The sequence below is a fragment of the Sorex araneus genome, chromosome 8, assembly GCF_027595985.1.
Source record: "Sorex araneus isolate mSorAra2 chromosome 8, mSorAra2.pri, whole genome shotgun sequence".
NCBI classification, from domain to species: domain Eukaryota; kingdom Metazoa; phylum Chordata; class Mammalia; order Eulipotyphla; family Soricidae; genus Sorex; species Sorex araneus.
Window position 1 is genome coordinate 47,773,844 of NC_073309.1, and position 71,827 is coordinate 47,845,670.

At 49.1% G+C, this 71,827-nt stretch overlaps 1 protein-coding gene across 1 annotated transcript; it reads left to right on the forward strand.

Moving 5' to 3' along the window:
• The first annotated feature begins 43,703 nt into the window (after nucleotides 1-43,703).
• Nucleotides 43,704-54,929, forward strand: LOC129406853 (poliovirus receptor-like). The gene is made up of 2 exons (XM_055146449.1): nucleotides 43,704-43,810; nucleotides 54,496-54,929. The coding sequence occupies exons 1-2, from the start codon at nucleotides 43,717-43,719 to the stop codon at nucleotides 54,927-54,929; spliced, it is 528 nt and encodes a 175-aa protein (XP_055002424.1). The 5' UTR covers nucleotides 43,704-43,716.
• The last annotated feature ends 16,898 nt before the right edge of the window (nucleotides 54,930-71,827 follow it).

Sequence of the window (71,827 nt, forward strand, 5' to 3'; positions counted from 1 at the left end):
GCGGGGTCAAAGATCACCTGCACCCAGTAGGGACATCATTAGCTGGGGTCCACCCCAAGGACCTAGAGAGCAGAGCAAAGGAGGCAGCAACTGACCCGGGGTCTGAAGAATCTGGGCAGCTCTGGGGACCCAACCTAAGGGCTGGACATTCCTCTGAGTGAGGCAGGAGTTCTCAGGCTCTGAGCAGAGAAGGGCATGGAGCTCTGTTCCAGTAAGTTCTCTCAGCCACCAGTTGGAGATGGGGGTGACATTGGAGCAAGAGCCAGGGAGTGGGGTAAGAGTGGAAGCCACATGGGCCCTGAGGACCTGAAGGATCTGGATGGATTCTGAAGGTGGAACCCAGGACCTGCTGAAAAGTTTACAAGAGTGAGAGAGCCAGGGGGACTCCAGGTACCCCTCAACTTGGGCTATACAGGGGGAGGTGCTGGGGGCCCTCAGTCCCTGTCACTCTGGTCTCCAGCAGAGGCCGTGTTCTCACCCCCAGGACCACGGGCCCCCTGCCCCCCTCTGCTGTACCCCAGGGCTCCTGGCTCCTGATCCAGCCCACTGAGGAGCCCATCAACACGACCTTCATCTGCCGTGTCTCCAATGACCTGGGGACAGGCCAGACAGCCATGAGAGTCCAGCTCCCAGGTGAGGACAGTGGGGAGCACGGAGACACCCCAGGAGGTGCCGAGCAGGACTGTCTCTGAGGGGGATGGGAGGGTCCCTGGGGAAGGAGCCCTCAGCCATGAGATGCTCCTGGACTCCTGCCGAGGTCTCTGCCCGGGCACTCAGAAAGGCCTTTCCAGGGGCTGGGGCCGAGCTCTCGCCATTGCAGCTGCTGGAAACGCCCCAGTTGGGGGAGAAAATGGCCCCATCAGGTTTGATTCAATCTGGGCACCCCAAGCGTATGTTAATGAGGAAGGTTTTTTATTGTGTCTGCGCTGTTCTCGGTGCTGGCTCTACTCTCAGCCGACTCTGCCACAGTAATCAGAGGCACATGGGCATTCCAGGTGCCCATCCCACAGTTTATTGGGGCTGGGGAGAACGCAACACCTTTTCTTGTTTTGTTTAGCTTTTTGGACCACACAGCGCGTAGCCCCTCAGCTAGCCCTGTACACAGTGATTAGTCCTGGCAGTGCTCATGGGACCATATGGGGTGCCAGGATCAAATCCAGGCAGTCTGTGTTCAGGGCAAGTGCCCTCTGAGCTGTTCTGTCTAACACTGACAGTGGTTCTGGCCAATCCCAGCCTCACAGAGGGGTGCGCTCTGATTGTTCGGTCCTGAGTCCCGCCCCTGGACCACAGGGCTCTAAGGAGGAACAGTGGAGGCTGCCCATAGGAGTGAGGGGCAATGTTTGCCGGCAGGGGGACCCAAAGTCTCTGATCCTAAATCCCTCTTCCTCCTCTTCCCCCAGGATCTCCCCGGCAACCATCACCCTCACGCTCAGCTCTCCGGATCGGCCTTTGTGTTTCAGGAATCATGTTTGTGGCTGTGCTGGGGGCCCTGGTTTATTACCAGGGTCAGAGACAGTCCCGTGAGTGTCTCTGGAATATTCCCCACCCTTGTGTGGCCCTGAGCATCCCGAGCCATGATCTCTGAACCTGACCCCGCGCGAGGCTCTGTGCTTGTCCCCCCAAGCAGCCTGTCCTGCGTGTCCCCACAGCCGAGTGGCCCCGACAGTGCAGACAGGGACACTGAGGCAGGGGCTGGTCTCCTACCCCGAAGGAGTGAGGCCCCCGATTCCAGGTCTGTCAGCACTTGGCGCCCAACGGGGGCACAGGGAGGCTGAGGGAAGAGTGACACCCCCAGCTGTCCCTCATGTCCCTTGCTAGGAGAGACCCCCTGATGCTCCTACAGACAGGAGGGGGCAGCAGGAACCCTGGATCCCTCTGCAGGGGCTGAGGAGGAAGAACTGGGAAATGTGAAATAATAGGCCACGATGGGCTCAACCATTATTGATCAATATAGGGGTGGGACTGAAGGCATAGTATAGCAGGTAAGATGCCTGCTTTGCACTCTGCCAACCCCTATTCATACCTGGCTCCCTATGTGGTCACCCATGTCCACCAGGATGATCATTGAGCACATAGCCAGGAGTAAGCCTTGAGAACCAGTGATTGTGGCCCAAATCCCAATATTATTGATTGAGAATCAATAGCAGGTATTGATGGAGTTTGTTGGTGGAGCACATTACAGCACATGCAAGACACTGGTTTTGATCCCGACACTAAAGAACTAAACCCAAAGAAAAGAATCAGTTGAATTTCGAGGAGTTCCTAGATGAAGCCTCTCCCCAGCCCCGCTTTAGAACTGTGGGTCCCTGAGGGAAGGGGGAGCCCCGTGGGCCTGGAGCCATGGGTCCCACACCCCGGGGTCTGCCCATGACTGCCCGCGGGTTCCTGATGCGTCTGCTCTGTGTCCGAGGGTCAGGACCCCACAGCACCCTGGATCACAGGGTAAGTGCGGGCGGGTGCTGAGGTGGGTGAGGTGCCCACAGAGCACTGTCAAGTTGCTCTCCCAGGAGCACCCCCTGTTTGCTCCAAATCTCTCACATTGACGCACAGGCCGAGTCTATTTTTCTGGGTCTCTTCTCCCTACTGCTCTTTTTTTTGTGTGCTTTTTTTTTTTTGATCACACCCGGCGATGCACAGGGGTTACTCCTGGCGATGCACTCAGGAATTACCCCTGGCGGTGCTCAGGGGACCATATGGGATGCTGGGAATTGAACCCGGGTCGGCCACGTGCAAGACAAATGCCCTACCTGCTGTGCTATTGCTCCAGCCCTTGCTGCTCTTCAATTTCCATTTTTGCCTCTCCTGACTCTGCTCAGGGGTCGTTGAGGGTGAGGCTTGGGGGCCATGTGGTCCTGGGAACACACACAAGCCCTCAACCGGCGTAAGCCTGTGCTCAGCCAGGTGAGCATCACTCCTGCCAGTGTCCCTCAAACGTGGGGTCTGCATTTTAATGAGCGCCCCTTGCCGGATCCTCGTGCTGCATCTGGGGAAATTGCCCGGCCCCAGGGAGAAGGACCCACAAGGCCTGACCTCTTGGCCGCGGGGCTGCAGGGAGAGTCGCTGGTTTTGCCTGAAAGGACCTTGCAGGTCAGGTTTGAACTTTCCCTTTCCAGGCTGTCTCCTGTGCAGCTGTGCAGAGAGAAACCAGCGCTTCCCAGGAACCAAAGACAGAGGGCGCCAGGGGACAGACAGACAGACAGACCTGGAGACGCTGGGGCAGGGAGAAGGAGTCAAGGCTGGAGCTGTCCCCAGGACAAAGCTCCCTCCATAGACCAGTCCCGCCCCAGCCAGCCCTCGGGGGTCCCTGCTGCATCCTAACACAGGGCACAGATACAAGCTTAGGGTCCCAGCACTTCCCTCAGGCTCCAGCATGGCTGCAAGGACTCATGGAACTCAGGAGAGCCAGGCGGTTCCTCACTTGACTGAGTGGGATCGGGGTCTGCAAAGGGAAAAAGTACCGCGGGGTTTCAGGGGCCCAGCTCGGGCTCTGCTGTTTCCTGAAAAGTACAGACCCGGCATACGGCTCCAGCAGCAACTCAGGTCCAGAGTTTCTCTGGGGTCATAGTGGACACAGGGGTCCCCCATGGGGTTGACCTGGGCTTCAGACCCGGCAGAGATGCAGCTGATACACATCAGCAGAGGCAATTAACCATACAGTGTAGACTCTCCAGTGGAACCCCAAGTGCCATCCCCTACCCCTTCTGTCAAACAAAGACTGCTATCATGAGGCTGTGAGTGTGATCCCTGGTGCCCCCACATGTGCTGAGTGTGGATCAGTGATTCGCCGACTCTGGTCCTGCCCTGATGATGAACTGAGCGTGAGAGGTGGGGCACAGCCAGGAGTGAGCGAGAAGTACAACTAAAGAACAGGAGGCCAGGTGAGCCCCACAAGTGAAGACTGCGAGCACTAAAGCCCCCAGGAAGCACCGTGACCAGCACATGTGGGACCCGCACTCCAGGGAGCACCAAAACCAGTGAATGTGGGAGATGTCGCCCTTGCAACAGCAGCAGAGAAAGAAGAGGACACTTTCTTTTTATTTTCTCTTTAGTTAATCAAAATTATATAATTTTTATTTTCATATTTTTTCTCACGTTTTTGGGAGACCACATCCAGTGGTGCTCAGGGACCACATGATGTCCGTTCAGTGCTGAGGTTTCCCACATGTGAAACTTTCACTCAGCCCTTGCAGCTGCAGCCCTGGCTGTTTTTAAAGAATTTGCTAGTGGAGCGATAGTACAATGAATAAAACCCTTGCTTTTCACATGGGTGACCCAGGATCTGGTCCCCAGTACCACATATGGTCCCCCAAGTGCCCCAGGAGGGATCCCTGAGGACAAAGGCCAGGAGGCAACTCCTGAGCACTGCTGCTTATGGTCAAAAAAAAAAAGTTGTAGTGCGCTATGACAAATCCTAAGTAAGAATCAGCAGCTAAGCTGCATGGGGGCATAAAAAAATCTACGAGAATAAATTTTATTCAATGGGGAGACAAAATTTGTAAACCGAGTGTCTCGGTCTCTATATGTATTGAACACCATGATGACAAGCCCTCGACACTGCCCCCAGTCACCAGCGTGACTGAGACTGTCTTGGTGCCACAGCTGTGCCCCTCCTTTCCTCCTGCCTCCCTCTCTCCTGTAAAAGGACCCTCCTGTCAGCAATCAGCACTTCCCCCTACTCACACCCCCAGGTCATCCAGGAGTAGCTCTGGACCAAGACCCTGAATTCATCGTCCTGCAAAAACCTTTGTCCATGTCAGGACATTTATAGGCTCACAATGGGAACCCAGATGTCTGGGGACCCATTATTCTACCAACCACTGTTGCCTGGGCCTTGCTCCAGTGCAGGAACTGAGACTCTCCCCCAGAGAGGATGATGGAAGGATGGAGGGATGGATGAAGGGAGGGTGGATGAAGGGATGGATGATGTTCATGTCACAGCCACATTAGTCACTAGGGGGCACAGCAGGCTCATGTTTGTGGGTTCAGGCTGAGGCTGTGTGGGAGACTGGCCTATAGGTGAAGCCAAGGGCGCACATGTGCACAGGTGTGTGTGTGTGTGTGTGTGTGTGTGTGTGTGTATGTGTGTGTGTGTGTGTGTGTGTGTGTGTGTGTGTGTAATAGCTACTCATCATCCCACTCCTGCTCCAAAGTCCGTTGGCTGCAGATGCAGGAGTAAGCCCCAAACACTGCCAGGTGTGGCCTCAAAACCAGATAAAGAAATGAAGGCAGAGTGTGTTTCTGGCTCAGGGAACAGTCCCTATGGCAGCAGCTCAGGCCCCCAGAATGCAGCTCCTGTACCCCATGGCCACAATCTTGATGTGACGACCAGAGGGCACCCTGACCGCCCCATTCCTGACAGCAGGAGGTGGCTGTGTTGGAGAGAGACTCACTGCCGTCCTGACTGGCACAGCCCGGCCATGGCTCCTGTCATTCCCACTCACGTGCCACGGGGCAGTGAAGATCACATGGCCCGTCTTGTCCCAGGCATCTGCCCCCCTGCCTTTCCTTCTCACCCGCACTGTGACTGGGCAGCTCCTCGGGTACTGAGCCTCCCTGCTGTGTCCCTGCCCTCTGCTCCCAGGGTCAGTGACAGCGCCACTCTGAGATGGGCCTGGCCTGCTGTGAGAGCTACAAGGAAATGAGTTTAATTAGCGGCTAGTCACTCTCTCGGACTCTTCTTTTTATTTGGGGTCAGGGCTGGGGTTTGGGCCACACCTAGTGGTGCTCAGGGCTCACTCCTCCTGGTGCTTTCAGGATCCTTTGTGGTGCCAAGTACAGAACTGGGGGCCCCTTGATTGTTGCCTTTGTTTGGGTTTTGTTTGGGGGTTATGACTGGTGGTGCTCAGTGGTTGCTCCTAAGTCTGTGCTCTAGGGTCACTTCTGGCCAAACTTGGGGAACCATGTATGCACTGGGGATCAAACTGGGTTGACGGCATATAGGCATGTGCTTAGCTCCTGTTCTATCATTTCAGTCCAGTGACTGCCTTTTATAAAAATAGCATGTCGAGACCCCAAGAGCGGCCGCACATGAACAGCTCCTCTGCTCCTCAAAGATCATGATCCCGAGGCCCACTGACTACTTTCGGCACCCAGCAGCTTCTTGCAGAAATGCCTCTAGACTGTGAACTAAGCTACAGCCCCATGCCGTCCCAGGAGGTTTTTCTCTCTCAGCCTTTCCTTTCCCGGCGGTGTGGCAACCGCCATTTTATGGAGCCTACTAACCGAAGGTACGAGCTTTAAGTGACGCAACTTCTGGCATAAATTTCTCTGCACTTAATTACTAAAATACCAGTAATCCAAAAACACTCCTATGTTCTTCATTCTAAGCAATGGAAAACCAATTAGCAAATTATGCCTTTTCGGCAGGTCTGATTTTTTGGGGAAAATTCCAAATAATAATAGTGAGTTTTCTGTTGAAATATTGAATGTAATCAAAGTAAAGAGAAAGTAAAGTGAAAATCATCAGCCACACAGATGGGGGAGGGGGGATGGGATAGGAGGTATATTGGGGTTTTTGGTGGTGGAACATGTGCACTGGTGAAGGAATGTGTGTTTGATCATTGTATGACTGAGACTTAAACCTGAAAGCTTTGTAACTTTTCTCATGGTGATTCAATAAAAAAAATTTTAAAAATCATGTCCTTAAGTCTTGTAAAAAAAATATGGAACTTGGCTGAATCATTTCTCAGCTCATTGTCTCCAGAGACAGAATGAAAATGAAACAATTAGAAATTCTAAACATGCTTTACTCTTTTTTGAATCATTTACAACTTCTGTAATCCTATAGCAGAGACTCAGAACAAGAACTCTGCTACTAATTGTTGTGATTTGAACAGACACACACACACACACACACAGTCAAGTAATTTGCTTTCTGGTTTAAAGAGATATTTTGAAGAAGAGGGCAGGTTAAGGGTTAAAAATTTGCTTCTGATAACTGCTGAATTTGCCTTTGTAACTGCTTGGCTTTTTTGAAAGATGTTTTCGCGACCTACCGCCGGGCAGGAAAGGGTCACCAAATGGGCCAAAAAACTGCTCTAGGAACTGTAAGCAAACATTTGCGCATTTGTGCCCGGGAAAAAGTTAACAGTTAACAAATGTTGAGATTAGCAAATTAAGAGACCTATATTGATCCAATATGTATGATTCCCTTTGATCCAATATGTATGATTCCCTTTGATCCAATATGTATGATCCCCCCCTTTTTTTTTCTCAAAACGATACAAAACGGCTTGCTTTTTGAGTTTGGGGCTCCCAGCCCATGCCTGCTCTCAGGTACGCTGGAGCCCCAGCATGCTGGCTTGAATAAACCCCGTGTGTTTGCAGAAAGAGTTGTCTCGGCCTCGTTCCACCGAGCCTTCCCTGGGTAGAGGTGGGCTCGGCCCTTAACAATTTGATAACAAATCTAGAATTCTATTTAGAAAGTCATTTAATTTAGAAAAGAAGCCAGTATTTGAAGTCTAAGTTTGGGGAAGATTGCATCAAAAACTAGATTAATGAATATAAAATATGATTCTTGTCTACAACACTCAGAAAATCCTTTTGAATTTTGATTTTATTTATCTGACTCGTCAATTAGCTTGCCCTTGCAGTGATCAGCCAATAGATCAAATAAATCCTTGCAGTGATCAGCCAAGAGATCAAATAAACACTGAATGGATTTCCATACAGGGAGTAATCGTTTCTACTGACAGTGGACTGTCTGTGTCTCTACATTGCTACTGTGGGGTTGAAAGTTTCCAATGATCATTGGTTCATCGGTTTTCAGTGAGAGTCATTGTACCTTAATCGTTGTATCACTGTCATCCCATTGCTCATCCATTTGCTCGAGCAGCACCAGTAATGTCTCCATTGTGAGACTTGTTGTTACTGTTTTTGGCATATCTAATATGCCACAGACAGCTTGCCAGGCTCTTCCATGCAGGCAGGATACTCTCGGTAGCTTGGCTGGCTCTCTGAGAGGGGCGGAGGAATCGACCCGGGTTGGCCAACGTGCAAGGCAAAAGCCCTACCCACTAGAATAATACAAATATTATAATCTCAGACTACCAGATTTCAAATCCTGGCTCTGTAATATATATCCCATGTGGCAGTCAACAAGTTACTTTATCACTTTGTGCCTCCAGCTCCTCCTCTGCCATAAAGGATGGGAGAGCAGTGCTCCTTACCTCAGAGGTGCTGGATGGCTTTGGTTTGTCCCTTTTCCCTTGATGCAGGGAGTTAGATTAATTGGGTTACACTCACACAGTGCTCCTGAGGCCCCCATTCCTCTGAGTATCTTTAGCCTCTTCTCTGTGCTCGCTTCCCCAACCGCTTTATCACCTATATCCCCAAGTAAGACCTGGTGACTTGTGAGGTCAAATCCTGCTAAGGACTCTGGATTTTGTATTTGTAAGTGAAATATTGCTTTTCTCCTTCCCTTATGTCCTTTGCATAATTACTTTAGAGCAATGTCCTTTTTGCCTAGACACAGGAAGACAGTTAATGCTATGCTTTTGTAACTTAGAGTTAATGACTCCAAATAACATTTACCTCTGGGCATCGGTCATATTTGCTCAACTTTAAGCCTCAGCTGCCTTAAGTTCATAGCACCCCTGAAGGGCTGGAGTAAGGCAGAACAAGAAGCCATGACAGGCTGCACTTCAGCAAAGCAAGCTCTAGGCCTAATCTCTGATTCCCTGAAAAAAAAGTGTGCCGGTTTTCCCAAAGTTTGTGTTTAGAGTTGTTTTTTGTTCTTTTGATTTTTTTTTGCTTTTGGGGTCACACCCGGCGATCACAGGGGTTACTCCTGGCTTTGCACTCAGGAATCACTCCTGGTGGTGCTCAGGGGATCATATGGGATGCTGGGAATCGAACCCGGGTTGGCCGTGTGCAAGGCAAACGCCCTACCACTATCACTCCAGCCCCAGTTTGTGGTTAGAGTTAGAGGAAACCACAGCCTTCTGCCACTAACCGTTAACGTTAATCAGTCAGTAACACGTTCTGCTCTGTAATTTGTTCCTGGAAGATCTGCAAAGTGTAACCGTCGATGCCTGCTAACTTTGTTTCTGTGTTTAAAGTTGGTGCCTGCTAACTATGCTTATGTGACTAAGAATATAATAACCTGCTGTCGTAGGAGCTCAGGGTGTTGTCAAGACTCCCCTGTGCTGGATGAGACTTGGACCCAAGCTCGAGCAAGGAATAAAGGTTCCTTTACTTTTGCATTCTCACATGTGGAACTGATGTCTCTGTGAATGGAAACCCTAAACCCGGGAATAACAGCCCAACAGCAGGTTCCCAAAGAAGGGACTGGATGGACCCAGGGCAAGCTGTAAGCTACCCTCGCAACTAAACAGGACAGGCCAAGCGCTAAGAGCAAGGTCCTTAACTGTGTAAAAAAAATTTTGGCCTCTCAGGGCTCAGTACTTGGGGGTTACTCATAGTGGGGCTTGGAGGGCCCTGTGGGTCAGGGGGTAGAGCTGTCCCTCAGCACGCACAGCAGAGCTCAGCCAGACGAGCAGACTCCCCGTGCTGGTCCTCAAATGCGGGGTTGCATTCCCTCACGCTGCATCTCGAGAAACTGCCCAGCCCAAAGGGAGAAAGACCCACAGGCCTGACCTCTGGGCCGCGGGGCTGCAGGGAGAGTCGCTGGTTTTGTCTGAAAGGACCTTGAAGGTCAGGTTTGAATCTTCCCTTTCCAGGCTGTCTCCTGTGCAGCTGTGCAGAGAAGCCAGCACTTCCCAGGACCCGCTGACAGAGGATCACACTGATAGAGGGTCCCTAGGCTGGACATTTCTCAGAACAAAACACCCTCTGAATTGACTCTCCTAGCTCCAGACATCCCTCGTGGAGTTCCCTCTGCATAACACAGTGGGCAAGTGGCGAGCTTGGGGTCCTGGGCACACAATATCCTCTCTCTGAAGGTCTCATCTCTCCTCCATGAACCCGACTCACATTCCCCCCAAGGTTCTGTCTCAGTATCCCAGGGCTTCCCAGGAACATAAACTCTGCCCAGGAGCCTGGGCTGACAAGGGAAACTGAGCTAACGGGCAATTGTGCCTGGACAGATTTAGACCAGCCACACACTCCTGTGATTATCTGGCTCCTTTTGTAAACACTTGCCAACCCACAAGGAAGGAATGCCAGAAGCCTCTAAAAGGGTCTCACCAAAACCTTTTACCTTAACGTAGTCCCATACTAAGTTCCTCCCCACTGGTCAGCTCCTTTTCTCTTCTCTTTTACTTTCCAATAAATTTTTCTTCTTTCCAACTCTGCGTCTGAGCATCTTTATTTACTCAATATTTTTTATTGTTTTTTTAGGAAGGAAGGAGAGAAAGTGAGAGAGAATAACATGCTCAAGAGAGGATGGGGCTTCTCCAAAGGGGGAGAGAGAGCCCCTACACACCCCTGAGCACTAGATATGAAAGAATGAAGGGACACATCTCAGGAGGGGAGATGTGGGCGACACATGAACTCAGGTGCTACCTCTGCAAGAAGACTAGACTCTCCCATAAGGGCTGCCCCAAACCAGGGAAGCCCCCTAAACCCTGTCCCATCTGCAAAGGAGATCACTGGAAGAGGGAATGCCCAGAGCGAAGGAGCCCAAACCCCCAGTCCAGTGGGGACCTGAAGTGATGGGTCCCGAGGCTCTTGCACCTGGAGGCCCCATTATATGCAACAGTGAAACTCTCTGTGAGCCCTCAGTCACATTAGGGGTAGAGGCCTCTCCATCAGCTTCCTCTCTAACACTGAGGCGGATTCTCAGTCCTTTTCTCCTTTAAGGACATCTGTCTCTAATGTCTGTCACTGTGTGTGTGCAAGAGGGAGTCTGCTTCTGCCTCACCTGCTTCAGAAGGACTCACAGAACTCAGGGGGGGATGTTGAGGGTTCTCATCCTGACCATGTGGGACCGGGGTCTGCAAAGGAAAAAGCACAGCGGGGCCCCGGACTCTGCTGGTTCCACCGGGTCCCACCCACCACCTTATCCCAGGAACCTGCGTGCTGACCCTCACCAGGCAGCTCAGCCCAGCTCCAGAGTTTCTGGGGGGTCACACTGGACACAGGGATCCCACTCGGTGAAGGAGGCAGCTAGATGAGAAGGGCCCCCGTCGCAATAGAATTCCTAGAGAGTAGTTAAATCACCCAGCCCTAAGGCCTTCAACAACCCACCTTGTGAGCTCAGGGGCGTGATAAGACCTTCCTGGTGCTAACAGACCCAGAGGAGTCTGGACCCCCGTCCCAGAGAAGCTCCAGCAGGAACAAAGGCCAGGAAAGGGTTTACAGGAGGACCACTCCCCACTCTGCCCTCTAGGGTGTTTCTCTCACTCTCTCTCCCTCCTTCCCCTTCCTAAAAGCCTCCAAATAAAATCTGTTTTTACTTCACTGTTTTTCTAGTCCTGAAACTCCTTCTTCGAGAAAGACAAAGAACTGGAAACCCTGGCTAAGGACCAGACTGACTTTACTTTCGTGCAAAGATCAATTCCTCACTCCAACCTGAGTCCCCGGCCCCCTGAAAAATCGGGTGGTGGGATTAACTCCTGATCTGAGAAGACCAAGTGGATTTCAGTGTGGCTTGATGGTCACCTGGTGGGGCGGGAGGGGCTTTTGTCCATGAGGTGCAGGGGCTCATCACAGACTTTATCAGTACTCGCCTTCCCCTTCCCAGCAGGCCACTGGGGGACAGAGGCAGATTGGGAGAAAGTGACCCTCTCTCCTCTCAGCCTCACAGAAGCCACCCGTGGGGCCACAGATTTCACAGGGCCCACCGGGGCTCCAGCCCCAGCAGGGACCCAGGGAATACAGTCACAGACTCCCCATAACCACACAGCTGACATACACTCTCCAGTGGGACCCCCAAGTGCCCTCCCCTCCCCCTCCCCCGCCCCCAACGAAGACTCTGCTACCAAGTGGGAGAGCCCAGAGCTCAGGGCAAGTCCGAAGCCAGAGTCAGAATCAGCCTTTCCTGAGCGTGGGCGCCAACACGATCCTCTAGGCACAGAATCTCTGTAAGGATCTGACACCTGGGGCCTGGGGTTGGCTGTCGGCCTCAATCACTGGAGCTGGAGGTCATGAGTTAGATCCCAGGTGCCTCCACATGCGCTAAGAGTGGATCCAGTGGCTGCTGACTTTGAGTCCTGCTCCCATGATGCAACTGAGGGTGATTGTTGAGCACAGCTGGGTAGTGTGTGAGCACCACAGCTAAAGATCGGGTGCCCCAGTGAGCCCCACAAGTGAAGATGTGAGCACTGAAGTGTCCAGCAGTAGATGAGCACTGTGAGCACCACAGAAAACCTAATGAGCATCATGACCAGCACGTGTGTGACCCTCCCAGCCCGGGGAGCACCTGGTCGAGTACAGCAGCAAATCCAGCACGTGTCACTGCCACAATGGCAGAGGCAGAGGGAAGGGGGTGATGGCTTTTCATTTAATTTATTTGATATATTTTTTTCACTCCTTTGGGGTCACACCCAGTGATGCTTGAGGACCCTGTGGCATCAGTGTTAGTACTGAGGCTTCTCGCTTGGGAAACCTTTGCTCCACCCTTTGACCTACACACCAGATATTTATATTTTTTAATTTTTAAAAGAATTTTAATATTTCTTTGGAATTTATTTTAATTTTTTTGGTGGGGGGCGTCATACCTGTCGATGCTCAGGGGTTATTCCTGTTCTGCACTCAGGAATTATCCCTGGCTGTCCATGGAGGGACCATATGGGATGCCAGGGATCAAGCCTCGGTTGGCTGCATGCAAGGCAAATGCCTTCCACCCTGTCTATAACTCTTACCCCAAGACCAGCTATTTTAAAAAAAAAATGAACAGGGTGGGGCCATTGTCCAGTGTGTTGGGCACTTACTTCCTTGAGGCTGACCCAGGTTTGATCCCTGGCACCAAAAGTGATCCCCTGAGCCCTGCCAGGAATGATCCCTGAGCACTGAGTTAGGAGCACACCCTGATTACTGCCGTGTGTGGCAGGAAAACCAAAACAAAAATCAAGTTGGAGAACTTGATGAGAGATCATGAGTCTGAATCATCAGCTAAACTGCATGGAGTTTTTAATCTAAGAAAGCTGGAAGACAATAAATATTTATTATTTCAAGCAGTTAAATAACATATATCTGGGCGAGAGAAGACTTGTAAGATGCTGATCTCTGACCTTGAGTGTTGAGGGGTCGCTGATTTAGAGACTCAGAAGAGAGAAATGCTGAGGAGTTTCTTAGCTGACTGCACAGGGCCCCAGACCCAATGCCGCAGCCTCTGGTGCAGTTTCTGGCAGACCGCAAAGGGCTCAGCACATCTCTCCATCAGGAAGCAAGAGGCAGAGAAGCTATTTGCATGCTGGCCTCACTCTCTACTTAGTTGTGGCACAGCAGCTGCCCAGACTCAGATACACTATTTCGATAGTATCAGAGCTCAGGTGCAGTTCATGGGGAGGGGCCTGTCCCTGGTGGGTCAGTCAGGGCTACTTCTGGAGGCTGTTTCAAGGCAGAAATGGGGTCTGAGCCCTTGTGCTCAGCTACTTCACTAGGTCGCTGTCCCTGCAGAACCCATGGTGACAAAACTTCCCCACTGCCCCTTGTCACCAGCAGGTCTGAGACTGTCCTAGTGCCACACCCAGTCGCTCCTTCCCCTCCTGCCTTCCTCTCTCCTGTAAAGGACCCTGGTGTCAGCCGTCTCCGGGATGTCCAGGAGAAGCTCCGGAGCCAAGACCCTGAATTCATCACCCTGCAAAGGCCTTTGTCCATGTCAGGCACAGTCACAGGATCAGGGATTAGGACCCGGATGTCTGGGACCCATTATTCTACCCACCACTGTCCCTGTGCCCTGCTCCAGTGCAGGACCTGAGACTCCTCCCACTGCCCACACACACACACACACACACACACACACACACACACACACACACAAATGCATGATACTCTTTGGGGACGGAAAGACCACCTTCCAGTGAAACCCCCAATAAAAACCATGCTGAGAGAGGCAGCCAGGGGAGAATGTTCTTTTAGACATGTATTGTTCTCTCAGGCCCAGTAGTGGCTCTGCACAAGGGCTTTTAGTGTACAACAGTGATGGCCTCTACTCCAGAGGAAAGTCCCCGCGTGTCCCCAGGGGGTTCCCAGGGGTTGTGGGTTTGGTGAGCCCCAGTGAGCACACAGAGAATCATGTGTGAGCACCAGAGCTGGGTATGGAGCCGCCCCCAGAGCTACAGCCTCAGAGGTGGGAAGGAGAGAAAATAATAACAGCGAGAACCAGTAACAGTAACTCAAGTTCCCAAGAGAAACTTGGGAGAAACAAGAGGGAGAAAATGAGCCCGAAATTCTAGTAGAATATCCTGCCCTTCAGGAGGGAAACCCAAACCTCATGAGATATAAAGATTTCTACTCTCTTGTGTGTCTCTCTGTGTGTCTGTGTGTGTGTCTGTGAGTACACCTCTGTGTGTGTCTGATGAGTGTCTCTGTGTGTCTATCTGTGTGTGTTCACTAACACTGCTCAGGACTAAACCTGAGCTTTCGTGGTCCCAAAGCCGTTGCTCACAGCTTTCCCAGATTCAGCTTCTCCCTCACCCCAGACCTAAGAGACTTGCAGGAAAGGGGGTTTCTCTCTTACCCATGAACTATCCATTAACAAATGCCAGGGCTCTGCCCCTAGACTCACTGGAGGGGCTGGAGAGAGAGTTGGGGCCAGGTTAAGACTCTGTCTTGACTGAGGCTGACTCTGGTCCAATCCCCAGCACCTCATGGTCCCCGAGACTTACTGGGAGTGGTGCACGAGCACAGAGCTGGGAGCTTCCTTGAGGACCAGTGAGGGAAGCAAAAGCCAAACAGAACAAAAGCCCAGAACAGAGAATCAAACCAATCCCTTCAATCCCCACACTCTGCCCGCCGCCAAGAAGGAGCCCCCACCTCCTGCCTGGACCTCACAGTCGCCTCTCACTGGGCCTCTGGCTTCCTCCCCAACCCCCACAGCCTGATCCCCAAGCAACACCCAGGGGGACCCCAGAACACAAGTCCAGGGACTCCCCTCGATGCAGACCAAGTCCTCATTTCTCCTCTTTACTGTTTGGTTGGTTTCTGGGCACATGGGGCAGTGCTGAGTGCTCAGTGCTTGGGCTCAGTGCTTGGAGGTGAGTCCTAAGGGTGCTCAAGGGACCTCGTGGTGCCTGAGATTGAATTCACTTAGAAATTACTCCTGGGGTGCTCAGGGGAACATATGGGACAACAGAGTCGGAACCGGGTTCAGCTGTGTGTAAGGTAAGCTCCCTCCCTGCTGTGCTCTGGCCAATCTCTGTTTATATTCTCATCACAGTCTTTTTGTTCCTGAACTTTCTCCACCCTGAAGGGTCCAGCTTGCTCTAGGGGGACCCTTGCACAGATGCCAGTGAGACCTTTTGTTCATTTTCCCCATTAGGGTTTGAGTGCGTTTTATCTCACCCAGGGGGTATTCAGGGCTTACTCCTGGCTCTGTGCTCAGTGACAATTCTTGGTGGGTATTAGGGGAGCTACTTCAGTGCTGGGGTTCAAACCTAGGTTGGTTTTAAGCAAGGTGAGTGCCTTAATCCCTGGACTGTCCCTCTAGCCAGCCCCTGGCTCTGGTTTTATGCCCAGCTGAGGTGGGGATATCACAGCTCATGCATGTTCCAATAGTGTTTCAGGAAACTCAGACATTCATGGGAAAAGATGGGAACAAGGCACTCTGGGAACATACAAAGAACATGTATCCCATGTAAAGAACAGGGCACAGAAATGTAGTGGGTTGTGTAGGTCTATACGATGAGGAAGAACAAGGAGGCCAAGTGATGAAGTGACCCAAAGTTAGGAGAAAAAAGAGGTGACTCAAAAGAATAGTGAGAAACCGGATGGCCCTCTGAGGACACAGAGACAGAATAATAATAACCCAAGAATAAACTGAGAACAACCTGAGAACCCCTAAGAATAACCCGAGAATAACCTGACTTATATTTACTTATTTAATTTTCCCTACTTTATTTTGACACCCTGGTTTCTAAGGTTGTGCATGATGGTTGGTTACAGGCATTCACTACCAGCCCCAATCCCACCACCACTGTCCCCTTCCCTCCACCAAGAGGCCATCAGACCGTGTTCTCCAGACTCTAGTCTCTCGGTCAGGGGGTGAGCTTCCATGGGGTCGTCATACTCCGCTCTTCTCAGCTGCCAAGTGGGAAAAGGTTTTTAACCCTCCAGGATCAGCTCCACTGTCAGCCTCTCTAGTCACGCCCTTTTTTAAAAATTTTTATTTTATCACCATGTGGAAAGTTACAAAGTTCTCAGGTTTATGTCTCAGTTATACAATATTCAAACACCATCCCTTCACTAGTGCCCATATTCCACCACCAAATTCCCCAGTATACCCCCCGCCCCCGCCCCCCACCCCCAGCTGTATAACTGATGAATTTCACTTCATTTTCTCTTTACCTTGATTATGTTCCATATTTCAACACAAAACTCACTATTGTTGTTGGGGTTTCCCCCCAAGAAAGACAGCCCTATTAAGGAAGCATTTGATAGTTGGTTTTCCATTAAAAGATTGTATGTTTTCAGTTTTTAGAAAAGGTCGCATGGCCACGTTAGCAGCCATGCGGTTCATATGTGTCCCAGTCCCACAACCCGGAGCCGTGTTAGTTGCTGCTCAGTGTCGCCAGGGCTCCACCTGGAGAAGGTGTACCAGCTGTACCTCCTCCGTCTGGATCCCCGGTGTTGCTGGCCCGGTTTCGGGTCCGGAGCATTTCTCCGGCCGTGTTGCTCACCAGAATGCCTGGCCTCTTCTCTGTTGAATGTGGCAAGATGGCGCCGAGGGTGGGTTGAGGGTGTGACTTCCGGTGGCCGGGGCCATTTGAAGGACTCTCTCTTGCTTAGTGAGAAAGAAACAGATCCTTGCTAGTGAGCAGGATGTGTGAGAATGAGGGAAAACTGCCTGCATCTGGTGGGGCTGTTGGTGGCTGAGCCCCTGAGGGCTGTAAAGGCTCTTCAGTTCCACATTAAGGGCACTGGGCCTAAAAGGCACATGAAAAAGTGCTCTACATCACTAGTCGTCAGAGAGATGCAGATCAAAACAACCATGAGATACCACCTCACACCACAGAGACTAGCACACATCCAAAAGAACAAAAGCAACTGCTGTTGGAGAGGATGTGGGGAGAAAGGGACCCTTCTACACTGCTGGTGGGAATGCCGGCTAGTTCAGCCCTTTTGGAAAACAGTATGGACGATTCTCAAAAAACTAGAGGTTGAGCTCCCATTTGACCCAGCAATACCACTGCTGGGAATATATCCCAGAAAAACCAAAAAGTATAGTCGAAGTGACATATGCACTTATATGTTCACCGCAGCACTGTTTACAATAGCCAGAATCTGGAAAAAACCCGAGTGCCCTAGAACAGATGACTGGTTGAAGAAACTCTGGTACATCTATACAATGGAATACTATGCAGCTGTTAGAAAAAATGAGGTCATGACGTTTGCATATAAGTGGATCAACATGGAAAGTATCATGCTAAGTGAAATGAGTCAGAAAGAGAGAGACAGACATAGAAAGATTGCACTCATCTGTGGAATATAGAATAATAGACTATAAGACTAATGCCCAAGAATAGTAGAAATAAGTACCAGGAGATTGTTTCCATGGCTTGGAGGCTGGTCTCTCATTCTGGGTAACTCAGAGAAGGGAACACCAAATAAAATGTGGTTGGAGGTCATGTGGGGGAAGGGTGAGGCGGGCGGAATACAGACTAGAGACTGAACACAATGGCCACTCAACACCTTTATTGCAAACCACGACACCTAATCAGAGAGAGAGAACAAAAGGGAATTCCCTGCCATAGTGGCAGGGTGGGGTGGGGAGAGACGGGACTGGGGAGGGTGGGAGGGATGTTGGGTATACGGGTGGTGGAGAATGGGCACTGGTGAAGGGATGGGTTATTGAACTTTGTATGGGGGAAGCATGAGCACAAAGATGTATGGATCTGTAACTGTACCCTCACGATGATTCTCTAATTAAAAATAAACTAATAAAAAAAAAAGAAAAGGGGCTGGAGTGATAGCACAGCGGGTAGGGCGTTTGCCTTGCACGCGGCCGACCCGGGTTCGAATCCCAGCATCCCATATGGTCCCCTGAGCACCGCCAGGAGTAATTCCTGAGTGCAGAGCCAGGAGTAACCCCTGTGCATCGCCAGGTGTGACCCCAAAAGCAAAAAAAAAAAAAAAAAAAAAAAAAAAAAAAAAAGAAAAAAGTGAAGCACTGGTAATAAACAGTCATCTATTTAAAATCTGAAAAAAAAAAGGGCACTGGGCCTTTCACAGAGGGGCTGACAGGAAACCACTCTGTGTTTGCTACTGGCTGCTGCTATCTGGCTGCCTTTGTGACAAATTAGAGGATGTGGTCGTCCTTGTCTACATCTTCATCGTCCTCCTCCACCTCCTGATCATCATCGTAGTCGTTGTCTTGGTTGTCCACATCATCTTTGTCTTTATCCTCATCCTTGTCCTCGTCATTGTAGTCCTTCTGGCAGCAAACTCAATACTTTGTGAACTCACAGGTGACTCAAAAGACTAGCAAGAAACAGGATGACACAGTCTGTGATCAAAAAATGAAACCACTGTATTTTCTAGAACTCACAACCCAGAGGTATGTGCTTGCAGTGACGTGGCGCGCATGAGATCATGGGATGGGGGTGTTACCAGCATGCTCTCCGCCCACATGAGATCCAGAGCAGCCGCACACACATGGCCCCTCTGCTTCTTAAAGACTATGATCCGGGAGGTCTACTAACCCATTTTGGCACCCTGAGGCTTCTGATAGGAATGCATCTAGACTGTGAACTGAGCTACAACCCCATGCCACCCAGGGAGGAGGAAGGATTTTCTCTCTCAATGCTTTCTTTCTATGGGGGAGAGAGCAGCGACAGTAGTGGCAGCAGCGGCAGCAGCAACACCCACGTGGCATCTGCCATTTTCTAGAACTCACAACCCAGAGGTATGTGCTTGCAGTGACGTGGCGCACAAGACATCATGGGATGGGGGTGTTACCGGCATGCTCTCTGGCCAGATGAGATCCAGAGCAGCCACGCACACATGGCCCCTCTGCTCCTTAAAGACTATGATCCGGGAGGTCTACTAACCCATTTTGGCACCCCGTGGCTTCTTATAGGAATGCATTTGAACTGTGAACTGAGCTAAAATATCAGAAATCTAAAATCATGCGGCCTCTGTAGAGGCCGTGCGAGCTCATATAATCTTCATTCTCAGCAATGGAAAACAAATAATTAAATGATGCCTTTTCAGCAGGTTTGATTGTTGGGGGGAAATTCCAAATAATAATAGTGAGTTCTCTGTTGAAATATTGAATGTATTCAAAGTATAGAGAGAATAAAGAGAATATCATTAGCCACTCACGTGGGGGGGCACATGTGGGAGGGGGGTATTGGGGTTCTTGGTGATGGAACTTGTGCACTGGTGAAGGAATAGGAGTTTGATCATTGTATTGATGTCGGTGGGCCCCTCGGGTGATTTACGTGAAGTGGGGAGGAGAAAGACGGTCACTTTCTCTCCAACCGCCTCTAACACACGGGACCCAGGGTTACTGGGTTCTTGTCTCACTCGCGGAAAAGAATTTCAGGAGTAGACAAGCAGTGAAGTAAATAGATTTTATTTAGAGGTTTCTGAGGGAAGGAGGAAGGATAAGTGGAAAAGAAAAAACAGTAAGAGTAACGCGCTCAAGAGAGAACGTGGGCTTCTCCAAGGGTGGAGGAAGCTCTACACACATCCTAGCACTGGACATGAAAGCATGAAAGTACACATCTCAAGGGGGGAGATGCAGGCAACACATGTGCTCGAGCATCACATGTGCTCGGCCACGTGGGCACAAGCAGCACATGGGCTCAGGCAGCATATGCACATGCTTCCTTTGTTCAAGGTGGCCTTTATAGGGTTTCTTCAACCTGCCCCCACAGTGGGGGCTTCTTCCCAGGTAAAAGTCCATTGCTAAGGAGGTTACCAGGGAGGCTGGGAGTGGTGATGGTCTTTAGGCTGGATCACATTTTAATCAGATTAAGGGAGAGGTTGACAGAATTGAAGAACTTCATGGGGAGGGTCCAACCTCCTCAGGGTCTGCTGAAGGTCTTATCAGGTCTGTTTTCTGTATCCACAAGGTGGGTCAGTCTCAGGATTCTCCTTCCCAGAGACTTTGTTAATCTGTTTCATTGCCAAGGGCCTTTCCCTATCTACCTGCCTAGATCAGTTTGACTGAGACTTAAACCTGAAAGCTTTTTAAGTTTTGTCATGGTGATTCAATAAAATAAAATTTTTTTAAAAAATGAAACCTTTGAATGTAACCAAGGAAATAACCTGTGTTTGAGACAAATTCCACACTGCTCCAACTGCTCTCTTGTCAGCTACCAAGGAAGTAAAAGTTTCCCAGAAGTCAAAGCTAAGGTTGAACTGTTGTTCATGTGTGAGCTGCGAGTGAAGAAAGAGAGAGAGAGAGAGAGAGAGAGAGAGAGAGAGAGAGAGAGCTCAGGATGCAATAGTGAGTTTATTAGAGGCTCAGCGCTGAGGACCCAAAGTCAGAAGAGACAGAGATTCGGAGTCCCATTTGCTGAGAGGGTCTCTCTCTATCCTCTAAAGGTGGGCTACAATCTACAAACATTCTTATAAGTAAATCAGAGTTAATAAGTAAGGGAAAAACAACCAATGCATCGTTCCCACATGGCCTCCAGGTGCTCAAAGTAAAACAGTCAATGTCAATATCTCCTGCCCATTCGGTGCAGCTTTCAGGTGCCATCTCCCGTGAGCTCCCATCAATCTCTGGGGCCCAGTCACTCCCACCAATCTGAGCTGGTGGGCCCTTGACTCTGTTGACTGGGGTCATGAAAGGAGTGCTTCTACCTCCCTTCTCTTGTTTAACTCAGGGATCAGTTCCAGTTTCCCAGTCCCCATCACATTTTTAAATTTTTCATTACAGTTTCATAATCCTTGTGATGTAAACTTCTTATTTGTCATTACAGGACAATCAATATTTTAAAATCATGCTTGTTTGTGTAGAAAAGAACAACCTGATTGTTGTTGCTGAGTAGAATGTTATAGAGGAATGTTTAAAACTTGCCTGGACTCAGGTCGGGCTGTTGGTGGCTGAGCCACGCTCTCAGGCTGGGCAGCCCCTGCGGGCTGATAAAGGCTTTTTTTTTTTATTGAATCATCGTGAAAAAAATACAAAGCTTTCAGGTTTAAGTCTCAGTCATATAATGATTAAACCCCCATCCCTTCACCAGTGCACATGTTCCACCACCAAGAACCCCAATATGCCCCCCTCCAACCCCCCCACCTGAGTAGCTAATGATCTTCACTTTATTGAATATATATTCAATGTATACTTTGAATACATTCAATATTTCAATAAAGAAATCACTATTATTATTTGGAATTTTCCCCTAACAATCAAGCCTGCTGAAAAGGCATAATTTAATAATTTGTTTTCCATTGCTGAGAATGAAGACTCTATGAGCTCGCGTGGTTTTGGATTTCTGTTATTTTAGCTCAGTTCACAGCCTAGATGCATTTCTGTAAGAAGCTGCTCTGGATGCCAAAATGGGAGCAGAGGGTTCGTTTCGCATGCGGCAGCTCCGGATCTTATCTGGGAGGAGGGTGTGCAGGTAATGCCCCCACATCCCATGATCGCCTTCAAGCCACGTCATTGCAAACTCATACCTCTGGGTTGGGAGTCTTAGGAGGTGGCTCTCACCATGTGGGTGTTGCCACTGCCGCCATCTTCTGCGCAGAAAGACAGGCTAGAGAGGGAAAATCCCTCCCCAGGCAGCACGGGGTTTTAGCACAGTTCACAGTCTATATGCATTCCTGTAAGAAGCCGCTCTGGGTGCCAAAATGGGTAAGAAGACCTCTCGGATCATAGTCTTTAGGAGCAGAGGATCCATTTCGCGCTCGGCAGCTCAGGATCTTGAAAAGGCTTTTAGGTCTTTTAAACAAATAAGTGCCCTGGAGCCTTCAGAAAAACCTCACCCACAACCTTCAGGGCTGATTGTGACTGTGACTATAACTGTGTCTCTTGACTGAATGCATGGGCCTGTCTGGGGTCTCAGGTTTTCACAGAAGGTTCTGGAATCAATGCTCTTTCTGGTCTGACTCAATAGAAGCCACCTGAGTTTCCTCTAGAGGTGAACTGTCACACCCTCTGCACCCCAAGCCTCAGGCCAGTTCTTTAAGCTCCTCCCACCCTGAGAGCACTTCTAGAGACCAGGGGCAAAGTGGGGGAAAGCTTTGACCAAACTGGAGCTCAGCTAAGCAACTTGGGTGGGGATTTTTCAGAGGAAGAAACTGAGGCTGCAGGGCCCCAAGCGACAGCACAGTGGGGAGGGCCCTTGTCTCCACAGGCCACACAGGTAAGATCCTTCACCCTGGTGGGTACCTGATCCTGCCAGGGGTGAACCTGAGTGTGGAGCCAGAGTGATGCCTGAGCATTACTGCATGTGGGAAAGAAAATACCACTACCAACATAACACCCCAAACCTGGGGATCTGTGACCATTCTCAGCTGTCTTGGTTCTGTCTCACTCCAGTTTCCAGCATTGGAAAGTGGCGGGTCTTTCTGATTGGCCTAAATTTCCTCCTAGGCAAGTCTCATGAAGTGAGGGGTTGACATTTCCATTGAGATTATTTATTTATTTATGTTGGGATCACACCCGGCGATGCTCAGGGGTTACTCCTGGCTCTGCACTCGGGAATCACTCCTGGCGGTGCTCGGGGGACCATGGAGGATGCTGGGGATTGAACCCAGGTCGACCAGGTGCAAGGCAAACGCCCTACCTGCTGTACTAATGCTCCAGCACCTACTTCAAATTTTCTCACCATCACTAAAGCCTTCCCCACAGGCAGGTGCTAGATAAGTTATTTTGTATTGCTTGTAATAAAGAGTATAGAATGTCTGTAGAGGGACTGCAGTCATTTGTGGAGTATAGAATAACATCACATGAGGCTGACACCCAAGGGCAGTAGATACGAGAGCCAGGAGTATTGCCTTACAGCTGGAAGCCTGCTTCATGAGCAGAGGGTAGAAGGCAGAGGGAATAGAGAAGGGACCACTAAGAAAATGATGGCTGGAGGAACCAGTTGGGATGGGAGATGCATGCCAAAAGTAGATAATGGACCAAACATGATGACCTCTCAGTGTCTGTGTTACAAGCCATAATGCCCAAAAGTAGAGAGAGAGTATGGGGAATATTTTCTGCCAAAGAGACAGGGGGACGGTGGGAAAGGGGAGGTATATGGGGGATATTGCTGCTAGGGAATGTGCACTGGTGGAGGGATGGGTGTTTGATCATTGTGTGATTGTAACCCAAACACGAAAGCTTGTAACTATCTCACTGTGGTTCAATAAAATTTTAAAAATTAAAAAAAAAATAGTATAGGATGTCTGCTCCATCTGAGGTGCCCTAGTGTAATCAGCTCAGTGCAGGGTCTGGGATCATCTCTGTGGCAAGCTGCCATCTTTCGAGATTGACTTGTGAGTCTCTGGATCTTTGCTGTTAATGCACTTAATCCAGAAATTTCTTTTAACAGAACTGGTTCCTCCAGCAGCAGCTGCCCCTGGGGTCCTGCACAGAGGGAATCAACCAGCAGGAAGAGAGGCCCTGAGGGCAGACAGACCCCCGGCCACTCTGCTCAGCCGCTAAGATGTCCGGCATGGCCCAGCCCCCCACCCTGCTTAGCCTGACTCTGCTGCTGCCTCTGATCTTACCGCCTTGGGCGCCCACCAGAGTCGGTAAGTGATCCCTTCTCCTGTGCTCGGACCCCAGGCTCCCGCAGGCTCCCAGCCCTGCACAGTGCTCGCCCTACCCCTGCATCCCCACAGGCAGGATCAATGGCCCCGCAGGGCTCCTGCAGCCATCAGGGAATCAGCAACTCCAGTCCCGCGGGCTCAGTCACTCTGCAGAAGTGGCACAGCACCCCATTCCACTCTGCCCCCAGACGTCCAGTTCTGAGGTGCCCACTCGCCAGCATTCACCCAGCAGTAACACAGGCAGACAGCTGGGCAAGCATGTAGATGGGCAGGCAGGCAGTGGGGCAGGCAGCCAGGAAGGCAGGCCAGCAGGCCATCTGGGATCCATTGTTATTTAGAGATTTTTATGGATCTCATTCTCCTCCCATTCTCATGCTAAGGAAGCAAACTAGCCACATACTAAAGCCAAAAACAAGCAATTAGCAAAGTAATCTATTGACAACAAAATAGAACTATTAGTAGGACAGTAGGTGAACTACTCACTGATTAACAAAGAACCCCTCCCCCATAAGATACTAAAGATAAGACAGTTGACAATAGTAAAACAAGTATCAAAACAGAGTAGTCAGATAACAGACAACTGATTGGTTGATTTTGGGACTAAAACACATCAGCAGCAGGCTACCCTCTTTATTGATCCCCCACATCTTGGGTCTTGTTTTTCTGCCAAGTGCGCACACGTCCTGCCTCTCTGCCACAGGAGCTCATATCCTGCTTTTCGGCCAAGCTCCCTTGCACACATCCTGCTTTTCTGCCCTGGGAACACACATCATCTTACCTGTCGAAGTGATGTCGGTGGGCCCCACGGGTGACTTACGTGAAGCGGGGAGGAGAAAGATGGTCACTTTCTCTCCAACCGCCTCAAAACACGTGGGACCCAGGGTTACTGGGTTCTTGTCTCGCTCGTGGAAAAGAATTTCAGGAGTAGACAGGCAGTGAAGTAGCAGATTTTATTTAGAAGGTCTTAGGGAAGGAGGAAAGGATAAGTGGAAAAGAAAAACCAGTAGGAGTAACGCGCTCAAGAAAGAACGCGGGCTCCTCCGAAGATGAAGAGAGCCTTGAATGGACTATTGGTCCGTCTTTTATAGGTTCTTTACAGCTCGTCTCGATCCGGGATGTTCTGGAGTCTCCTTGGAGCTGGGTCACTGAAGTTAATCAGGTTAAGGGAGAGGTCAGAGGGAATGGAGGAACTTCATGGGGAGGGGTCCAACCTCCTCAGTGTCTGCTGAAGGTCTTATCCACAGGGTGGGTCAGTCTCAGGATTCTCCTCCCCGGAGACTTTGATAATCTAAGTTTCATTGCCAAGGGCCTTTCCCTATCTACCTGCCTACATCAGAAGGGGCTCACTTTCTGGGTCAAAGTTTTACCCTTCCAGGGTCAAAGTTTGCCTCTTTCTCAAGGGAGTGGGGGCAGTTGGTCTCCCACACCGAGAGCGCCCCTTGTGTCTCACCCAGGTAAGGAGCTGAGAAGGTTTTGCAGCAAGTTGATTCCTTTAGAGATTTATTTATGTGTCTCTGGAACAAGGCCGGTAAGGGTGAGCTTACCTGTTGGTGGAGGTGGTTTGTGTGTGCCTAGCAGGTTTTACGTTCTTTGTCCTGGGTCACCCTACTCTGAGGTTTAGAGAATCATCCCTGTTTCCCAGAGGAGGAACAGAAAGTGAAACCAGCTTCCTCTGCCCCCACCAGGCTGCTCCCAGCCTGTGTTGGCTCCTCTGACACCCAGACCCCCAACAGCACAGGGGGAGTGAGCGCCCACTGCCCTCTGGGTGTGCGTGTCTCTGAGAATCCACGGGAGATGGGGTGAGAGACACACTCCCCAGGCCCAGAAGTCAGAGAAACAGCAAGAGTGAGGTGCAGTGAGGTGAGGCGTGTCCTGGCCTCTGGGAAGAACAGGTGTGGGCTGGACGGGTCTTGGCTCATGGAGCTTCTGGGAGACTAAGGACTGAGATGGGGGAAGTCCTGGAACAGCCCTGACTGTGGGAGCACTCTGGAGTGTTCACTGTCCTCATCCCTTTCACTAACTAGGAAAAGACCAGAGAGGCCCATGAACCAGCCTGATGATTCCCAACAGAGCTCTTTCTCCTTCTCTTTCTCTTTCTTATTTTATGTTTTTGTTTTGGAGTCATACTGTTGTGGGGTGTGAGCTCCCAACCTGAGTTCAGGCAGAGTTTTCATACATTCTTATCACATCTTTGTTGGAATATCCATTGACTATTTTTCTTTTTTCTTTTTTTCATTTTATCGAATCGCCGTGAGATAGTTACAAGCTTTCATGTTTGGGTTACAATCACACAATGATCAAACACCCATCCCTCCACTAGTGCACATTCCCCACCACCAATATCCCAGGTATACCCCCCCTTTCCCACCCTCCCCATGCCTCCATTGCAAAAAATATTCCTCATACTCTTTCTCTACTTTTGGGCATTATAGCTTGCAACACAAACACTGAGAGGTCATCATGTTTGGTCCATTATCTACTTTCAGCACACATCTCCCATCCCAACTGATTCTTCCAGCCATCGTTTTCTTAGTGGTCCCTTCTCTATTCCATCTGCCTTCTCCCCTCCACTCATGAAGCAGGCTTCCAGCTGTAAGACAATACTCCTGGCCCTCATATCTACTGTCCTTCGGTGTCAGCCTCATGTGATGTTATTCTATACTCCACAAATGAGTGCCAGTCCTTCTATGTCTGTTCGTCTCTTTCTGACTCATTTCACTTAGCATGATGCTCTCCATGTCTATCCATTTATAAGCAAATTTCATGACTTCATCTCTCCTAACAGCTGCATTGTAGTCCATTGTGTAGATGTACCAAAGTTTCTTTAGCCAGCCATCTGTTTTAGGGCACTCGGGTTGTTTCCAGATTTGAGCTATTGTGAACAGTGCTGCAATGAATATATAGGTACAGATGTCATTCTACTGTGCTTTTTTGCATCCTCAGGATATATTCCCAGAAATGGTATTGTGGGGTCATACGGAAGCTCAATTTCTAGTTTTTGAAGGACTATCCATATTGTTCTCCAGAAAGGCTGGACCAGTCGGCATTCCCACCAACAGTGAAGGAGCGTCCCTTTTTCCCCACATCCACTCCAGCACTGGTTGCTTTTGTTCTTTTGAATGTGGGCTAGTCTCTGTGGTGTGAGATATCTCATTGTTGTTTTGATTTGCATTCCCTGATGACTAGCGATGTGGAGCATTTTTTCATGTGCCTTTTGGCCATTTGTACATCAGCTATTTTTCTAAGTAAGCGACATGATCTTAGCACAGAGGCTGGATGCAGTGTCCCTGCATCCCTGCAGTGTCCCATTCTGTTTCCCGGTTCTTCTTTTTAGCAACTTGTGTTTTTCTGCTAACTTTGGGTCACCTAGTCACAATACATGGTGAAATTCAGGGCTCACTCCTGGCTCTGTACTCAGGAATTACTCCTGGCAGTGCTCAGGGGACCAAATGGAAAGCTGGGAGTTGAACCTGGGTCAACCAGTTGCAAGGGAAATGCCCTAGTCTCACTGTACTAGTGCTCTGATCCTTGGCATTTGTTTGTTTGTTTGTTTTTGAGCAACACCAGGCAATTCTCAAGGGTTGTTCCTGGCTCTCTACTAAGAGAACAAACAACCTTAATGATCTCAGGGACCATATGGGATGCTGCTGGGAATTGAACCTGGGTCAGCGGAGCATCAATGCTAGCACCCAACCCTCTGGATTAGTTCTGGCCATGGAACTTTTTAACTGCAACACAGTTTCACAATTTAAAATGTAGGAAACTTGGTTATATGAAATCTGGTCACAGCCCAGAGCAGCACAGGCACCCACAGTACACGAATCCGGTCCCCTCTTCCACCCTGCCCCAGCTAACCAGCCCTCACTCCCCACTCTCCATCCTCCAGCTTGCAGGTGACCACTCAGTTGAACACCCTGGGCTCCTCCCCATCCTGACCTGGGTTCCAGAATCTGAAGCCCCTCAAACTTGGCCCTTTCTCCCCTGTTTTCCCACAGGGGCTAGGGAGGTGGTCATGCTGGCACCCACTGAAGTGAATGGCTCCCTGGATGACACCGTGACCCTGCCATGTCACCTGCAACCTCTGAATTCCAAAACCCCAAAGGTGATTCAGATCAGGTGGTCGTGGCTGGACCCGCTGGGGGACCCCAGCATTGTGGCCGAATTCCACTGTGGCCGAATTCCCCAGCATCCGGGATCCTGAACGTGTGAAGTTCAAGGTGGCCCGGTTGGGTGCTGATCTGCTGGACGCCTCACTGACCATTCACAGTCTGTGGCCTGAGGATGAAGCCAACTACACTTGCGAGATCCACATCAGCATGTCCCAGATGGAGAGCGCATGTACCTGGCTCCGAGTGATCTGTGAGTATGAGGTACGGGGCTTCCTGGAGTGGCATGGTAGGGACCCACACTCAGATGGGATTCATTTCCCACAGGAACAGCCAAGATGGGAGGCCTAGAGGAGGGATGCGGGTCCCTGGGGGCAGGGAGGCCTGAGGGTCCTGGGGTGGGAGGCAGCGGGGCACAGAGGGGCTCAGGAATCCCCATCCCTAGGCTCCAGGAAAGTAGGTTTGGGGGTGCCATAGCCAGACTGTAGGGAGAGATTGGGACCATCCACATACACATTCTTATCCAAGGCTCTGACAAGTCCTGCAGAGTAGACCACAAGTGCCCACTTCCTGCTGTTTGTTTGTCCCCAAATTGAATAGGAGCTATTCACAATAGCCAGAATCTGGAAACAATCCAAGTGCCCCAAACAGATGACTGGATAAAGACGCTATGGCATGTCTGCACAATGGAATACTTGCAGCCACCAGGAAAAATGAAGTCAAAAATTCGCTTATATGTGGATGGACATGGAGAGTGTCATGCTGAGTGAAATGAGTCAGAGAGAGAGGGATGGACAAAGAATGAATGTACTCATTTGTGGGATATGAAAGCACAGTAGGAGACTATTACCCAAGGACAGTAGGAACAATGGGCCAGGAGGACAGATCCATGATTGGAAGCTGCCACAGTGGGTTGGGGGAGGCATTAGGAACAGAGAAGGAACCACTATCACAGTTGATTGGAAATGATCACTCTGGACAAGATCTGAACACTGAAAGGAGGAAAAGTGATCTGTATGTTACCCTTTCAGTAACAGTGCCTAAAGGGAAAATGAGAGAAAGAGAGAAAGTTTGTGAGAGAGAAAGAGAGAGTGTGAGAGAGAGAGAGACAGAGACAGAAAGGGAGAAAGAATCTGCCACATTGAGTCAAACTGGGCAGGGAGAGAAACTTTGTCATTAGTGGCATGAAATGTGCAAGGAACTGTTGAAGGGATGGGTGTTGGAACATTGAGTGAAGCCCAATCAATGACAACTCGGTAACTGCATCTTCAATAAAGAAAAAAAAAGGCAGGAATATCTGTGACCCAGGAATTGCAGGAGGCAGAAAAGGACTGTGGTGTTGGTAGCCCTGATATAGACAGCTAGGGTGAGTATGGTGGTGTTGGTGGCCCAGGTGTAGACAATGAGTGTTGGTGTGGAGGTGGTGGTCCCAGTGTAGACAATGAGGGTGGGTGTGCTGGTGTTGGTGGGGGTGGGGGGTCATGGCAGGCCTGCTGTCTCTGTGTTGAAGGCAGAACTGAGCATGCACATCTCAGCTCTCAGTCTTTGTCCTGCATAAACTCAGGGGAGTCTGGGAGCTAATCCAGGTCCCCAACCAGGCTCTGAGCAACTGCCCAGCCAGGCAAAAAGCAACTGAAAAAAAAAAAGACAATAAAAACCCCAGTGCTCCTCAATGCTTTTGTCCCTGAGCCCATCCCTGTTCCTCACCAGATGCCCCCCAGGTCTCCATCACCCTCTATGATGACATCGGGCAGCAGGGCCTCAGGGACACCAGCCTGACCTGTGATGCCCGCAGCAACCCAGAGCCCAAGAGTTATGACTGGAGCACGTGAGTCCTGGGCTGATCCCTGTCTGAGAGGGGAGACCATGGGGGTGGTGCTCTAAGGTCTGAGGGAGGAGGCTGGGATGAACTCCCAAGTTTGGGGGTACAGGATCTGGGGGCCCTTACTCCAAGGTGAAGAGGTGGAGGGACTGACCTGGACCTGGACCTGAACAAAGAGGCGCTGAGAGCATGAGTCCAGGTCTGAGGGAGGAGGCTACGATGGACCCCTGGGTCTGAAGGATAGGGCTGGGAGTGGAGCACTGCGTCTAAGCGAGGAGGGGCTAGGGGATGGACTCTGGGGGCTGTTTTTTTTTTCACTATCCCTGGACATGCTCAGCTCTGCCTGGGCTCTGCACTCTGGGATCACTCGTGGAGGGGCTCAGGGGACCTAATGGGGTGCTGGGGGTCAAACCAGGATCGGTCACACACAAGGTAAGTGCTTTACCTTCTTTACTATGTCTCTGGCCCTGGACTCCTCAGTCTGAGGGAGGAGGCTGGGGCAGGGGTTGCTGGCCTGAGAGGAGGGAGAGGCAGACAGAGCAGAGAGGGAGTCACCATTGGTCCCTGTTAAAGTGTCGTCATAGCATGCCACTGGCCAAGCAAGTGAAAACAGAAATAAACAAATGGGACTATCTTAAACTAAGAAGCTTCTGCAACTCAAAAGAAACAGTGACCAAAATACAAAGACAGTCAACAGAATGGGAAAGGATATTCACCCTATACCCATCGGATAAGGGGTTGGTATCAAGGATATACAAGGCACTAGTTGAACTCTACAAAAAGAAGACTTCCAATCCCATCAGAAAATGGGGTGATGAAATGAACAGAAACTTTCTCAAAGAAGATATCTGAATGGCCAAAAGGCACATGAAAAAAATGCTCTTCCTCACTAATCATCAGGGAGATGCAGATCAAAACAACAATAAGATATCATCTTACAACACAGAGACTGGCCCACATCCACACCGGTGTTGGCATGGATGTGGGGAGAGAGGGACTCTCCTTCACTGCTGGTGGGAATGCTGACTGGTTCAGCCCTTTTGGAAAACAGTATGGATGAGTCAAAAAATTTGAAATTGAGCTCCCATTTGACCGAGCTATGCAACTTTTGAGAATATATCCTGGAGAGGCAAAAAAGGATAGTATAGTAGAAATGACATCTGCATTTGTATGTTCATTGCTGCACTGTTTACAATAGCCAAAATCTGAAGAAAAAAAGAAAACCCAAGTGCCCAAGAACAGATGACTGGTTAAAGAAACTTTGGTACATCTACACAATAGAATACTATGCAGCTGTTAGGAAAGACAAAATCATGAAATTTGCATATAAATGGATCAACATGGAAAGTATCATGTTAAGTGAAATGAGTCAGAAAGAGAGGGACAGACAGAAAGATTGCACTCATCTGTGGAATATAAAGTAACAGAATGGGAGACTAACACCCAAGAATAGTAGAGATAAGGATCAGGAGGTTTACTTCATAGCTTGGAATCTGGGCTCAAATGCTGGGGAAAAAGGCAGTTTATATAGAGAAGGGAACATCAAGTAAAGGGTATTTGGAGGACCAGCTTGGGTTGGGAGATGCGAATCGAATGTAGACTATAGATTGAACACAACGGCCACTCAATGCCTCTAGTGCAAACTACAACACCCAAAAAGGAAGAGAGAACAAAAGGAAATGCCCTGCCACAGAGGCTGGGTAGGGTGGGGGGAGGGAGTTGGGGTGCTTGGAGGGATACTGGGATCATTGCTTGTGGAGAATGGGCACTGGTGGAGGGATGGGTATTCGATTTTTGTATGACTGAAACACAAGCATGAAAGTTTGGGGTTTTTTTTGGTTTTTTTGGGGTTTTTTTTGCTTTTTGGGTCACACCTGGGGGTGCACAGGGGTTACTCCTGGCTCTGCACTCAGGAATTACCCCTGGTGGTGCTCAGGGGACCATATGGGATGCTGGGAATCGAACCCGGGTCGGCCACGTGCAAGGAAACGCCCTACTCGCTGTGCTATTGCTCCAGCAGCATGAAAGTTTGTAAATCTGTAACTGTACCCTCTGGTGATTCACTAATAAGAAATTGAAAATATATATATACTCTCAATTATATGTTCCAATTATATGTGAATATTTCATTTTTCTACATATGCCAGAAATGAGTGCTACTCCTAGAAAAATTACTAACAAACTAGATTTAATCTTGCCCTCATAAATTATAGCATATGCATAAAGTTAAATTAATTAGCCTCTTCAAAAAAAATAAAGTGCCTTCATGGGTACAGGGAATCAGCTCAGTGGGGTTCAGGTACCTGCATGTATGAGACCCAGGGTTCAGCCCCAGCACCCACATCCACAATGATGTTTCAATAAACTGAAGGGGTCTTGCATTCATGGTTTTTGGGGGATTCAGCCAGGCTTTCTGGCACCCCGACTCTTCCCAGGCCTGCTCTGTGCCACGTCCTCACCCTCCTGCCCTACATGTCCACAGTCCTCAGTTGAGCACTGGGCCACTCAGAGTCCGAGATTACCTGCACCCCAATACCACAATGCACATCTATTTTGTTGCAATACCTCGGGGTCTAAGGCATCGGGCAGCTCTGGAGGGACCTGACCAGCTCTAGTGGGGCTTCCTCTGAGAGAGGCGGGATCTCAGGGGGAGGCTGAGCAGAGGAGGGACTGCAGCTCTGTTCCAGCAAGTTCCAGAACCTCAGGGGAGACAGAAGGGGGAGCAGAAGCTAGGAGAGGGGTTAGGGTAGGGCCACACAGGCCCTGAGAACTGAAAGGTTCTGCATGGATTCTGAAGGCAGGACTACCTGCTGAACAGTAATAGGGGTGTGAGAGGGAGAGTCGGGGGGACTCCAGGTACCCCTCAACTTGGGTCACACAGGGGGAGATGCTGGGGGTCCTGAGTCCCTGTCACTCTGGGCTCCAGCAGAGGCCGTGTTCTCACCCGCCTCTGTCCCCCAGGACCACGGGCCCCCTGCCCCCCTCTGCTGTATCCCAGGGCTCTCGGCTCCTGATCCAGCCCACTGAGGAGTCCTTCAACACGACCTTCATCTGCCGCGTCTCCAATGCCCTGGGGACGGGCCAGGCAGCCATGAGAGTCCAGCTCCCAGGTGAGGACAGTGGGGAGCATGGAGACACCCCAGGAGGTGCGGAGCAGGACTATCTCTGAGGAGGGATGGGAGGGTCCCTGAGGACCCCTCAGCCACGAGATGCTCTGGGACTCAAAGACTCCCACTGGACTTTGTTGCTTTCCCCTCCTGAGACAACTTAAAAATCTGTGTAGTCTCTCCCAGGGTGCGGCTCTACTCCAGCCTGGTCAGAGGTTCACAGGGTTTGCCCAGGAGAGTACCACAAATAAACTCCTATTTCTTCACTTTATCTCTATGTGTCCCTGTCCCTTTGCGCCAGTCAGGGTCCCCATTTCTGTCAGCACCCAGAAGGCCTTTGTCCACTCAGAGCGCGTTATTTTAGGCCCCTAAGCAGGGTTCGTACCTCCTGCCAAGCCCAGTCGTCCTTCTCTCCTGGCTAAGATGTCCGTGTGTGGGAAGCACCATGATGTTCCTATTGCCGGGCTTCCTGGGGCGGTTTGGCCTCGTGGTGGCACAGGGCACTTATGTGGGGGGGGGCAGGCCTCATCAGTAAGGAGCAGCTAAATCCGACAAGGCCCTTTGAATCTGAGGAGTGGGGATGAGGGGATGCGCTCCCCTTCCCCCATCATTTAGTGACCCTGGGCACACTCAGGAATCTCCTTATTTCTGCAGGTGGGGAACGCCACCTCCAGGGTCACCTTTTAGAGGGCATTCGTATAAACTGGCAAGCATTCCACCCCGGAGCTCTCAAGAAGGACAGACTGATATTTTTGTGCCCAAAGGCATGGCCCGAGTATCCTCTGGGTAGTGTCAATTATGCTTCTCTTCATCTGTGAGGCCTGCTTGGTCAACGTATGAGGAAATGGGCAGAGGAACTACTCTAAAACTGACATACGCTTTGCTGCAGGGGCCTAATGGGGAGAATAGTCTTGCCAGCCACCTCTCCCTCCTCCTTATCTTGCCCAAGATAAAGGTTCCGCATATAAGCAAGGGGAACCTCCATCTGTCTCTAGCTCTAAGCCAGCCTAGCCCTCTGCATTCACCCCTGCAGGATGAGGCACTGAAAAGTGTATTGGGGTGCTCCCCTCTGAGCAGGCAGGGCCTAGAGCTGCCAGCTCCACACCTAACCCTGGAACTGCCTCTGTACCCACAGTCCCTCCCCTTCATGTAGGCAAGTAGACAGGGAAGGGCCCGTGGCAATGACATTCCTGGGATGTAATAAAGCCAACAGCCCAAGCTGCAAAGAGCCCCCTTGTGAGCTCAGGCCTGATAAGACTTTCCCCTGGTCCCAGCAGCAGAGAAGCTGGACCCCCTCTGAGAGAAACTCTAGTGGGAACAAATGGCCAGGAAGGTAATGTCCGGAAGACCACCTACCACTCCCAACTGTACCCCCTTGGTAATCCTTAAGAATGGACTTTTATCTAGTTAGAAGCCCCTTCTGGGGCCAGGCTAGGAAAACACTATAAAAGCCACCTGGACAAAGGAAGGGTGCGCATATGCTGCCTGAGCCCATGGGCCCAGCACATGTGTCGCCCACATCTCCCCTCTTGAGATGTGTACTTTCCTATCTAATGCTGGACGTGTGGGGGCCTCTCTCTGCCTTTGGAGAAGCCCGCGTTCTCTCTTGAGTGTTTTACTCTCTCACTTGCCCTCCTTCCCCTTTCTAAAATCTCCAAATAAACTGTTTTACTTCACTGCTCATCTACTCCTGAAATTCTTTTCTGCAAGGCGAGACCACAACCCTGTAATCCTGGGTCTCAGGTTGGCAGAAGCGGATTGGGAGAAAGAGACCATCTGTTTCTTCCCATAAGCCCCCCACGGGCCCACCAACTTCACCTTGAGTCAGGATTCCCCCAGGAGGGCTTCAGTGACCCTGAGTCACATACTCCCTCCCTCTCTCAAGCTGTGGTACAGCCAGTTCCTCTCCACATGGAACTGATGTTGGTGAACCCCACGGGTGGTTTATGTGAAGTGGGAAGGAGAAGACAGCCACTTTCTCCCAATCCGCCTCTGCCACCTGGGACCCAGGGCTACTGGGTTCTTGTCTCACCTCACAGAACAGAATCTCAGGAGGAGACAAGCGGTGAAGTAAAATAGATTTTATTTGGAGGTTTTGAAGAAGAGGAGGGAGAGAAAGTGGGGGAAAGTGGAGAGTAACGTGCTCAAGAGAGAACCCGGGCTTCTCCAAGGGCAGAGAGAGCTCATACACACATCCTAGAATTAGATAGGAAAGTACACATCTCAAGAGAGGAGATGCAGACAACACATGTGCTCGGGCATCACATGTGCTCGGCCATGTGGGCACAAGCAGCACATGGGCTCAGGCGGCATATGCATGCTCTTCCTTTGTTCAAGGTGGCTTTTATAGGATTTTTCCAACCTGGCCCAATGTGGGGCTTCTACCTGATGAAAGTCCATTGCTAAGGAGGTTGCCAAGAGGGGAAGGGTTGGGAGGGGTGATGGTCTTTGAAATTCCTTTCCTGGCCTTTTGTTTCTGCTAGAGCTTCTGGGTGTGTGTGTGGGGGGAGGTGTGTGTGGGGGATTCCAGCTTTTTCTGTGTCTGTTGCTGGTACCAGGTGACCAGGTGAGGGGTCTTATCAGGTCTTAGTTCCTGTTTTCTGTAAGGTTGGCTTTCCCAGCTTCAGGACTATGACTTCCTAGGAAATTTATTGCCGTTTCTTGGGAGGGGCCTTCCCTATCTGCCTGCCTGCCTACATCATTTTCATAGCATGAACTCTTTCCATAATGGGGAAATTCACTAAGGTGTAGAAGCCCTCTTCATTCCAAGACCTGAAGCTGGTCCAGATGGATCTGGGAAGCTACACAGGTGACCCTGATAAATACAGAGAGGAGCTGTCGTCTGGACTCCTCTCACCTGGTGGGTTTTGCTCTCACCTGGAGGGAGGTAATGCCTATCCTGAGGCAAACGCTCACAGCAGCTGAAAAGGACTCGGTCCATGTAGCAGCCATTCGCTACGGGGATTAGGAGGCCCCTCAAGGGAGGACGCGAGGCCTCGGGGACAAAGCAAGGAGAAAATAAATCAGGCACAGTCTCGGGCTGAGACCAGTTCTTCAGAGGAAGGAATAGGAGAGACAGGGGAGCCAGAGACAGAAGATTCAGGAACTGGGGAACCAGTCAAGTTCCCCACAGGGACCAAGCAGTCCCCCAGTCGGACCCTCACTGGTTTCATGAGACCATAGAGACAATGTTGATAGACCTTTTCCTTCATTGCATAAGGAGGGGCTAAGAAGGGTGAGGACCAAACCTCTCAGTTATAGCCACAGGCCCTCATTAAACAGGAGCCTCACTAAACAAAAGCCCCTCACACTTTTTCCAACGATTGAGGTTCATGAGCCAAGTGAAGTTCACGAACCTAAACCCTGATAGCTGTGAGGGCAAGCTGCTTCTGAGGGACAAGTATCTCTCAGGCCACCTCTGACTTTAGGAAGAAATTCCAGAAGGTTCCAGATGGCCCGGAGGAAGCAATAGGCTGCTTTCTTGAGCTGACCAATAAAGCTTATTATTCGTGAGAAGAGGAGGAACTGGGGCCTAGAAAGTGGAAAAGCAAAGAAAAAGCCAAGGACACAATGGTGGTGGCCCTCAGGGAGGCAGATTACAGGAGAGACTGGGAGGGGGAGCCCAAAGGCACCTCTGCAAGAAGGCTGGACTGTCCTGTGAGGACTGCCCCATACCAGGGAAGCCCCAAAACTCTGTCCTGTTTGCAAAGATCACTGGAAGAGGGAATGCGCAGAAGCAAAGGCCCCCAAACCCCCAGTCCAGTGGGGACCTGGAATGATGGGTCCTGAGGCTCTTGCTCCTGGAGGCCCCGTTATATGGACAATGAAACTCTCTGTGGGCCCGAGGTCACCTTAGGGGTAGAGGCTCCCCGTCAGCTTCCTCTCTGACGGTGGGGGCACTGCTTTTGCCTCACTTGCATCAGAACTCACAGAACACAGGAGAGCCGGGTGGTTCCTCCCTTGAGCCTGTGATCAAGGTCTGCAAAGGGAATAGCACAGCAGGGCCCCTTGGACCCCATGGACTCGGCCTCTGCGGGTTCCCACCGGGTCCCACCCACCAGCTCCTCCCAGAACCCCACGTGCTGACCCGCACCAGGCAGCTCAGCTCAGCTCCATGTGCAGAATTTCTGGGGGGTCACAGTGAACACAGGGGTCCCTCACGGTGATGGAGGCAGTTAGAAGGAAGGGCCCCATGGTAATAGAATTCCTAGAATTCCGAATTTTAGATGCCCTGTTGCAGAGAGACCAAGTCCACACACAATAATGAGAAAGCAAAGGAACTCTTTATTTTCTTACAAAAGAGGGTTTATTGGGGAAACTGCACAAGCAGAGGGGCAGGGAGGGGTTCCTAGCTGACATGACAGGTTCTGGCAGCCTATCCCTCTGGGTTCCAGGGCAGGGCATGTGGCATTACAGGGGTGTCAGCCACTCCCTCTGCTGCTGAGCACCTGCCTTTGCTTCAGATGAACTTGGGAGAGGGCCTGGGCTCTGCTGCCCTCAGCTAGCTTCCTACGGACACCTGGGCAATGCTGCTGCAGGTCACCAGCTGCCAGGGTGGTGCAGGGTGGGAATCAGCAAGCAGAGTCTGGCCGAAGTGTCGGGTTTGGCCTGTTACCGGGAGAGATGGCAGAGCCTGGCAAGGAGGGCCAGTTCTGTGTGCCCCAGCAGACATGTCCATCACCCACTCAGGTGGCTGGGCAAGGCGGGACCTCCCCAGAGAGCCACGCCCACAAAGCCCCGGCCAAGCCACGCTCTGGCCATGGTGGGGCAAGAGAGGGTCTGCCCAGATAGATGGTCTTCTGTGTCCTGAGCCCCTATCTTCTGCCCGGGCCAGGGCTGGTTCTCTGAGGGCCCAGGCAACCCGCTCTTGGAGGTCCGTCTGGTTGGCACGAGGCAGGAAGCGCAATGGGGAGTCTCCAGCGCATCTAACTGGTGGGAAGGGCCCGCGGCAGGGAAGGGCCTCTCCCAGCAGGTGCCCACATGGAGCCGTGCCCTCAGGATCCGTATCTGGGATGCCCCTCAGATCTGCTGGTCCTCAGGAGGACAAGCCTTGAAGCACAGCTGAACTTCAGGCAGAAGTTGTATGCAGCACCATGCCAGGGAGTGGCTCCTGCTGCTGCGGCACCTCCAGGCCCCCCAGGTCCGGGGTTGGCAGTGGCCCCGCATCACGGTCACCTGCTCGGTCTGGATGACGGCACGGCTGCGGCAGCCCCTGTGCTCCTGGTCCTGGCACGTCCAGTGCACCCTGTCCCCCATGGCCTCCTCTTTCCGGTACAGGAAGGACCCGAACACCAGGAAGCTGCCCCCCAGGGGTGTGAGCAGGAACTCCAGGCCCCAGGCTCTCTGAACCCCATCTTCAGGCGGCACTTCTTGGGGGGCAGGGACAGAGCCCTGTAGCTCTGGACCTCCGCTGAGGTGTGTCTGTGGGCGCCCACCCCCCATCCCAGGGGAAGGCTCTGGCTCCTGTGGGCAGGTTGGCCCGGTCAGCTTCTGTCTCCGACACCGCGTCTCCAGGCCCTCCATGTGGGCGGGTAGCAGTACCTGTGAGTGAGGGTCTGCGCACGCAATGCGGGTGATGGCCCGATCGCGCCAGCGCGGCCCCACCCTCTGACGGCAGTTCAGCCCCACGCTTTTGGCGGCCCACGGCCGTCTCCTGCTTGTCCAGGAAGGTCTCAAGAACCCACAGGCGGCCCTGGACGGGGTCCTCAGGGACTCCAGGGTGCCCGGGCTGCCTCCTGCTTGCTGCGCTGCTGCTAGGGGATGCCAGGACGTGGCTGGAGGGTCACCCCCAGACCCTCTGTTGGCAGCATCGGGGTGGTGCTGGCCAGAGGGCCAGGGCCGGACAGGTCCAGGGAGGCGCCTTGGTGCCCACTGTCAGGCTGGGAGCCCCCTTATCACTGCTTGGGAGAGATGGTCAGCAGGACCAGTGGGGAGAAATCCTTGGAGTTGGTGGTGGACCCGGGGGCCTTTGAGCTCGGCTCCTGACCGGCCTGCCCTCTTGTGGCCTCATGGTCGCTGGCCTCCGGCAGGGGCACGGTGGGACCAGCGGCCTGGCCCCCGCCCTACACTGGCACCAGAACTTGGGTGGTGACAATGGCTTCCTTCACATAAGAGAGCTGAGGACGGCTGCCCGGGTCCTGGATGGGGGGATGCTCAGGGCCAATCCCATCACCCTGAAGGGCACTGGGCCCCGCCAGGTGGTGGCAATGGGAGCCCTGCCTCGCCGATGACCCAGCCCTGGTGGGTCCTTTGGCCTCAGACGCTGCAATCACAGGAGCCGCATGTGGCCCTGGCCCATCCGGCTGCCACCACCTGGAGCCCACTCCCCTCCCCCACTTGCTACTCTTGGGAGCGAGCCCCATGCCCATGCTCATGCAGCCCCACTGACCATGGGGGTGCTCCCAACCCGGCGGGGGGAGCCCACTTCCTGGACTGTCCCAGTGCTCAGCTAGGGAGCATGCTGCAAAGGAACATTAATGCTCCCTGGAGGTAGGGTTCAAGTCTCATCCACACAGTGGAGTCTTGACAATGACCCTGACTCCAAGTCACAAGCAGTTTCTATAGGTTCCTAGGTTGAGCAAGCACTATGATAACAGTGATCAAGCAACAGTGGTCAGTGATTAGTCAACATTTGATAAGTCAGTTTCTGGTTGTTCAAATAAATGGACGTAGTAACAGTTAGTCAGTTTGTGGTTGTTCCAAAACATGGACATAGTGACCCCTCATGACCAGTCAGATGATCTAGCAGTTCCTTCTTTTAGGACCTGGGAGTTCACCAGAAATTGCAAGTTTAGTTTCTCGGAAACAGAAAGATAGGCCTAGTCAAAACTTAACGTTAGCTGTGGCCTGTCAGGGCATCAGTTTCGTCCTCACAGTAGGGACTAGTTATGTTCGGTCTGGTATTGATAATTTGTGGCTCTTATCTTCTGATCAAACAGAGGCTTACTTAAATTCCTGTAGCAAGGTTGCCACTACTGATCTTACTGATCTTATCTTACCGCCATTTGTTTCTCACTAGCCAATGCCCATGCCTGATCTGCATTTTACTACTGTTTGTATGGGGGTCCAGGCACTCATATCATACCACCTCCTCCCAGCAGAGAGGTATAAGTACTGTAACTGCCATAGAAGTGAAAATGCAAGTTTCGTAATTCAGAAGAAAACATACTTTCAAATAGTTCAAACAAGCAGTTACAGATAGACGATCTAGACATGTTTTCAGAACATTCTGGCAGCTACCGACCCTGCTTGTTTCTGGGTGGCTTCTATAGACAGTGGATAGCGATTATGAAACTATTTGCCAAGGCCGAGTTTTCAGCCCAGTTGTCCTTCCCTTGCAGATGGCTGGGGAGGGGCAGGGAGCGGGGTTTTAAGAAAAACAAAAAGGTTTCAGTAAAACAAAATGTGAAGCAGAAATCAGACATGATGGAGTTGCTCCTGCCCTGCTCTGTGTCCAACAAGTCCTGGCTCTGCACCCAGGAATTATCCCTGGCTGTGCACAGAGGGACCATATGGGATGCCAGGGATCAAACCCTTGGTTGGGCATGTGCAAGGCAAATGCCTTCCACCCTGTACTATAATTCTGGGCCCAAGACCAACTATTTTTTAAAAATGTGTACAGGGCAGAGCAATTGTCCAGCGTTTTGGGCACATACTTCCTTGAGCCTGACCCAGGTTTGATCCCTGGTACCACTTGTGGTCGGTCTCCTGGACCCTGCCAGGAGTGATCCCGAGCACTGAGTCAGAGGTACATCCTGATCACTGCCGTGTGTGGCACAAAAACAAAAACAAAAATCAAGTTGGGGAACTCGATGAGAGACCATGAGTCTGAATCACCAGCTAAGCTGCATGGAGTCTTTATCTTAGAAACCTGGAAGACAAGAAATATTTATTATTTCAAGCAGTTAAATAGCATATATCTGGGTGAGGAAAGACTTGTAAATTGCTGACCCCTGACCTTAATTGTTGAAGGGTCGCCAATTTAGAGACTCAGAACAGAGAAATGCTGAGGAGTTTCTTAACTGACAGCGCAGGGCCCCAGACCCAATGCCGCAGCCTCTGGTGCAGTTTCTGGCAGCCTGTAAAGGGCTCAGCACATGTTTCCATCAGGAAGCGAGAAGCAGAGAAGCTATTTAAGCAGTGGGGTGACTCTACTTAGTTGTGGCACAGCAGGTGTCCAGACGCAGATACACCAGTTACATAGTGTCACAGCTCAGGTGCAGTTCATGGGGAGGGGCCTGTCCCTGGTGGGTCAGTCAGAGCTACTTCTGGAGACTGTTTCAAGGCAGAAATGGGGGTCTGAGGACCAGACGTGGCCCTTGTGTTCAGATACTACACTGGGTCGCTGTCCCTGCAGAACCCATGGTGACGAACCTTCCCCACTGCCCCTTGTCACCAGCAGGGACTGAGACTGTCCTAGTGCCACACCCAGTCACTACTTCCCCTCCTGCCTCCCTCTCTCCTGTAAAGGACCCTGGTGTCAGCCAGCTCTAGGATGTCCAGGAGAAGGTCCGGCCCCAAGGCCCTGAATTCATCACCCTGCAAAGGCCTTCGTCCATGTCAGGGACAGTCACAGGCTCAGGGATTAGGACTCGGATGTCTGGGACCCATTATTCTACCCAACACAGTCCCCTGGGCCCTGCTCCAGCGCAGGAACTGAAACTCTTCCCCGGAAGGGTGTTTCTGCACAGAGAGGATGATGGAGGGATGGAAGGATGGATGAGAATATGGGGAGATGGATGGATATATGGGCAGATGAGGGCTGGTTGTTTGGATACACAACAGATGGACAGAACGACAGACAGCTGGCTTAATGATAGCTATATAGAAGATACATAAACGACAGGAGATGGGTATCAGGGCTTCCCAACGTGGGTGCTACCAAACCCTGGGCCTGCAGGAATGACCCAGGGGAGTAACTGTAACCTTGGATGCAGTTGTGGAGGCAGCAACTTTGATTCTTTACTTGAAGAAGCTCAGTTCTGGGACCTGAGAGACAGCACAGCGAGTCAGGCACTTTCCTTGCACACAGCTGACCTTGATTCAATCTCTGGAACTGCACGTGGTTCCCCAAGACCCACCAGGAGTGAGCCCTGAGCACAGCTGGGGGTGGCCAGAAACCTAGCAAACAAGGTACATTTCCAGGAGGGCTCTAGTGATTCCTTTCCTGAAAACCCAGGAGTCGGCCCTGAGCAGTGCAGGTGTAGACTCAATCCACTTCCCCTCCCCAACCACCACCCAGTGAAGACCTTGGGGCTGGAGCAACAGCCCAGGGGCAAGGCCCTGAGCAGTGCAGGTGTAGACTCAATCCACTTCCCCTCCCCAACCACCACCCAGTGAAGACCTTGGGGCTGGAGCAACAGCCCAGGGGCAAGGACCCCAGGCCGGGTAGGAGGGAGACAGCAAAGTGTGACTGGGCGGCCCTGAGGGGGAGAAGGAGAAAGAAGGTTCCAGGCTGTGGGCAGTGAGGCTCCCAGCCAGGCGGGTCCTGGTGTCTGGGAATAAGGAACCTGCAGTGGGTCCCACACACGGTCTCTCCCCCTGCCCGTCAGGACGCAAGTAGGTCAGCCCTGGGGACTGCTGGGCCCCAGCTGTGCGAGGATCCAGGAGAGCCCACACGGAAACCACTTTCATGGATCTGACACAGGAAAACACTGGCGCCAGGACAGTTTCTCACTGTGATGTGGCAGGTAGATAGGGAAAGGCCCTTGGCAACGAAACTAGATTAACACAATCTCTGGGAAAGAGAATCCTAAAACTGATCCACCCTGTGGATACAGAAAACAGACCTGATAAGACCTTCAGCCGGCCCTGAGGAGGTTGGACCTCTCCCCATGAAGTTTTTCAAACTCTCAGACCTTCCCCTTAATCTGATTAAAATGTGATCCAGTTTAAAGAAGACCATCACCACTCCCAATCATCCTGGTAACATCCTTAGCAATGGACTTTTACATGGAAGGAGCCCCCCGTGAGGGCAGGTTGAAGAAACCCTATAAAAAACACCTTGAACAAAGGAAGGGCTTGCATATGCTGTGTGAGCCCATGTGCTGCTTGCGCCCACGTGCCCGAGCACATGTGTCACCTGCATCTCCCCTCTTGAGATGTGGACTTTCATACTTTCATACTTTTGTGTCTAAAGTTCGGATGTGTGTAGGAGCTCTTTCCACACTTGGAGAAGCCCGCGTTCTCTCTTGAGCGTGTTACTCTTACTATTCTCTCTTCCACTTATCCCTTCCTCCTTCCCTCAAAAAACCCTCTAAATAAAATATGTTTGTTTCACTGCTTGTCTACTCCTGAAATTCTTTTCTGTGGGCGAGACAAGAACCCAGTAATCCTGGGTCCTGGGTGGTAGAGGCTGGGGAGAAAGTGACTGTCGTTCTCCTCCCCTCTTCACATAAGTCACCCATGGGGCCCACCAACATCAATGGCACACCAGGAACCTGCACAAACATGGTCAGATCGCAGACCCCCAGACCCTCGGCACCCTAGTTCCTGAACTTGGAAGTAGAAGAAGAGATTAGGAGGAGGGAATCTGAAATCATAAAAAAGCCAAAACAAAAGGAAATTTTCTCTCAAGTTCCCCTTGGACCCCACTTAATTTTTTTTATCATATTCATTTATTTATTTATTTTATTCAATCATTCTGAGACAGATCCTTACAAAGCTGTTCATGATTAGGTTTCAGTCATACAGTGTTCCAACACCCATCCCTCCACCAGTGCACATTTCCCCGCACCAGTGTCCCCAGGTTCCCTACCACCCCCTCCCACCCTCCCCCACAAAGAACATTGTGTATGTGTGTGTACATGGGCTGCCGTTCTCAGACTTTGCGCATGTCAGGAACATAGCTGTGCGACTGGCTCAGAGCCAATGAGGAAGCTGTGGAAACAAAGGGTTGAGGATGGCCTCCTCCTGGACCCTGCTGGGCCTGAACCTGAGCCGGACCCTGCTGCTGCTCTCTCTGCTCTTACCACCCAGGGCCCCCACCGGAGTTGGTAAGTGACCCCTTCTTCTGGGCTCAGACCCGACTCCCACCTGCTCCCAGCCCTGTGCAGAGCTCACCCCACCCCTGCCGCTCCCACAGGCAGGATCAATAGCCCTCGGGCTACCCCTACAGCCATCTAGAAATCATCAATCCTAGTCCCAGGGACTCTGTCACTCTGTGTAGGATAACATTGCTTTGTTGTTTCGCCCTGATTGCAGGGAGTTTAGGTTTATTTGGTTACGCCCATCACAGTATTCCCAAGGCACTCCCATTCCTCTGTTTGTCTGTAACCTCTTCTCTGTGCTCTGCTTTCCCAACTGGGCAATCACTTTTATCCCCAAATCAGACTCTGTTGCCTTGTAAGGTCAGATCCTTCTAAGGACACTGGATTTGTATGTGTAAGTGTAATACTGCTTTTCTCTTCTCCTTATGTCCTTTGCATAGTTAATTCAGAGCAATATCCTTTTTGTATAGACACAGGAAAACCATTAATGCTATGCTTTTGTAACTTGGGAGTTAATTGACTCCGAATAACATTCACACCTGGGAATCTGTTTTCTCGACTTAAACCTCAGTTGCCCTTACACCTAGTGTCCTAGCACCCCAAAAGCAGGATCAGGACGAGGAACTGGACAGACCCAGGGTAGGCTGTGAGCTACCCTGGCATCAAAATGGGCTGGGCAAGCCAGCAACACCGAGGATCCAGACGAGGAGGTGCAGCCACCACACCCTCTCCAGATGGAGCCCCGGCGACACCGAGCAGCAACTAACACGGCTCCGGGATGCGGGACTGGGACACATCCAAATCGCGTGGCCGCATTAGCTGCCTTTTTTAAAAACTGAAAACATACAATCTTTTAATGGAAAACTAATTATCAAATGCTTCCTTAGTAGGGCTGTTTTTCTTGGGGGAAAACTCCAACAACAATAGTGAGTTTTGTGTTGAAATATGGAACGTAATCAAGGTAAAGAGAAAATGAAGTGAAATTCATCAGTTATACAGTTGGGAGTGGGGGGCGGGGGATATACTGGGGATTTTGTTGGTGGAATATGGGCACTGGTGAAGGGATGGTGTTTGAATATTGTATAAGTGAGACATAAACCTGAGAACTTTGTAACTTTCCACATGGTGATAAAATAAAAATTTTTTTTAAAAAGGGGGCCAGGCCAGGTGCCCTAATACTTAATTATAAGTTAAGAGCATGGTCATGGACAAATTCTGTCATTATCCAAAGAGTTACAACTAGATTAGGACCCTGCTAGGGTTAGGAAAGACTAATCTGGCCTGAGCACTGTAGTCTGGGATCTATAGTGAGATATCTCCAGGAGAGCCACCCTATAAAATTGATGTATCTCTTACTGTGTCCATACAGAATGACTAATATTAATAAGGAGTAGAATTATGATGAATGTTTAAATGGTTGTTGGACTAAGAAAAGGAGAAATGTACCCACAGATGGTATTTTGCCCCTAGGCGGGTCATCTTATTTTAATTAATTTACTTATTTTTATTGAGGGCTGGAGTGATAGTACAAAGGGTAGGGCATTCACCTTGCACACAGCCGACCCGGGTTCGATTCCTCAGTCCCTCTTGGAGAGCCCGGCAAGCTACCGAGAGTATCCCGCCCTCAAGGCAGAGCCTGGCAAGCTCCCTGTGGCATATTCAATATGCCAAAAACAGTAACAACAAGTCTCACAATAGAGACGTTACTGGTGCCCTCTTGAGCAAATCGATGAGCAACAGGATGACAGTGACAGTGATTTTTATTGAAACAGCGTGAGAGAAGTTACAAAGTTTTCGGTTTAAGTCTTGGTCATACAATGATGAAATACCCCACCCTTCACCAGTGCACATTTCCCACCACCAAAACCCCCAGTATCTTCCCCATCCCACACCCTCCCCCTACCTGTGTGGCAGACGATTTCCATGTAACTCTCTCTATTTTGATTACATTCAACATTTTGACACCAAACTCACCGTTATTATTTGAGATTTTACCCCAACACTCAGATCTGCTGAAAAGGCAACATCAGACAATTTGTTTTCTATTCCTGATTATGAGTTGCATATGATGATTTTGAAATTCTGAAGTTTTAATAGTTAAATCTGGAGGGATTTCTGCTAAAAGCCCTTGTGTTTCGAGCTTTGTTTCTGAATCTCTGGGATCATGGCCAATAATAAGCAGCTCTATCAGCAGCCAGATGGCCCGTCCGTGGGTGACAATTCGGGGTCTCGTAGGGGCGGGCTGGGGGGAAAAGGACCGGCTCCACCCCCATCCCATAAGGGCCTGAGTTCCTCATCACTGCGGGGCCCCCCCTGGCTGTCCCTAGGCTTCTGGAAGATGTCGGCAGCAACCGAGTCACCAGGGGAAACAGGCCAAGGCACAAAACCCATTCCCACATGGGTGGTCTGCCGTCAGAAATCTAAGGCGTATTCTGGACGGATTTCTGCCAAAAGTCGTATGTTTGATATTCAGCAATACAATGATCGATCACCCACCCTCCACCAGTGCAAACTTTCCACCACCAATATCCCCATTATCCCCTCATTTTCCATTTCAGTCCTTACCCTGCCTCTATGGCAGACAATTGTTCAGATACTCTCTCTATAGTTTGGGGCATTATATTTTGCTTGGATATTCCCACCACCATTCAAGGAGGCGGGTCATCTGGCTGCATGAGAATTTGTTCTAGGAGAAGCTTCCCCTGAGGAAAGGACTTTACATCTGTTGATTGTATGACCACACCTATGTGTAATTGTTACCCCAACTCCTCATGATCTGGGATATAAGAGTGGGTAGGAAAAGAATCAAGAGAGAATCTAAGAGGGTAATCGAAGATAATCAGGGAGAATCAAGGAAAATCAGAAAGAGAAGGATTGAGGAGAATCGGGAGGAGAATGGAGATGAAACTGGAATAAACTGCAACTGATCTCCAACCAGCCTGGCCCTCCTTTCTTCCTTTGTCCTCCCATTGCCATTGGCTGTCCTGGCTGGGGAAGCAGAGCACAGAGAAGAGGTTACAGATAAACATAGGAATGGGGCAGTGTAGTAGTTCTTTTGTTTGTTTGTTTGTTATTTGTTTTTTTAAATTTATTCACTGTCATTGTCACTGTCATCCCGTTGCTTATCGATTTGTTCGAGCGGGCACTAGTAATGTCTCTCATTGTGAGACTTATTGTTACTATCTTTGGCATATTCAATATGCCATGGGTAGCTTGCCAGGCTCTGCCGTGCGGGCTAGATACTCTTGTTAGCTTGCCGGGTCTCTGAGAGGGGCACAGGAATCAAACATGGGTCAGCCGCGTGAAAGGCGAACGCCCTACCGCTGTGCTATCGCTCCAGCCCCATTTATTATTATTATTATTATTATTATTGTTATTTTATTGAATCACCATGAAAAAAGTTACAAAGCTTTTAGGTTTAAGACTCAGTTATACAATGATCAAACCCCCATCCCTTCACCAGTGCACATGTTCCACCATCAAGAACCCCAGTATACCTCCCATCCCCCCAACCTGTGTGGCTAATGATCTTCACTTTACTCTCTATAGTTTGATCACATTCAATATTTGAATATTGAATATTGAATATTCAATTGAAAACTCACTACTATTATTTTGAATTTTCCCCCAACAATCAGACCTGCTGAAAAGGCATCATTTGATAATTTGTTTTCCATTGATGAGAATGAAGAGGTCGTGGTTTTGGATTTCTGCTATTTTAGTAATTAACTCCAGAGAAATTTCTGCCAGAAGTCGCATCACTGTAAGCTCATACCTGTGGTTAGTGGGCTCTATAGGATGGCGGTCGCCACATGGTCACTGCCGCCACCACCACCGCCGCAGCCGAAAGGAAAGGCCGAGAGAGAGAGATAAACCTTTCCCCTCCCGGGGCAGCATGGGGTTGTAGCTCAGTTCACAGTCTAGAGGCATTTCTGTAAGAAGCTGCTGGGAGCCTAAAGTACTGGGCCTCTGGGATAATGGTCTTTTAGGAGCAGAGAAGCCATTCGTGTGCGGCCGCTCTGGATTTCGTCTGGGCAGAGAGCACGTCAGGCCGTATACTGTTGTGGGGTGAGAGAGTAGCCAAGAGGTCTGGAGCACACTTGTTTGCCTAATTAAAGAGACTTTATCCACAGGGGCTGCTGAACTTAAAAGTAATGTTTCAGCGCAAGAAACAGCCCCAGCCTGAGTCCAGGCAGAGTTTTCATGCATTAGTATCTCTCATCTTGTTTGGCAAAATCCATTGGGGTTCTCCTGAGCAATGAGCATGATCTCAGTGACATAGGCAGGCAGGGATATAGGGATGGGCCCTCCCTCAAGGCAAGGGCAAGGCAATGAGTTTCCTGGGAAAAAATAATATCAGGACGCCTGAAGTTGTAAAAACAACTTTGCAGAAAACAGGAACTAAAGTCTGATAAGACTTTCACCTGGCCAGCAACAGACCTAGAGAAGGCTGCACCCACCTCTGACAGAAACTCCAGCAGATACTAAAGGCCAGGAAAGGCCCCTCTCTCTCTCTCTCTCTCTCTCTCTCTTCACCATGAGATACAGTTACAAAGTTTTCATGCTTGAGTTTCAGTCATACTGAACACCCATCCCTCCACCAGTGCACATTTTCCACCACGTATGTCCCCATTATTCCCCAATTCCAGCCCTCCTCCTGCCTCTATGGCAGACACTTTCCCCCTACTCTCTCTCTACTCTTGGGCATTATGGTTTGCAATATAGATACTGAGAGGCTATCATGCCTGGTCCTTCATCTACTTTCAGCACACATCTCCCATCCTGAACATTCCCTCCAACCATCATTGACTTAATGATTTCTTCTCTATTCCATCTGCCTTCTCCCCAGATCATGAGGCAGGCTTCCAACAATGGAGCAATATTCCTGGCTCTTATGTCTACTGTCATTGGGTGTCAGTCTCATGCTACGTTATTTTATATTCCACAAATGAGTGCAGTCATTCTATGTCTGTCCCTCTCTTTCTGACTCATTTTACTTAGCATGATACTCTCCATCACCATCCACTTATAAGCAAATTTCATGACTTCATCTTTCCTAACAACTGCATAGTATTCCATTGTGTAGATGTAGCAAAGTTTCTTTAACCAGTCATCTATTCTTGGGCACTTGTGTAGTTTCCAGATTCTGGCTTTTGTGAACAGTGCTACAATGAACATGCAGGTGCAGATAATATTTCTACTGTGCTTTTTGCACTCTCGGGATATATTCCCAGAAGTGCTATTGTGAGGTCATAAGGGAGCTCAATTTCTAGCTTTTTAAGGAATGTCCATATTGTTTTCCAGAAAGGCTGAACAGTTGGCATTCTCACCAACAATGAAAGAGAGTCTTTTTCCTGCACTTCATTTCCTGCAGACATTTGCTCCTGCACTGTTTGTTCTTGTTCTTTTTTGATGTGTGCCACTCTCTGTTGTATGAGATGATATTTCATTGTTGTTTTGATTTGCCTCTCCCTGATGATTAACGATATGGAACATTTTTTCGTGTGCCTTGTGGCCATCTATATGTCTTTTAGAAGGAAGTTTCTCTTCATTTCTTCTCCCTATTTTTTTGATGGGGTTGGTGGATTTTTTCTTGTACAATTTGACTAGTGTCTTGTATATCCTGGATATTAACCCCTTATCAGATGGGTATTGGGTAAATATTCTTTTTTTTTTATTTTATTAAATCACCGTGTGGAAGATTACAATGCTTTCGGGCTTAGGTCTCAGTTATACAATGCTGAAACAACCATCCCTTCACCAGTGCCCATATACCACCACCAAAAAAAAAAAAAAACCACACAGTACACCTCCCATCCCGCCCCCCCACCCCCTACCTTGTAACTGATAAGTTTCATTTTACATTCTGTTTACTTTGGTTACATTCAATATTTCAACACAAACCTCACTATTGTTGTTAGGAGTACCCCACTAGATTCAGACCTACTGTGAAGACAAATAAGGTCGCGCGGTTTTGAATTTCTGTACTTTAACAAGAAGTCCAGGGAGATTTCTTCCAGATATTAGATAATTGCAGGCTTGAAAACCCAATCTGTGGTCATCTTAATATGGCAGCCACCGCGCCCTTCATCCCCGGAGAGAAAGAGGCGAGAGAGAGAAATACCTCCTGGGAAATACTGGGCGGGCACGGGGCCGAGGCTTAGTTCTCAGGCTGGAACATTCTGCGAGGAGTTGCTCACACCGAAAGAGGTTTTGCTGGGTCTCGTATTGGGTAAATATTCTTTCCCATTCAGTAGGCTCTTCCTGTATTTTGGTCACTGTTTCTTCTGAGGTGCAGAAAATTCTTAGTTTAATGTAGCATCATTTGTTGATGTTTGTTTAAACTTGCTTGGTCAGTGGTGTTTCATCCTTAGAGATACTTTTAGTTTCAACATCATGGATGGTTCTGCCTACATTTTCCTCCGTGTACCTTATAGATTCAGATATAATAGTGAAGTCTTTAATCCACTTTGATCTGACTTTTGTGCCTGGCATAAGACAGAAGTCAGAGTTTATTTTTTTGCAGGTAGCTGTCCAGTTTTCCCAGCACCATTTATTGAAGAGGATTTCCTAGTTGCACTTCACATTTCTTACTCCTTTATCGAAGATTAAGTGATCATATATTTGAGAGTCTATGAAAGAATATTCAACTCTGTTCCATTGTTCTGCGGGTCTTTTCTAGTTCAATGCCATGCTGTTTTGATTACTACTGTTTTGTAGGAAAGTTTGAAGTTGGGGAAGGTGATGCCACCCATCTTCTTGTTCCCAAGAGTTGCTTTAGCTATTCGTGAGGGTTTATTGTTCCAAATGCATTTCAGGAGAGTTTTGTCTATTTCTTTGAAAAAATGTCATAGGTATCCTGATAGGGACAACATTAAATCTGTAGATTGCTTTGGGGAGTATTGCTATTTTGATCATTTTAATCCTCCTAATTCATGAGCAGGGGATGTGTCTCCATTTCCTATTGTCCTCTTTTATTTCTTGAATTGGTATTTTGTAATTTTCTTTGCATAGGACCTTCACCTCTTTGGTTAAGCTGATTCCAAGGTACTATCATGAAAGGCATTTCAAAGAACCATGACCACTCCCAACCCGACCTCCCCTGGCAACACTCATAGCAATGGACTTTTACCTAGGTAGAAGCCCCATGTGGGGGCAGGTTTGTAAAACTCTATAAAAGCTGCCTTGAACAAAGGAAGGGCAAGCATATGCTGCCTGAGCAAATATGCTGCTTGTGCCCACATGACTGAGCACATGTGGCACCTGTGCACATGTGTTTCCTGCATCTCCCCTCTTGAGATGTCTACTTTCCTATCTAATGCTGGGGTGTGTTAGGGGATTTCTCTGCTCTTAGACAAGCCCAGGTTCTCTCTTGAGCACGTTATTCTCTCACACTTTCTCTTCCTCCGCCCCTTCAAAAACCTCCAAATAAAATCTGTTTTTACTTCACTGCTTGTCTACTCCTGAAATTCTTTTCTGCAAGGTTAGACAAGAACCCAGTAACCCTGGGTCCCAGGTGGCAGAGCTGATTGGGAGAAAGTAGCTGTCTTTCTCTTCACTGCTTTATATAAGTCACCACTGGGGCCCACTGACACCACTCATAAACCTTGGCAAAAGCCAAACAGAACAAAACCCTAGAACAGAGAATCAAACCAATCCCTTCAATCCTCAACTCTGCCTGCCGCCAAGAAGGATCCCCCACCTCCTGCCTGGACCTCACAGTCGCCTCTCACTGTCCTCTGGCTTCCACCCCACAGCCTGATACCCAAGCAACACCCAGAGGGACCCCAGAACACAAGCCCAGGCGTCTCCCACGGTGCAGACCGAGTCCCTCATTTCTCCTCTTTACTGTTTAGTTGGTTGGCCTCTGGGCACACGGGGCAGGGCTGAGTGCTCAGTGCTTGGGCCAGTGCTTGGGGGTGAGTCCTAGGGGTGCTCAAGGAACCACGTGGTGCCTGAGATTGAATTCAGGCCTCCTGCACCCAAAGCTTGTTCTTGGCCTTTTGCACTATTGCTCCCACCTTCCCTTCTTTACCTTTTGGTTTCTCTGTAGATCTGTCTGTTTTCTGTTTGTCTGTCTGTCTGCTGCCCTGCTGCTTCATAACCATCAGTCCTTCCAGTTATTATAGTGTTGAGGCCAGAAAGAGAGAGAGAGAAAAAGAGAGTGAGAGAAGAGAGTAGGGCGTCTGAGCACAGCTGGTGTGGCCCCCACCTCCCCTGAAAAAGAAAAGAGAAAAGAGAAAGACAAAAAAACTGAGACTCCAGGAGGTGAAGTAAGTTGCTCAAAGGAGCTCGGACCCCACCTGTGGGGATCCTCGACTGCGGCTGCTGATAGAATCAGTGGGTGGCTAAGAACTGGAAGTCTCAGGGCTGGAGAGACAGCACAGCAGGAAGGGCGCCTGCCTTCATGTGGCTGAATCAGGTTCGATCTCCGCTATTACACAGAGTCCCTGGGCACTGCCAGAGTGATCCCTGAGCACCGCTGGGTATGGAGAAAGAAGAGAGGGAGGGAGGGAGGGAGCAAGGGAGGGAGGGAGGGAGCGAGGGAGGGAGTGAGGGAGGGATGGAGAAACAAAGAAAGAAAACTGGCGTCATTCTTTTTATTTTTATTTTTGGTCACACCCGGCAATGCACAGGGGTTACTCCTGACTCTGCACTCAGGTCACACCCGGCGGTGCTCAGGGGACCATATGGGGTGCTGGGAATCGAACCCGGGTTGGCCGCGTGCAAGGCAAACACCCTACCTGCTGTGCTATTGCTCCAGCTCCTGGCGTCATTCTTGGTTCCAGTTGCCAGCGTGAGAAATTGTCTGGGTCTCAGAGCCCGAGAGAGAGTCCAGTGGTTAGGGAGATTCACCTGCAAAGTGCTAGCCAAGTTTCCATGACTGGGATCCCATATTGTCCCCGAGCACAGCCAGGAGTAAGCCCTGAGCATAGCCAGATGTGATCCCAATCACCTCATCTTCCCTCACTCCCTGAAATAAAGAAAAAAAAAGAAAGTGACCTCTTCTCTTGAACCAGCATCAATTTCCTCTCCAGGCTACTGGGCGGGTCCCTTGGGTGAGCTGTGGGGCAGCCACAGAGCAGAGGAGAAAGCAGAGGGCAGAAGGGGCGGATGTTTGGGGACAGGTGAAAAGTCCCTCCCACAGTGTGTAAGCTTCAGTCAGCCATCTGGTTCCTGCAGCAGCAACTGCCCCTGGGTTTCTGCACAGAGGAAATCATGGGGCAAAATGTTAGGACCATGAGGGCAGAAGGGACCCCCTGCCACTCTGCTCCAGTCCTCTAGAAGCCCCCGGTATGTTTGGGTCCCCCACCCTGCTGGGCCTGACTCTTCTTCCGGCTCTGCTTTTACTGCTCTGGACACCCACGAGAGATGGTAAGTGACTCCTTCTCCTGAGCTGGGACCTCCAGGTTCTGAAGGCTCCCAACCCTGCAGTGCTCGCCCCACCCCTGTACCCCTACAGACAGTATGGGAAAGAGCAGCTGTTGAGATATCATTTGGGTGTGTGGTGGCCTGCCCTCCTCTGAGAGTGTTATAGGAGGAGGGAGCAAAGCACACATGGCAAAGTTTAAGTCAGGAATTGTTTATTAGGGTAATTAGTGACTGTTCTCTCTGCCCAGAATTTGAACAGAAGAGCAGCTCCCCAAAACTTCCAGAGATTTTCAATGAACCCCTTTTTCTTCTCATTCTCATTATAAGTTAGCAGGCAAGCCACACACAGAAACCAAAGATAAGCAATTAGTAAAGCAATCTATCGATTACAAAATAGGACTATTAGTAGGGTTGTTAGTGAGCAATTCACTGAGTAACATAGAAACCATCCCCAAATAAGAAACTAAAGATAAGATAGTTGAACAATCACTGTCATCATCACTGTCATGTTCATCGATTTGCTCAAACGGGCACCAGTAATGTCTCTATTCATCCTTGTCGCGTGCTAGTATAGCCCGATGGCGTATTGGGGGCTCTCTCAGGTTCAGGGGAATGAGACCCGTTATTGTTACTGTTTTGGCATATCGAGCACGTCACAGGTAGCTTGCAGGCTCTACTGTATGGGCGGAATACTCTCAGTAGCTTGCCAGGCTCTCCGAGGACAGAGGAGCTCCAGGAAAAGCTTCCATAGTTGAGCAGTAGTAAAATAAATTCAAAACAAATTCAAAATAAATTCAAAAGAAGTCTGGAGCGCTTGTTTAGTTCTGGTCATGGAACTTTTTTACTTTTTTTTTTTTTTTTTGCTTTTTGGGTCACACCTGGCGATGCACAGGGGTTACTCCTGGCTCTGCACTCAGGAATTACTCCTGGCGGTGCTCAGGGGACCATATGGGATGCTGGGATTTGAACCCGGGTCGGCCGCGTGCAAGGCAAACGCCCTACCCGCTGTGCTATCGCTCCAGCCCCAGGTCATGGAACTTTTTAATCGCAATATTGTTTTCACAATTTAAAATGTAGAAAACTCAGTGATATAAAATCTGGTCACAGTCCAGAGAAGCACATGCACCCCACAGTACATGGATCTGTTTTCTGCATCTACCCTTCCCCAGCTAACTGTCCCTCACCCACCACTCTCCATCCCCCAGCTTGTAGGTGACCACCCAGCTGAACAGACCCGGGTTCCTCCTCATCCTGACCTGAGTCCCAGAATCTGCAGCCCGTTAGCCTGGACTCTCTTCTTTCCATCGTTTCCCCCACAGGGGCCAGGAAGGTGGTTGTGCAGACGCTCACTGAGTTGCATGGCTTCCTGGGTGACACCGTGACCCTGCCTTGTCACCTGCAATCTTTGGACTCTGAAACCACGAGGGTGACTCAGATAAGGTGGACATGGCTGGAACCACTGGGGGACCCCAGCATTGTGGCTGAATTCCACTGGGAACGGGGCCCCAGCATCCCAGAGCCCGACCGTGTGGAATTCAAGGCCGCGAGGTTGGGTGCGGACCTGCTGGATGCCTCGCTGATCATTCGTGAGCTGAGCCCTGGGGACGAAGCCAACTACACCTGTGAGATCTACATCAGCACGTCCCAGAAGGGGAGCGCAGGAACCTGGCTCCGGGTGTTCTGTGAGTGTGAGGGGGCGGGGCTTCCCGGAGGGGTGTGGTCGAAGTCTGGGGTCCTGGAAGAGCGGGGCTAGCGGGTAGGGAGGGGCGGAAGGTCTCAGAGAGAGAAGGGCAGGATGAGACCCAAGGAGGTAAAGCAGCAATGGTCGGGCTGGGGGTGCATATGGGGCCAGTGTTGTGGGTCAGGAGAGAGGTCATAGTCTGGTTCTTGCTGAGGATCTTGGTGACTTTTGCGTGCTTGGGGGGGATGGCTGTTTGTTTATTTGGTTTTTGCCCCGGCTGGGGTAGTTACTTGGAGCCACATTGGGGACCTGGATTAGCTCCCAGACTCCCCTGAGTTGATCCAGGACAAAGCCTGAGAGCTGAGATGCGCATACTCAGTTCCTGCCTCCAACACCTTGACAGCAGTGCCGCCATAACCCCACCACCAACACCAGCACAGCCACCCTTGTTGTCTACACCTGGGCACCAACACCCCCATCACACCAACCCTTGTCTATACCTGGGCCACCACCACCACAGTCCTTCACTGCCTCCTCCAACTTCTTTTTTTTTTTTATTGTATCATCGTGAGATACAGTTACAAAGCTTTCATGTTTGAGTTTCAGTCATACAAACATGAACACCCATCCCTCAACTAGTGCACATTTTTCATCACCAGTGTCCCCGGTATCCCACATCCCTCCCTTGCCTCTATGGCAGATAATTTCCCCCATCTCTCTACTTTTGAGCATTATGGTTTGCTTAAAATTTTTTTAAATTTATTTTATTGAATCACCATGTGGAAAGATACAAAGTTCTCAGGCTTATGTCTCAGTTATACAATGCTCAAACACCAGTCCTTTCACCAGTGCCCATATTCCACCACCAAAAAAAGAAAAAAGAAAAAAAAACAGTATACCACCCACCCCCTATCCCCCACCCGCTGCATAACTGATAAATTTCACTTCCTTTTCTCTTTACCTTGATTACATTCCATATTTCAACACAAAACTCACTATTGTTGTTGGAGTTTCAACACAGAACTCACTATTCTTGTTGGAGTTTATCCCCCAAGAATACAGCCCTATTGACAAGGAAACATTTGATAATTAGTTTTCCACTGATGAGAATGAAGAGATATAAAGGTTTAGGATTTCTGTACTTTAGTAATTAAGTCCAGGGAGATTTAAGTTGGAAATTACATCATTTCCCTTCCTGGAGCAGCATGGAGCAGAAGCTTAGTTCACAGTCTGGAGACATGGCTACAAGCACTCGCTGGGACCCCAAGTAATATAGCTGGCTCTGAATCCCGGTCGTTCAGCAGCAAAGCGGCTGTGGTTTGCTTAAAATTTCTCACCACCATTAAAGCCTGCTTGCCAGGGACAGATGCTAGATAATTTATTTTCTATTGCTTATTATGAATATTATGAGAGGTCATGCGGCCGCTTTTGTGGCCACATGCTTCTGAAATTCTAATTGTAAATGGTGGGGTCCAGACACATCTCTGTATGGAGCTGATCCATTTCGAGATTCATTTGGGAGTCTCTGGATCAAGGCCGTTGATGTACTGAGATGGCGCATGGAGGCAGGTCATGGGTGTGACAGCTAGGACCCCAAGCGGGTAGGGAGACAGGAAGGGAATGCCCATCTCCTCTGTTGCCATGGGCCTCTCCTCCAATTTCTCAGGTCACAAATATTCCTGCTCCCCCATTGCCTCCCCAACTGCCGTCTCCCACATGAACTCCCACACTGTCTACACCTGCTCCTTCAGCAGAGTCCACACACACTGCCTCAGCTGCTCTCTGTCCCAGGCTGCCCACACTGACATCCAGCTTCCCACACCACCCCCGTGTTCAGCTCCCAGCCCATTCTGGCGCCTTTTCCAGCATCTCCACCAGCACTTCCCATCCCCTGTCCACAGACTGATGCCAATCCACAGGAATTTCCTGCTGGACTACAGGAAAATTCACTTGGACTTGTCAGTAGCATTTGTTTTATGCTTGATTTCTGTTTATTTTTAAGCTAAATAAATATAGAGTTTTCATTATGATAAGAGATTGAGAACAAATACACAAAACTTAATTTTTTTAAATTTTATTTTTTATAAAGTTGTTCACATTATTTCATTACAAATAATGTTCAAACACCAATCCCACCACCATGCACCTTCCCACCACCATAAGAGGAAAGTGTGTGCAGATTGTTGTATTTCATCCTAGAGCCATTTAAGACCTTATATAAAAATTAAGAGCATTTATGTTAAAACCCAAACAAATGTGTGCTACAAATCAGTGGACTAGAGTGTAAGAGGTCCTGAGGCTGAAGGATGGCTCCAGGACGTTCTATGTTGCTCTCTTCCATTCTGCATTGCTCTCTTATGGAGCTTTATTTCATAGTCTCTGGATATTGGTCACTGCCACTGTCATCCCGTTATTCACCGATTTGCTCAAGTGGGCACCAGTAACGTCTACACTGTGAGACTTGTTACTGTTTTTGGCATATCGAATACACCATGGGTAGCTTGCCAGGCTCTGCCATGAGGACTAGATATTCTCGGTAGCTTGCCAGACTCTCCAGGAGGGATGGAGGAATCAAACCCGGGTCAGCAGCGTGCAAGGCAAACGCCCTACCCGCTAAGATTATATGGCGCCCAGGGGGCAGTTTGTGGATGTGACTGCCAAGCTACTGGGGAGCTGGGGGGAGGAGGTCCAGTCCCGATCCGAGAAGTCTTGGAGATCTCAGTCACGGGTCCTGTATACCTGGGTTTTTCTGCAGGTTCCCTTATAGGTGAGGCTCATCCCAGCTTGTGGAGAGTGGCCTTAAGCATGGCTGCGGCTAGGTTCTGGAGGTTTTTGACTGCCAGGGTGCTGTTTGGGGTGGGAAGGGAGACTCAACCCGCCCCCGTCCGCACTAAATACTTATTAAATAATGTTTTTTAAGTTCTTCTTTAGCAGTTGATAAAATATTTCTATTTTCACTGTCCGTAGGTGCAAAATAGTTAAAAGCCACTTCTCCACACTGGCCCCTGGGCCACAAAGTACTATCCACTGTGTACACTGTGGTCTCAGCCATAGCTAGGGCAGTTCTCACTGTTCCCTGTATCGTTTACACTCACTGCTGAGACCTGACTCCATACACACCTTTATATCCTGCCCTGTCTACACTGGCTCTACAGGGGAAGGGTCTACACTATCCTTCTCTTTACAGATCTCACTGCTGTCAGCCCAATACCATCTACACCGCCTCCTCAAAGACTACCTACATGCCCCATAGCCTCCCTGCTGCCCTATGACTGTCTACACAGCCCCCAACACCACTTCCTGGTCCTCCCCACAAGCCTCATTTCCACTAGCACCCCCATATCAGGGCCCCTAGTACATCCAGATGTGGGTCACAGTGAGGCCCCATCCTGAGTGTCCCCCCATGGAGTGTGCATCAGGCAGTGTCCAACACAAGCCCAGGCATCACTAGGACCCCAGATCTTCTGTTCAGGGATAGCCATGTCCCCACCCTCATCCCAGCACTGCCTATAGGAGTTTCCCCATACTAGTTTAGAATAAAGACAGTGAAAGCATCAACATCATAGGAGGAAGATCCGAGTTCCCAGCATTAATTGTTCTTACCCCTCTAGAGGATGTTAGGTTGTCAACCACAGACCCTCCTGCTCCCATCTATGCTGAGTCACTATTCTTCATCTTTGTGTTCTCTGGAACCACAGTGAGCCAAAGGCTTGTGGACAACATGAGTGGGAGGAGGCAGGCAGTGTGGACAGTGAGGATCCAGACTCATGTTCTGTGCTGGTCCAGCCTATTGTCATCTACATCCCTCACAGCCTGTCTTTCCCGACTATGTGGACATGCTCTGCTGCATTTGCAGCTGTTATACTGACATGTTGGGCCCATGGAACCGGCAAGAGAGGCAACCGTGGCAGTCCACCCAACCCCAATTGTGCACCAGACAGGGAAGGAGGATAGTCCCTAGAGGGAGGATGAGTGTGTGTGTGGGGAGGTGTGTGTGTGTGTGGGGGGGGCTTCCAGCTTTTTCTGTGTCTGTTGCTGGCACCAGGTGACCAGGTGAGGGGTCTTATCAGGTCTTAGTTCCTGTTTTCTGTAAGGTTGGCTTTCCCAGCTTCAGGACTATGACTTCCTAGGAAATTTATTGCTGTTTCTTGGGAGGGGCCTCCCTTATCTGCCTGCCTGCCTACATAATTTTCATAGCATGAACTCTTTCCATAATAGGGAAATTCGCTAAGGTGTAGAAGCCCTCTTCATTCCAAGACCTGAAGCTGGTCCAGATGGATCTGGGAAGCTACACAGGTGACCCTGATAAATACAGAGAGGAGCTGTCGTCTGGGCTCCTCTCACCTGGTGGGTTTTGCTCTCACCTGGAGGGAGGTAATGCCTATCCTGAGGCAAACGCTCACAGCAGCTGAAAAGGACTCGGTCCATGTAGCAGCCATTCGCTACGGGGACTAGGAGGCCCCTCAAGGGAGGACTCGAGGCCTCAGGGACAGAGCAAGGAGAAAAGGACTCAGGCACAGTCTCGGGCTGAGACCAGTTCTTCAGAGGCAGGAATAGGAGGGACAGGGGAGCCAGAGACAGAAGATTCAGAAACTGGGGAACCAGTCAAGTTCCCCACAGGGACCAAGCAGTCCCCCAGTCGGACCCTCACTGGTTTCATGAGACCATAGAGACAATGTTGATAGACCTTTTCCTTCATTGCATAAAGAGGGGCTAAGAAGCGTGAGGACCAAACCTCTCAGTTATAGCCACGGGCCCTCATTAAACAGGAGCCTCACTAAACAAAAGCCCCTCACACTTTTTCCAACGATTGAGGTTCATGAGCCAAGTGAAGTTCACGAACCTAAACCCTGATAGCTGTGAGGGCAAGCTGCTTCTGAGGGACAAGTATCTCTCAGGCCACCTCTGACTTTAGGAAGAAATTCCAGAAGGTTCCACATGGCCCTGAGGAAACAATAGGCTGCCTTCCTGAGCTGGCCAATAAAGCTTATTATTCGTGAGAAGAGGAGGAACTGGGGCCTAGAAAGTGGAAAAGCAAAGAAAAGGCCAAGGACACATGGTGGTGGCCCTCCGAGAGGCAGATTACAGGAGAGACTGGGAGGGGGAGCCCAAAGGCACCTCTGCAAGAAGGCTGGACTGTCCTGTAAGGACTGCCCCATACCAGGGAAGCCCCAAAACTCTGTCCTGTTTGCAAAGATCACTGGAAGAGGGAATGCACAGAAGCAAAGGCCCCCAAACCCCCAGTCCAGTGGGGACCTGGAATGATGGGTCCCAAGGCTCTTGCTCCTGGAGGCCCCATTATATGTGACAATGAAACTCTCTGTGAGCCCGCAGTCACCTTAGGGGTAGAGGCTCCCCATCAGCTTCCTCTCTGACGGTGGGGGCACTGCTTCTGCCTCACTTATATGAGGACTCACAGAACACAGGAGAGTTGGGCAGTTCCTCCCCCTGACCCTGTGGGATCAGGGTCTGCAAAGGGAAAAGCACAGCAGGGCCCTGTGGACACCATGGACTTGGACTTTGTGGATTCCCACCGGATCCCACCCACCAGCTTCTCCCAGAACCCCACGTGCTGACCCGCACCAAGCAGCTCAGCTCAGCTCCACGTGCAGAGTTTCTGGGGGGTCACAGTGGACACAGGGGTCCCTCACGGTGATGGAGGCAGTTAGACGGGAAGGGCCCCATGCAATAGAATTCCTAGTGTTGTGCCCGAATTTCAGATCTCTGTGAGAGGCAGATTCTTCAGTATGATTATAGAAAATGGGGGGGGGGGGGGTGGGATGTGAGAAGCTGCTAACTCACCTCTTCTCACTCTGGCCATAAAGTTTGTAAGAGACAGCTCAGGTCAGGAAGGATATATGATTTAACTGAGTTAATTGGTTAACAGTACCACCTGGTGGGAAGCAGCCCTGGCCATGAAGGATATATGACTGAGCTAATGGACTAAAGGTACTAACTGGTGTTAACACAGACGTGGATCTGGAAAGTGCGGAGTCGATGCACCCATGTCTCGTATCCTGATAAGTGTCTAACTGATAAGATGCTTTCTTGATGTATGGGAATTGGGAATGACTCCCTAATTGGGAATGTTTTCCTATATATGGTTCCTGTATGCTTTTGTTCATTATAAAATGTTTGAAGTTATTTCTGCTTTTGGAATTGCTTATCTTTGTGCCTACTCCTGAACCCTGTGTGCCCAGGATGGCTGTATAAACCCTCTGCTGTAAGCCCTCGGGGTCGAGCTCTGGCCTCCTGCTTCAGCAGGACAGCTCAGCCCCAGCTAGCTGGAATAATAAAGTCTCCTGTGTGTTGTGCAGTTCCGCTGGACTCTTTTTTTTTTTCTTTTTGGGTCACACCCGGCGATGCACAGGGGTTACTCCTGGCTCTGCACTCAGGAATCACTCCTGGTAGTGCCCAGGGGACCATATGGGATGCTGGGGATTGAACCTGGGTCGGCCGCGTGCAAGGTAAATGCCCTACCTGCTGTGCTATCGCTCCAGCCCCCCGCTGGACTCTTTGTCTCTCTGAATACTGAGGGGTGATCTCGGTCCTAAAAATCCCCAGTTGCGGAGAGACCAAGTCCACACATAATAATGAGAAAACAAAGGAACTTTTTTTTTTTTTAACAAAAGAGGGTTTATTGGGGGAAATGCACCAGCAGAGGGGTAGGGAGGGGTTCCTAGCTGACATCACAGGCTCTGGCAGCCTATCCCTCTGGGTTCCAGGGCAGGGCATGAGGCATTACAGGGGTGTCAGCCACTCCCTCTGCTGCTGAGCACCTGCCTTTGCTTCAGATGAACTTAGGGGACGGGCCTGGGCTCTGCTGACCTCAGTCGGCTTCCTGCGGACACCGGGGCAGTGCTGCAGGTCACTCCAGGGTGGTGCAGGGTGGGAATCAGCGAGCAGAGTCTGGCTGGAGTGTCGGGTTTGGCCTGTTACTGGGAGAGATGGCAGAGCCCAGCAAGGAGAGCTTGTTCTGTGGGCCTTGGCAGACATGTCCATCACCCACTCAAGTGGCTGGGCAAGGCGGGACCTCCGCAGAGAGCCACACCCACAAAGCCCTGGCCAAGCCGCGCTCTGGCCATGGTGGGGCATGAGAGGGTCTGCCCAGATGATCTTCTGTGTCCTGAGCCCCTGTCTTCCACCCGGGCCAGGGCTGGTTCTCTGCGGTCCCAGGCTACCCGTTCTTGGAGGGCCGGAGGAGATGGGTTGGCACAAGGCAGGAAGGGTGAGGGGGAGATGGATGGATATGAAGTTATTTTGAAATAGAAAGTTACAGGACAGAATGAATGTAGAGGAACATGTAGAAGGCTTGAGGTTGTGTTTTAAGGAAAGGCACTGGTCAAACTGTATTGTTATAAGAAACTCTTTAAATCACATCTGCAGAAATTTTCTAGTACCCTTTTGATAAGATCTATGGAAAAGATATTGGACAAGTTGTCTAATTGAATTCTTCAAAAGTTGCAGGAAGTCAAGGTTTTCAATATGGGATTAAATGAATTAAACGTGATGTTAAACTATATGCTTCATCTCTACAGATTTTAGCTTCTTTTGACTAGGACCCACAGCAAACCAATGTGTTGTAACTCATTGTGAGTAAAGTGAAATGTCTGCTTTTCTCTTCATTGTACCTTCAGTATGTTTTTGATGCTTCATCACACTACGTTGGTTTGCATAAATCTAGATAAAAGTCTTTCCCCTCTGTAATAGGGTTTAACCCTCATACAGACAGGAAAACCAGCTATAGGACCCAAAAGCCCTATTCCAGGGAAACAGTCAAGGGATTGGTCTAAATGACAGAAGCAGGTACTAAACAGGTACTGTTTCAAGTACTTACAAACCTCAGAGGAATCCTAGAGGCAGGCCAGCTCAAGGAAAGACTGGAAATTATCTCTGCCATGGAAAAGGAGGAATCTAGAAATTTGCAATGCTGACTCAGCCTGGGCCCTGCTCTTGGTGGCAAGAAAAAACTGGGAAGCAAGATCTCTCCTAGCCCTGAAGAAGGAATGGGATAGACTCCTTTCTGCCAGGACATCTCTATGGCAAATGAGGTCCAAGGCCACATCCAGTTCAACCTGAAGGTTCAAGGCCAACTCCAGTTCATCGTGGGAACTAATCTACGCATTGTATGGCCAGGCCTGGGTAGCTCTGACATGCCAGATAAAAATTAATGCCATTATTGGTGTGTTTCCTGTCTTTAGCCAACCCCAAGGACTTCTCAGTAAATAATGGGGTACCTCAAATGGAGAGTTCTCTAATCTTGCTGTATTTATGCAAAAGAACAAGCGAGGTTTGTTAAGCCATCTGGCAAATTTTTTAAATAACAATGGAGAGTAAACCAAGTTTCTGTAAGTTGGTTTTTATAGGAATCAATTCTAGTTCTACAGAAGTGATTGTCTAATAGGTACCTCCTATGGGTAATGCAGATAAAACTTGGTTTAGTGACAGTAGGTAAGCAGCCTAGTCTATAAAGGAACTCAATGTTGTACATGGTGTCATAGATTGACCAGGGCATTGGAAGCCAGAGGTTTACCAAGGCCAATGTCAGCAAAAAGACAGACTTGCTCTTGAGCCTACTAGAGCAACTGGTTCTAAGTATTCATCCTTAGTTCTGTGAACACATATTGTTGTTTGGAGAGAACAAGAATTTTTAACAGCTCTTAATTCTTGTTTCATCAGGGGACTAATACCCCATCCAGAGAATATTCCCTCTAAGCCAGAATACTCTGCAGAAGAGGAACAATGGGCATTGGAACAAGGTTTTCAAAAAGGAACTTGATAGCTAAAGGGTTACATGAAGCTTCCCACGTGGGGAGAGATGCTTTAATAACACCAGTGAAAACCATCTTCCATGGGAAGGGACTGAAGAGGACAGTAAGAGAGGAGTAACCCAGAACTGTGCTTTGTGTGCCATTAAGGAACCTAGTGGGAGTCTTGGGCCTCCTTTCCTAACACCTATTCAGCATGAAGGAACTTATCCAGAGGAGGATTGGGAGCCTGGCCTCATGCAAATGATCAAATGCTCAAATGTTCAAGGTACAAATATCTGTTGGTTCTCACTGATAACATCAGTGGATGGGACAACACTTTTCCTATCCATACTGAGAAAGCTAAAGCGGTGGCTTGGTGTTTGTGTTCATTAGAATCTGGACACAGGAAGTCATTTCCTATCAACCATAGGTGAAACAGTTATTCCTTTCCATTTTTTATAATATAAATTGGCATGGCATTATGTTGCTTCAGTTTCTGTCGCTTTAACTCATGTTTTCTAAGACAGCAAACCACTCTGCCCTTACTGGATCAGAAAGGACCTTCTCCAGGGTCTAATCATTTCAAAGTGACATTATTCAGTCTAATTGATCAGATCTTGTGTGTTTCAGGTATCTTCAGAAACCCAACCAATTCATTGCCTGGGGTCCATTAAGAACTAAGGTAGCGGGAAAAGCACCCCCCGCGTCCCGTGCCCGCCCGTGGCAGCGGGACAGCTCGGAGCACCCCAGCCCCGCCGGGCAGGTCCCAGCCATTCGCCACCGCACCTGAGCCCGCCCTCCCGTGTCCGACAGGTATATTGACTCTTCCCCTTGGAGACCCTGTGCCACCTGGAAAAGCGCCCCCCGCGTCCCGTGCCCGCCCGCGGCAGCGGGACAGCTCGGAGCACCCCAGCCCCGCCGGGCAGGTCCCAGCCATTCGCCCACCGCACCTGAGCCCGCCCTCCCGATTCCAAACAGGTTAGGGGCGTGTCCTCTCGTTTGGGGGCGTGGCCATAAAAGTGGGCGTGGCCTTTTTCCGGAGCGGCCGCAGATATTTTTCATACCATTCCATGCATTATCCTTTGGCCACAATTGATTGAACCCATTTCTCCGAAGAACTCCCTGATCATCTTAGTTACTATATGTTAATACTCAACTAACCTAGCCTATCCTAACCTCACAAAAACTGTCAATGAACACATCAACTTGCACAGAAAAGTCCTTTGGCAAAAGAGCATAGCCAAAAATCTTTAGTCAAAGTCCCTCCCAAGCTAACGAGAGCTCCAGATAGTAAAGCCCATAACAACATGAAGAAACTGAGAAAATCCCCACCACTAGGAGAGAGCCAAGAAAATATCTCACTAACCTCAGCAGCGACCTCCCAGAAATACACCCTCCTCTCAGATAAAGAATTCAGAGAGGAAATTGTCAGGATGTTTCACGAAATCAACACAACTATGGAACGAACATCCAATAAATTAAGGGAGGATATGGATGCAGCGTTGGAACGCTCTACCAAGATAATCCAGGAAGAAATGAGAGCAGAAATTTCAAAGCTACGAACAGAAGTCACACAACTAAAAGAATCAGTAGATGAAATGAAAAACTCCGTAGGAGCCCTCAATAGTAGAATGACTACAGCCGAAGACAGAATCAGTGAGCTTGAAGATGAGCTGCACAAAGCATATAGACAACAGCAAATAATGGCAAAAGACCTCAAAATGGCTCTAGAGCAAGTTAGAGTCCTAGGGGACGACCTCAGGAGAAACAACATAAGAATCATGGGAGTGCCGGAACCACACGGAACCAATCCCAATGAAAAAAACACCATTAAAGACATCATTGCTAAAAAATTCCCAGAGCTAGAGAATGTGGACATCCAGATACAAGGAGTCCAAAGGGTGCCAGCTAAAAGGGACCCAAATAGAAAATCCCCAAGGCATATCATAGTCAGAATGATGGATGCCGTGGATAGAGACACAATACTGCAAGTAGCAAGATCAAAGAAGGAGATCATATACAAAGGCGCACCCCTTAGATTCACAGCAGACCTATCAGAAGAAACCCTCCAAGCCCGAAGACAATGGTGGGATGTAGTGAAAAAACTTCATGAAATGAATGCCTCACCAAGAATACTCTACCTGGCTAAACTCTCAGTTAAACTTGAAGGAACCATACATTATTTCATGGACAAGCAACAGCTCAGGAACTTCATAGACTCAAGACCAAATTTAAAAGAAGGACTCAAAGGGCTACTATAAGACAAGGAAAAAGACCTATAAGAACAACAAACCCTACAGAAAAATGGCACAAAATCCCATGACAATAATTTCTCTTAATGTTAACGGGCTAAATGCACCAATCAAGAGGCACAGAGTGGCAAAATGGATTCGGAAACTAAACCCAACTTTCTGCTGCCTACAAGAAACACATCTGAATAGCCGGAACAAACACAGACTAAAAATCAAAGGATGGAAAACAATCCTGCAAGCAAACAGCCCCCTCAAAAAAAAGCGGGGGTGGCCATACTAGTATCCGATAGCATTGATTTCAGGCTGAAAAAGATCAGAAGGGACAGCAAAGGTCATTTTATATTCATCAAGGGATATGTACAACAGTAAGAAATCACACTCCTAAATGTATACGCACCTAATGAACGACCAGCTAAATACTTAAAAGAACTCCTAACAGAATTTAAGGAGGACATAACTAGCACCACGATAGTAGTTGGAGATTTCAACACTGCCTTATCACCTCTGGATAGATCGACAAGAACAACACTCAGCAAGGAAACGATGGCCCTGAAGGAAGAAATGGAAGAGATAGGGCTAGTAGACCTATACAGGGCTATACACCCCAAAAAGAAAGAATACACATTCTTTTCCAGCGCACACGGAACGTTTTCCAAAATAGACCATGTTCTGGGCCACAAATTGTACCTTAATAGAATTGGGAAGATAGAAATTGTATCAACTATCTTTTTAGACCATGATGCACTGAAGATGGAAGTTAATCACACACAGACTTGGAGAACCAAATCAAACACTTGGAAATTAAACAACTCACTATTGAACAATGAGTGGGTCACGGAGAAAATCAAGGAAGAAATCAAGAGATACCTAGAAACAAATGAGAATGAAGACACAAGCTACCAAAACCTATGGGATGCAGCAAAAGCTGTGTTAAGGGGAAAATTTATAGCTCTGCAAGCCTTCCTCAGAAAGGAAGAAAGGGCCTATATAGATAGCTTGACTTCGAAGCTCAAGATCTTAGAAGAGGACCAGCAAAAGGAACCCAAATCAGATAGAAGGAAAGAAATAATAAAACTTAGAGCAGAAATTAACGATATGGAAACCCGAAAAACAATCCATAAGATCAATGAAACAAAGAGCTGGTTCTTCGAGAAAATAAATAAGATTGATAAACCTCTAGCAAGACTCACAAAGAAAGAAAAAGAGAAAACCCTAATAAACCGAATCAGAAATGAAAAGGGGGACATCACAACAGAAACCAAGGAGATTCAAAGGATCATCAGAGACTACTTTGAAAGTCTGTATGCCACGAAGCAAGAGAACCTAAAAGAAATGGACGAATTCCTTGACTCCTACAATCTCCCAAGACTGAGCCAAGAAGACGTGAAATACCTGAATAGGCCCATAAATATCAAGGAAATCAAAACTGTAATCAAAAGTCTCCCCAAAAACAAAAGCCCAGGTCCAGACGGATTCACTGGTGAATTCTTCCAAACATTCAAAGAAGACTTGTTGCCAGTTCTCCTCAAGCTTTTCCAGGAAATCAAAAAGACAGGAACCCTTCCGAACAGTTTCTACGAGGCACATATCTCCCTAATACCAAAAGCAAACAAAGACACCACTAACAAAGAAAACTATAGACCAATATCCTTGATGAACACCGATGCGAAGATTCTCAACAAAATACTAGCAAATAGAATCCAACAACTCATCAAAAAGATCATACACCATGACCAAGTGGGATTCATCCCAGGGATGCAAGGATGGTTTAACATTCGGAAATCAATCAACATAATCCATCACATCAACAAAATTGTATACAAAAATTGTATCTTCGCATGCAAATATTAATTCCTCATGTGAGGGATTATTAAGATGTTGTTACAAGTTCAGCTTCTGTACTAATAGTTTTGTTACCCCAAAAAATAGTTTTGTTCAATCCAAAAGATCAGCGAAACAAAGAGCTGGTTCTTCAGGAAAATAAATAAGATTGATAAACCAATAACAAGACTCACAAAGAAAGAGAGGGAGAGAACCCTAATAAATCCAATCAGAAATGAAAAGGGGGACATCATAACAAAAACCAGTGAGATTCAAAAGATCATTAGAGACTACTTTGAAGGTCTATATGCCAGAAAACAAAAGAACCTAAAAGAAAAGGATGAATTCCTTGATTCCTACAATCTCCCAAGACTGAACAAAGAAGACTTGGAATACCTGAATAGACCCATTAATATTAAGGAAATTAAAACTGTAATCAAAACTCTCCCCAAAACGGCGCCAGCCCAAACTCCAAATGGCCCTGGCCGCTGGAAGTCACGCCCTCGAACCACCCTCGGTGCCATCTTGCCACATTCAACAGAGAAGACTCCAGGCAGTCTGGTGAGCAACGTGGCCGGAGAAATGCTCCGGACCCGAATCCGGGCCAACAACACCAGGGATCCAGACGGAGGAGGTACAGCTGGTACACCTTCTCCATTTGGAGCCCTGGCGACACTGAGCAGCAACTAACACGGCTCCGGGTTGCGGGACTGGAACACATCCGAGCAACCTTTTCTAAAAACTGAAAACATACAATCTTTTAATGGAAAACCAATTATCAAATGCTTCCTTAGTAGGGCTGTCTTTCTTGGGGGGAAACCCCAACAACAATAGTGAGTTTTGTTTTGCAATATGGAACGTAATCAAGGTAAAGAGAAAATGAAGTGAAATTCATCAGTTATACAGTTGGGGTTGGGGGGTGGGGGGGTATACTGGGGATTTTGGTGGTGGAATATGGGCACTGGTGAAGGGATGGTGTTTGAATATTGTATAACTGAGACATAAACCTGAAAACTTTGTAACTTTCCACATGGTGATACAATAAAAATTTTAAAAATTAAGAAAAAAAAAAACTCTCCCCAAAAACAAAAGCGCAGGCCCAGATGGATTCACTGGCGGATTCTTCCAAACATATAAAGAAGACCTGTTGCAAATTTTCCTCAAGCTTTTCCAGGAAATTGAAAAACCAGGAACTCTCCCAGTTTCTATGAAGCACACATCTCCCTAATACCAAAAGCGAACAAAGACACCACTAACAAAGAAAATTATAGACCAATATCCCTGATGAACACTGATGCGAAGATCCTCAACAAAATACTAGCAAATAGGATCCAACAACTCATCAAAAAGATCATACATCATGACCAAGTGGGATTCATCCCAGGGATGCAAGGATGGTTTAACATTCGGAAATCAATCAACATAATCCATCATATCAACAAAAGTAAGGATAAAACCATATGATCATATCAATAGATGCAGAGAAAGCATTTGTCAAGATCCAACATCCGTTCATGATGAAAACCTTCACCAAAATGGGGTTTGGAGGAACTTTGCTCAAGATAGTCGAAGCCATCTACCACAAGCCGACGACAAGCATTACCCTCCATGGGGAAAAACTACCGGCCTTTCCTCTAAGATCAGGCACAAGACAAGGATGCCCACTCTCACCACTTCTCTTCAATATAGTACTGGAAGTACTTGCAATAGCTGTTAGACAAAAAAAAAGAGATTAAGGGCATCCAGATAGGAAAGGAAGAAATCAAACTCTCACTATTTGCAGACGATATGATACTATATCTAGAGAAGCCTAAAGCCTCTACTAAGAAACTCTTAGAAACAATAGACTTATACAGTAAAGTTGCAGGCTACAAAATCAATACCCAAAAATCCATGGCCTTCCTATATACAAATAATGAGGCAGAGGAAAGGGACATGAAAAAAGCAATCCCATTTACAATCGTGCCCCAGAAAATCAAGTACCTCGGAATCAGCTTAACCAAGGAAGTAAAAGACCTCTACAAAGAAAACTATAAAACGCTACCCCATGAAATAAAAAAGGACATGAAGAAATGGAAACATATCCCCTGCTCATGGATAGGGAGAATCAATATTGTCAAAATGGCAATACTTCCCAAAGCATTATACAAATTCAACGCGATCCCTATAAGGATACCCATGACATTCTTCAAAGAAATGGATCAAGCAATCCTAAAATTCATATGGAACAACAAACGCCCACGAATAGCTAAAACAATTCTTGGGAAAAAGACGATGGGGGGCATCACCCTCCCCAACTTCAAACTTTACTACAAAGCAGTAATAATTAAAACAGCATGGTACTGGAAGAAAGGCAGAGCTGCAGACCAATGGAACAGGGTGGAATATCCCTACACACAACCCCAAATGTATGATCATCTAATCTTTAATAAGGGAGCAAGAGATGTGAAGTGGAGCAAGGAAAGCCTCTTTAACAAATGGTGCTGGCACAACTGGACAACCACATGCAAAAGAATAGGCTTAGACCTCGACCTGACACCATGCAAAAAAGTCAGATGAAAACGGATTAAAGAAAAGACCTCAACATCAGACCACAAACCATAAGGTACATTGAACACAAGGTCGGCAAAACCCTCCACGATATTGAAGATAAAGGTATCTTCAAAGCTGACATGCAACTGGCCAACCAAGTGGAAACAGAGATAAACAAATGGGACTATATTAAACTAAAAAGCTTCTGCACCACAAAAGATACAGTGACCAGAATACAAAGAAAATCTACAGAATGGGAAAGGATATTTACAAAATACCCATCAGATAAAGGGTTGATATCAATGGTATATAAAGCACTGGTTGAACTCTACAAGAAGAAAACATCCAACCCCATCAGAAAATGGGGTGAAGAAATGAACAGAAACTTTCCCAAGGAAGAGGTACGAATGGCCAAAAGGCACATGAAAAAGTGCTCTACATCACTAATCATCAGGGAAATGCAGATCAAAACAAGCATGAGATACCACCTCACACCACAGAGACTGGGACACATCCAAAAGAACAAAAGCAACCACTGTTGGAGAGGATGTGGGGAGAAAGGGACTCTTCTACACTGCTGGTGGGAATGCCGACTAGTTCAGCCCTTTTGGAAAACAATATGGACGATTCTCAAAAAATTAGAAATTGAGCTCCCATTTGACCCAGCAATACCACTGCTGGGAATATATCCCAGAGAAACAAAAAAGTATAGTCGAAATGACATCTGCACTTATATGTTCATCGCAGCACTGTTCACAATAGCCAGAATCTGGAAAAAACCCGAGTGCCCTAGAACAGATGACTGGCTGAAGAAACTTTGGTACATCTATACAATGGAATACTATGCAGCTGTTAGAAAAAATGAGATCATGAAGTTTGCATATAAGTGGATCCGCATGGAATGTATCATGCTAAGTGAAATGAATCAGAAAGAGAGAGACAGACATAGAAAGATTGCACTCATCTGTGGAATATAGAATAACAGAGTAGGAGACCAACACCCAAGAATAGTAGAAATAAGTACCAGGAGGTTAACTCCATGGCTTGGAAGCTGGCCTCACATTCTGGGGAGAGGGCAACTCAGATAGAGAAGGGAACACCAAGTAAAATGTGGTTGGAGGCCATGCAGGGGAAGGGTGATGCAATGTAGACTAGAGACTGAACACAATGCCCACTCAACACCTTTATTGCAAACCACAACACCTAATTAGAGAGAGAGAGCAAAAGGGAGTACCCTGCCACACTGGCAGGGTGGGGTGGGGGGAGATGGAATTGGGTAGGGTGGGAGGGATGCTGGGTTTATTTGTGGTGGAGAATGGGCACTGGTGAAGGGATGGGTTCTTGAACTTTATATGAGGGAAACATGAGCACCAAAATGTATAAATCTGTAACTGTACCCTCACGGTAATTCACTAATTAAAAATAAATTAATCAATAAAAAAATAGTTTTGTTACTTCTGCATTGCATCTCAGCTAGTCTGGTGAGCTGCTACCGGACTGTCAGGGTTGCCGTGTTTTGATGTCACAGGCAAGAGTAGCTGGTTCCTGGGCATGACAGTGGGGGCTTCGGAAGTACAGAAAAGTGGGGGGAGGTAGCCCACCCCAGTTCCATAAG

Excerpts from the sequence above, each read along its gene's own strand:
- LOC129406853 (XM_055146449.1), top strand. The coding sequence starts at position 43,717 with ATGGCCTCCTCCTGGACCCTGCTGGGCCTGAACCTGAGCCGGACCCTG. Across the intron at positions 43,811-54,495 it reads CAGGGCCCCCACCGGAGTTG|GGGCCAGGAAGGTGGTTGTG; the intron begins GTAAGTGACCCC and ends TTTCCCCCACAG.